Genomic DNA, 71,804 nt, shown 5'->3' on the forward strand with positions numbered 1-71,804 from the left:
CTCTTGCGAGCAAGTCTGTTTCCAGGTGCGGCTGAATTGACAACTCCGCTGTTAAGGCTTTCAAGTATTCTTTGTCTCCCCTTGTGTCGAATCAATAAATTGGGTTTTACTTCCCTCGAAGACTGTTGCGATCCCCTATACTTGTGGGTCATCATGGCGTTTGATGTAATCAAAGTACCTTTCCGGTATAAGTGATTTACATGATCTCATGGTCGAAAGGACTAGGTAACTATGTATCGAAAGCTTATAGCAAATAACTTAATGACGTGATCTTATGCTACGCTTAATTGGGTGTGTCCATTACATCATTCATATAATGATATAACCTTGTTATTAATAACATCCAATGTTCATGATTATGAAACTAATCATCTATTAAACAACAAGCTAGTTAAGAGGCTTACTAGGGACTTCATTGTTGTTTACATAACACACATGTATCAATGTTTCGGTTAATACAATTATAGCATGGTATATAAACATTTATCATAAACATAAAGATATATAATAACCACTTTTATTATTGCCTCTTGGGCATATCTCCAACGATCTCCCACTTGCACTAGAGTCAACAATCTAGATTACATTGTAAGGTACCTAACACCCATGGCATTCGGGTGTTGGTCATGCTTTGCCCTAGGGAGAGCTTTAGTCAACGGATCTCGCTACATTCAGATCAGTGTGTACTTTGCAAATATTTACTTCTCCATCTTCGATGTACTCGCGAATCGAATGATAACGCAGCTTGATATGCTTCAGCCTCTTGTGTGACCTTGGTTCTTGTGCATTTGCGATGGCACCCATGTTATCACAGTAGATGACTAGTGGGTCCAATGCACTAGGAACCACACCGAGCTCTACAATGAACCTCTTCATCCATACCGCTTCGATGAAGCCTCCGAAGCCGCTATGTACTCCGATTCTGTTGAAGACTTCGCCACCGTGCCATCGCTTCGAGCTTGCCCAGACTTACTTGCAGCACCATTCAATATAAACACGTACCCGGACTGTGACTTAGAGTCATCGGGATCGGTGTTCCAACTTGCATCGGTGTAGCTGGTTACAACGAGCTCTTGGTCACCTCCATAACAAAGAAACATATCCTTAGTTCTTTTCAAGTACTTCAGGATATTCTTGACCGCTGTCCAGTGTTCCATTTCTCGATCACTTTGATATCTGCTAGTCAAACTAACAACATGTGCTATATCCGGTCTTGTACATAGCATGGCATACATGATAGAGCCTACTGCCGAGGCATAGGGGATCTTACTCATCCTTTCTCTTTCTTCTGCCGTAGCCGGACCTTGAGTCTTACTTGCATGGTAACATAGGTAAGAATCCTTTCTTACTTTCGTCCATTCTAAACTTCTTTAGAATCTTGTACAGGTATGTACTCTGTGATAGCCCTATTAGGCGTCTTGATCTATCTCTATAAATCTTGATGCCTAATATATATGATGCTTCACCAAGGTCTTTCATTGAAAAACTATTATTCAAATAACCTTTTACACTGCTTAATAGTTCTACATCATTCCCAATCAATAATATGCCATGTACATATAATATCAGGAATGCTACAGAGCTCCCACTCACTTTCTTGTAAATACAGGCCTCTCCATGACACTGTACAAACCCGAAGTCTTTGATCACCTTATCAAAGTGTCGGTTCCAACTTCTCGATGCTTGCTTCAGTCCATAAATTGAACGCTGAAGTTTGCATACTTTGTCAGCATTTTTAGGATCGACAAAACCTTTGGGTTGTACCATATAGAACTCTTCCTCAATGTCTCCATTAAGGAATGCCGTTTTGACATCCATCTGCCAAATCTCATAATCGAAAAATGCAGCTATTGCTAACAAAATCCTCACAGATTTTAGCTTCGCTACAGGTGAGAAAGTCTCATCGTAGTCAACACCTTGAATTTGTCGGAAACCCTTTGCGACAAGTCGAGCTTTATAGACGAGTAATATTACCATCAGCATCTGTTTTTCTCTTGAAGATCCATTTATTCTCGACAGCCTTGCGGCTATCAGGTACGTCTACCAAAGTCCATACTTTGTTATCATACATGGATCCCATTTCGGATTTCATGGCTTCTTGCCATTTGTTGGAATCTGGGCTCATCATCGCTTCTTCATACGTCGCAGGGTCTTCATCATTGTTGTCCACAATCATGACATTTAGACAAGGATCATACCAATCAGGAGTGGCACGTTCCCTTGTCGATCTACGAGGTTCAGTAGCTATCTCATTCGAAGTTTCATGATCATTATCATTAGCTTCCTCTGTTGCCGGTGTAGGCGGCACAGGAACAACTTCCGGTACTGCGCTACTCGATCAACAAGTGAAGATTCATCAATCTCATCGAGTTCTACTTTTCTTCCGAGTCACTTCTTTAGTGAGAAATTCTTTCTCAAGAAAGGTTCCGTTCTTAGCAACAAAAATCTTGCCTTCGGATCTGTGATAGAAAGTGTACCCTATAGTTTCCTTAGGGTATCCTATGAAGACGCATTTCTCCGTTTTGGGTTCTAGCTTGTCCGGTTGTAACTTCTTTACATAGGCTTCGCAACCCCAAACTTTTAGGAATGACAGCTTAGGTTTCTTATTAAACCATAATTCATACGGTGTCATTTCAACGGATTTTGATGGTGCTCTATTTAAAGTGAATGCGTCTGTCCCTAATGCATAACTCCAAAATGATAAAGGTAAATCAGTAAGAGACATCATAGAACGAACCATATCTAAGAGAGTTCGATTACGACGTTCGGACACACCGTTTCGTTGAGGTGTTCCCGGCGGTGTCAATTGTGAAAGTATTCCGCATTTCTTTAAATGCATGCCAAATTCATAACTCAGATATTCACCTCCGCAATCAGATCGTAGAAATTTAATCTTCCTGTTACGTTGATTTTCTACTTCACTTTGGAATTCCTTAAACTTCTCGAAAGTTTCGGATTTATGTTTCATGAAATAGATATACCCATATCTACTCAGATCATCTGTGAAGATTAGAACATAACGATAACCACCGCGCGATGCTACACTCATTGGTCCGCACACATCGGTATGTATGATTTCCAATAAGTTAGTAGCTCGCTCCATAATACCAGAGAATGGAGTCTTAGTCATTTTTCCCATTAGACATGCTTCGCATCTATCAAGTGACTCAAAGTCAAGTGATTCAAGTAATCCATCGGTATGGAGTTTCTTCATGCGTTTCACTCCAATATGACCAAGACGACAGTGCCACATATAAGTAGAATTATCATTCAATTTAATTCGCTTAGCATCAATGTTATGTATATGTGTATCACTACTATCGAGATCTAACAGAAATAAGCCATTCTTTTCAGGTGCTCGGCCATAAAAGATATTATTCATAAAAATAGAACAACCATTATTCTCAGACTTGAATGAATAACCGTCTTGCATTAAACAAGATCCAGATATAATGTTCATGCTCAACGCGGGTACAAAATAACAATTATTGAGGCTTAAAACTAATCCCGAAGGTAGATGTAGAGAAAGTGTGCCGACAGCGATCACATCGACTTTGGATCCATTTCCAACGCGCATCGTCACTTCATCCTTTAGTAGTCTTCGTTTATTCTTTAGTTCCTGTTTCGAGTTACAAATATGAGCAACCGAACCAGTATCAAATACCCAGGTACTAGTACGATAACCAGTAAGATAAACATCTATAACATGTATATCAGATATACCTTCTTTCTTCTTCTTCTTGACAAGGCCGCTCTTCAGATCCGCCAAATACTTGGAGCAATTACGCTTCCAGTGTCCCTTCTCCTTGCAGTAATATCACTCAGCATCAGGCTTAGGGCCAGTCTTAGGTTTCACAGGAGGCGTGGCAGCTTTCTTGCCACCCTTCTTGAATTTTCCCTTAGACTTGCCCTGTTTCTTGAAGCTGGTGGTCTTGTTGACCATCAACACTTGGTGCTCTTTCTTGATCTCAATCTCAGCAGATTTCAGCATGGCGAAGAGTTCGGGTAACTCTTTGTTCATGTTCTGCATATTGTAGTTCATCACAAAGTTCTTGTAACTAGGTGGCAGTGATTGAAGGACACGATTAATCCCCGATCTGTTAGGAATCACTATTCCCAAGTCACCGAGTTTCTTCGCATGCCCGATCATGGTGAGCATGTGCTCACTAACGGAGCTGCCTTCTTCCATCATGCAAGCGAAGAAGTGTTTCGATGCTTCATAGCATTCCACGGCCGCATGAGTTTCAAATATAGTTTTCAACTCATTGACCAACTCATGAGGATCGTGGTGCTCAAAACATTTTTGAAGATCGGCTTCCAGACTGCACAGGATGGCACACTGAACTTGAGAGTACCGAGTTTTCCGAGTCGCGTAAACATTCTTTACTTCATCGGTTTCAGTTTCTGCAGGAGGGTCACCTAGCGGTGCATCAAGCACATATTGCAGGTTTCCACCATTGAGGAAGATCCTCACATGACGGAACCAGTCGGTGAAGTTGCTACCATTGTTCTTAAGCTTTTCTTTCTCTAGGAACTGGTTAAAATTGATTGGGGATGCCATATCTACAACATATATTTGCAATAGTTTAGACTAATGTTTATGACAAATTGAGTTCAAATTTTAATTCAACAAAATTAAAAACTAAGTGAACTCCCACTCAAAACAATATCCCTCGCATTGTCTTAGTGATCACATGAACCAAATCCACTACATCAAGTCCGATCATCACGAGACAAGATGTAATTTCAATGGCGAACACTCAAAGTGTTCATCATATCAATCATATGATTCATGCTCTACCTTTCGGTATCACGTGTTCCGAGACCATGTCTGTACATGCTAGGCTCGTCAAGGCCACCTTAGTATCCTCATGTGCAAAACTGGCTTGCACCCGTTGTATGCACTTGTTGATTCTATCACACCCGATCATCACGAGATGCTTCGAAACGACAAGTCTTGGCAACGGTGCTACTAAGGATGAACACTTTATTATCTTGATATTTTAGTGAGAGGGATCATCTTATAATGCTACCGTCGCGATCTAAGCAAAATAAGATGCATAAAAGGATTAACATCACATGCAGTTCATATGTGATATGATATGGCCCCTTTGTCTTTGCGCCTTTGATCTTCATCTCCAAAGCACGGACATGATCTCCATCATCAACGAGCATGATCTCCATCATCGTCGGCGTAGCGTCAAGGTCCATGGCGCCGTCTTCATGGTTGTACACCTCATGTAGCAACTATTACAACTACTTTGAAATACTACTCAACATGAAATTTAAAGACAACCATAAGGCTCCTACCGGTTGCCACAATACAATAATGATCATCTCATACATATTCATCATCACATTATGGCCATATCACATCACCAAACCCTGCAAAAACAAGTTAGACGTCTCTAATTTGGTTTGCATATTTTACGTGGTTTAGGGTTTTCGAGTAAGATCTAATCTACCTACGAACATGAACCACAACGGTGATACTAGTGTTGTCAATAGAAGAGTAAATTGAATCTTCACTATAGTAGGAGAGACGAGACACCCGCAAAGCCACTTATGCAATACAAGTTGCATGTCGAGCGTGGAGCAAATCTCATGAACGCGGTCATGTAAAGTTAGCCCGAGCCGCTTCATCCCACTATGCCACAAAGATGCAAAGTACTCAAACTAAAGACAACATAAGCATCAACGCCCACAAAACCATTGTGTTCTACTCGTGCAACCATCTATGCATAGACACGGCTACGATACCACTGTAGGGATACGTTGCATAGAAAACAAAAAATTTCCTGCCGCGAGAACGCAAACCAAGCCAAGATGCAATCTAGAAGATGGGAGCAACGAGGAGATGATTGAGACTCACCCTTGAAGATTTCCAAAGCCTACAAGATGAGGCTCTTGTTGCTGCGGTAGACGATCACTTGCCGCTTGCAAAAGCGCGTAGAAGATCTTGATCACGGTGCCACGATCGGGCAGCACCTCCGTACTCGGTCACACGTTCGGTGTTGATGAAGACGACGTCCTTCTCCCCGTTCCAGCGGGCAGCGGAAGTAGTAGCTCCTCCTTGACTCCGGCAACACGACGGCATGGTGGCGGTGGCGATGGAGAACTCCGGCGGAGCTTCGCTAAGCTTGCGGGAGAGGTGGAGGAGAGAGGGGGCGGCTAGGGTTTCGGAGAGGGGGTGGTCGGCCTCAAGGGGTGCAGCCAGCTTGGTGGCTTGTGGTCACCGGCCCCCTCCCCTATGCCCCTCATTATATAGGTGGAACCCCAAGTGTTGGACTACAAGTCTTCGAATAAGACCCGAACCCAAAACCTTCCATGTAGTAGGGAAACCTACCCAAGGTGGGACTCCCACCCAAGTGGGATTCCCACCCTTCCATGAAGGGGGTGGCCGGCCCCCTTGGTGGAGTCCACCTTGGACTCCCCCCTCTAGGGTTGGCCGGCCATGGGGAGGTGGAGTCCCTCCGGGACTCCTCCTTCCTTAGTGATTTCTTCCGGACTTTTCTAGAACATTCTAGAACCTTCAATAAATGCACTGGATCATTTCCAAACTTGGAATATGACTTCCTATATATGAATCTTATTCTCCGGACCATTCCGGAACTCCTCATGATGTCCGGGATCCCATCCGAGACTTCGAACAATACTTCGAACTCCATTCCATATTCAAGTTCTACTATTACAACATCAAACCTTGAGTGTGTCACCCTACGGTTCGTGAACTATGTGGACATGGGTGAGAACTCTCTCCGACCAATAACCAATAGCGGGATCTGGATATCCATAATGGCTCCCACACATTCAACGATGACTTAGTGATCGAATGAACCATTCACATACGATACCAATTCCCTTTGTCACGCGATATTTTACTTGTCCGAGGTTTGATCATCGGTATCACTCTATACCTTGTTCAACCTCGTCTCCTGACAAGTACTCTTTACTCGTACCGTGGTATGTGGTCTCTTATGAACTTATTCATATGCTTGCAAGACATTAGACGACATTCCACCGAGAGGGCCCATAATATATCTATCCGTCATCGGGATGGACAAATCCCACTTGTTGATCCATATGCCTCAACTCATACTTTCCGGATACTTAATCCCACCTTTATAACCACCCATTTACGCGGTGGCGTTTGATGTAATCAAAGTACCTTTCCGGTATAAGTGATTTACATGATCTCATGGTCGAAAGGACTAGGTAACTATGTATCGAAAGCTTATAGCAAATAACTTAATGACGTGATCTTATGCTACGCTTAATTGGGTGTGTCCATTACATCATTCATATAATGATATAACCTTGTTATTAATAACATCCAATGTTCATGATTATGAAACTAATCATCTATTAAACAACAAGCTAGTTAAGAGGCTTACTAGGGACTTCATTGTTGTTTACATAACACACATGTATCAATGTTTCGGTTAATACAATTATAGCATGGTATATAAACATTTATCATAAACATAAAGATATATAATAACCACTTTTATTATTGCCTCTTGGGCATATCTCCAACAGTCTCCCACTTGCACTAGAGTCAACAATCTAGATTACATTGTAAGGTACCTAACACCCATGGCATTCTGGTGTTGGTCATGCTTTGCCCTAGGGAGAGCTTTAGTCAACGGATCTGCTACATTCAGATCGGTGTGTACTTTGCAAATCTTTACTTCTCCATCTTCGATGTACTCGCGAATCGAATGATAACACAGACTTGATATGCTTCGGCCTCTTGTGTGACCTTGGTTCTTCTGCATTTGCGATGGCACCCATGTTGTCACGAGTAGATGACTAGTGGGTCCAATGCACTAGGAACCACACCGAGCTCTACAATGAACCTCTTCATCCATACCGCTTCTGATGAAGCCTCTGAAGCCGCTATGTACTCCGATTCTGTTGAAGACTTCGCCACCGTGCACTGCTTCGAGCTTGCCCAGCTTACTGCAGCACCATTCAATATAAATGAGTGATGCCGGTATACCTCCCCCCAAGCTTAGGCTTTTGGCCTAAGTGGAGATCAATCCCACGGTGCCCATGAGGTGGCACTTGATTCAAACTTCTAAACAACTAAAGCATCTTGCAAAACAAGTAGTGCTACAGCAAGTAAAACAAGTGGAGGAAGAAAGAAATGTTGCTTAGCTCTTCTATGCATATAAAATGTACTTGTTAACAAGGTTGATCAAGTCTTGCCACCAAATAAATCTTACATGACATAAGAAGAAATAAATCGCAAATCAATCATGTTACCTTGTATTGAATTGATATGGATCCAATCATAATAATTCGATATCCTTGCTTAGGCTCATATATAGGACAATCAATAGTTCCCACTTTGATGGTTATCAAATTAGAAATTGTATTAACTCCACATACTTTATCAATCCTCTTGGGAAAATAAACAGTATGCTCCTTGTCATCAACATTGAAAGTAACTTTTCCTTTATTGCAATCAATAACAGCCCCCGCGGTGTTAAGAAAAGGTCTCCCAATAATAATAGACATATTATCATCTTCAGGCATTTCCAACACAACAAAATCAGTTAATATTAAGCAATTATTAGTAACTTGAACAGGAACATCCTCACATATACCAACAGGAATAGCGGTAGATTTATCAGCCATTTGCAAAGATATATCAGTTGGTATCAACTTATCTAAATAAAGTCTCTTATAAAGAGAAAAAGCCATAACACTAACACCTGCTCCCAAATCACATAGAGCAGTTCTAACATAATTATTCTTGATGGAACAAGGAATAGTCGGTATACATGGGTCGCCAAGCTTCTTTGGAACTTTGCCATTGAAAGAGTAATTAGCAAGCATAGTGGAAATCTCCTCATTAGGAATTTTCCTTTTGTTAGAGACAATATCTTTCATATAATTTGAATAAGGAGGCAATTTAATAGCATCAGTCAAAGGGATTTGCAGAAACAAAGGTTTCATCCAATCACAAAATTTATTATAGTGTTCTTCTTCCTTTGATTTTAGTTTCTTAGCAGGAAAAGGCATTTGCTTTTCAACCCAAGGTTCTCTTTCATTACCATGTTTCTTAGCAATAAAATCTTCTTTAGTATACTTTTATTTTTAGCATGGTTTCAGGTTCATCCTCAACCTCTTCTTTATCAGAAGCATCATTCTTATCATTATCTTTATCATGTTCATTACCACTTTCAGTTTCAGCATCAGAAATAGAAATACTATTAGGATCATTATGTAATTTCCCAGGTTTAGAGACGATCGAGGGGTAGATTCTAGAAAGGGATGTGCATTGCATTGTAAATTACGGGGAAATTTCGCGCTTTTAAAACAAAACTGCATCGAAGGGGAACAGGTTTCTCTCTCGACATCCTACGAGGTTAGGGTTTCGAGAGTGCGATGAACTTGTTCTTACTTAACTAGATTAGGGTTTTGAGAAGAGAGAAGAGAAGATGCATCACAATCTTAAGTTGCATGATTGAATTCTAAATTAAGTTATATGATTGAATTCAAACCAAATTTGAATTTGAATTTCAAATTCAAACATCAAATGGATATCACATAATTCAAACTTGAGATAATTTAATAAACAATTATCATTAATCAAGATTATAAACAATTATGTAAAGCTCATTAAGGAAAATGGGAGCTTTATTGATAATCACACATAATACATTGTCAATTACAATATCCAGAATAGTAATATGAATTATTACAACACATTACATAAATTGGCAAAATAGAAGAAAGAAAATAAAATAAAAGTACAAGGTAATATACTATCCTAAATACTACAAAGTAATCTCCATTTGAACTTGGAATTGATGATCTTCATGCCCATTTGGATCATCAGATTGATCCCTGCATAAATCAAAGCAAAAAACAAGTTATGCCAAGTGGCATAGCCACTTGGCAGGTTAGAAAGAAATGGAAATGGTGGATAATACCAAGTTCTGCCGAGCTAATCCACTCTCACAACCAAGTGCAAAGTATCAGGATACACACACACACACACACAGCCTGCTCACAAGATTGTGTGCATGGAGCACAACACACACACACACAGCTAGTGAGTCACCAACACATGCCAGGCCTTGTTGTCGACCAGAGAAGAAGAAGAAGATCATATAAAAGCTTTTCACAGCCCAAAACCCTAGCCATTAGCTTCATCCATCGACAGAGCGACAGGGTAAGTCATCAGAAACCAAGCACAGCTCAAGAACACCAAGAACAGGTGAACAGCTAGAGCTGTTTCATCTATTCCCAAATTACCAGAAAATAAACCAAGCATATCAAGCTTGCAAGGAGGAGCAGGGCAAGCCAAGAACTCAACCAGCAGCTGAACCTCTACACCAACAACCATTTCTAGGAGCTGGAGTGAGGTATACCACAAATCATGAGCAAGCAGGGTTTTGCTCATACAAATCCATCATTTGCACAAGTCACAGAAAGCAAAGTGGGTAGATACCCTATATGTGAGTCATCATCTGGCTACTAGCCAAATTGGTGCAAGGAAGCAAGAGGATAACCAATAGGAAAGCAACCTGGGAACATTGGCTATGCCAAACTAGTGACATAAACAAAGAAATCCAACAAGGGTTGATCCTATCTAGCAAGAGGATAACCAATAGGAAAGCAGCCTGGGAGCAGCACAAGCAGCTAGCAAGCATGCAATCAACAAGAAAGTGGTGATCAATTGATCACCAGAGCCTGCTAAAGCATACCAAAGCATGCTAGAATCAATCACTAGCATCACACAGAAACTTTATGAATTAAACAGCCACAGATAATCAATAGATGCTTCACAGATAATCAAATAATAATTCATGAATGTATCCAGAGCACATCAAAGGCAGGATGAGCCACTGGATCAAGATTCACAAGCAAGGCACACATCAACTTATTATTAAATAACATTGTTAAGCCACAGTAATGCTCAATTGAGCACAATCATAAATTTAAGCACCAAAATAAGCCACCATGGCTCTGGCACTTGCATAATTGCAAGAAATGGCACACTGTAAACCAGCCAGGGTATCACACATGAATACATTTGAACTATAGCAAGTGTAGCAACTAGAATGAGGCACAGAACAGGAATTCAGTAAGAACAACAAACACTAGCACGGCCTAGGCAACACTGATCCAGGCCAGTAAGGCTAATAGCAAGAATGGCAGCAGCACAGCTTAGGCCATAACAATAGAGCAAGCGCAGCAGCTAGCCAGAAGTACAGCAGCAGCACACACGCATGCACAGCAAGCGCAAGCAGTGGGCACGGCACAGCATCTCCATGGGAGAGGCAGGCCAATCACTGGAGCAGAGCGCAGAGAAGGAAGAAGGAGGGGAATAATGGAGGCGTGTACCTGGAGCGGAGCACCCGACGTGCCATGGTGGCACGGGCCACCCACGGCAGCGCCAAGACGCGCCTGGCCTAGCGTCGCCGAGCGCGAGCGCCCCATCACCACCACGGCGGCGTCACGGCGCCAGAGTCACCAGTGAGCGACGCATCACCGTGCAACCGTGCGGGCGAACGCGACGGGGGCGAACTAAGAAGGAGACGAAGAACAGATCGAGCCGGAGGATCTGGTGCGCCGTCGTGAGGCGGTCCAGATCCGCCGCATCTCGTCGCCGGAGTCGGCCGGAGATGGCCGGAGAATCTCGGCGAAGGCGGCGGCGACCACGGCATTGCGAGAGAGAAAGGGGAATTAGGGTTCTGCGCGAGGAAGAGAGGAGCGGAGTGAGTGGGCCGACCGAGCCAAACGAGAGGCTCGGGTGCGACCTAACCCACTGGGCCGCACTGACATGTGGGCCCAGGGGCATTATGGTCATTTCACAAAAACACTAATACAGAAACTTTGAAATTTCATAAGAAATGTTTAAAAGCTCTAAAAAATAAATTAAAAATATGAAAATTGATCAGCATAAAATTCTCTATCATAATAAAATACAAAAGGGAATTTTTGAAGACAACTAAGAATAAGTCTTAATTTAATGATTTAAATAATCATTTAAATCACACATATTATTTTCAATAATAAAAATAAATCCATTAATGCATTTGGATTTTAAAAACACCTTGACAATATTTCAAGGTTGTATTTTACTTTAAATAAAGTATCCCCAAATTATTCTTAGTATTAACCTCTCACATGAAATAATAACGACATCGGAAGGGGGGAACAAACCCTAAAACTGGAATCATGCATAATTGCTTCTTTAACCATTGCCCTTATCGGACAATGATGCTATTTTTAAGAAACAGAGGACAAGGGTCAGTCCACACCATCCAACTGCAAAACTTTGCAGTGTTCAGGCAAGTTCATCACTTGCTCATGCCATTTGAGTATCTTTATCAAATTACTTGCAAAGTACTATGATTATCACTATTGCATAAAAACCAAAACCACTATTTTCATAACTATGAATATGACTATGTGGTTGGCAATGGAACCATGGATTGTGTTGATATGGTGGAGGTTCCATTGCAAGGGTTTATATCCATCTAGGATTAAACAACAAATGTCGTCCAGTGATTCTTGTGCCGTAATACCCGTGTTAACCATAAGATCCGGAGTGGGACGGAGTAGTCAAAAGTGTTTCCACCTCTCGTTCATCAACGGATGCGCTTTACCGTAGTACACTTGTAATCCAAGGGGGCAAGCGGTGAGGCTGGGGAGTCCTAAGTCCCCACGGCATTGTCCGTAGTACACTTGTCGCCCGAAGGAGCAAGCGATGAGGCTGGGGAGTCCTAAGTCCCCACGGTATTGCGGTCTATGATGGGTTGCAGCTACCGGTGTAGGAATGTATGGTAGAGCCCTGCATTGATGTCGTGGTCGGGGTCCACCCTGAAATCTACAGGAATAATGGGACCGGCGTGGACCCAGGGTCGGGGCATGCAACAAAGGGTGGGTGTTCGAGGTAGCGGAGGAACATGATTGGCTGCTCTTATACCGGGCCTCACACTGAAGGAAGTGTGGACGGGAAAGCTGCCCGGTTGGCACCAAGGTTAAGATCTCTTATGGGTAAAGCAACACACCTCTGCATAGTGTAAAGAATTGTGACTTGTCACTCCCTGTTCCGGGATATGGAACTGCGAACGCGGCCGGAAAGGAGCTCCATGAAGTTCTAGTAAACCGGTGAAGGCTGACGGACATAGCTCTTTGAAATAAAAGCAATCTCTTGAAGAAATGTTTATCAAAACCTGCATTGGTATTAGACTTTCCGGTCTAATATCGTAGTTAGTGCATTAAACACCTCTTATCTATAATGAACTTGTTGAGTACGCTCGTACTCATCCCACTCTTAAATCCCTTGCTTAGATTGTGCGAGCCGTCTAGAGGAGGACTACGACAACCTCGAAGGAGCCGAGATCATCGGCTATGAAGAACCAGACCTCTCTGGAGGTATTGAAGGCGTAGACTACCTCATAGTCTACGGAACCGGGGAGGCTTCAGGAGGAGATCAAGCCTAGAAGCATCGAGTAGTAGTAGTAGCCGAGCAGCACAAACTCTTAATACTTAGCTGCTCGAGAGAATAAATGTATAACTTAATGAGACTTCTATATTGTAAGCTAAGTTGGGTTCGCCTCGAACCCAGGAGTATTCCTCTTAGGACCCAAGAGGAGCTCCAAGACGATATGTGTATTATGTTCGTAATAATAAATGAATGAGTTATGGACCTGCTATGTTCTGTTATACTACTCTGAGGGATGTAATATTTGCGGAATGGTACTTCGTGAATGTTATATCAACGACTGGCATACTACAACATGCAGTGGTATGCAGGGTCACCAGATATTAACAGGCTCAGAGGATTCTACAACAGTTTTATGTTTCTTTTTCTTTTTCTTAGAAGGATCACTAGTTTCAGTTCGTTGAGAATCTTGTTCAACTCTTTTGGGATGCCCCTCGGGATATAGAGGATTCTGAGTAGAAGCACCACCTCTAGTTGTTACTTCATAAGCATGTTTTTCTTTAGAATTATTTTTTAACAAGTCATTTTGCACTTTAGTGAGTTGATCAATTTGAGTTTGAACCATATGAAAATGTTTAACAAGCATCTTAACATCATTGGAGGTTCTCTCCACAATATCATGCAATTCACTAATAGCTCGAGAATTTTCCATTAAATGATTCTCTACTCTCATATTAAAATTATCTTGCTTAACAATATAATTATCAAATTCATCTAAGCATTGTGCAGGAGGTTTTGAATACGGAATATCTTCCCTAGTAAAGCGTTGAAGAGAGTGTACCTCAATCATGGATGAAGGGGGGGTTATCTTACATAAATCTTCTATGGGAGGTAAATTCTTCACATCTTTGGATTTAATACCCTTCTCTTTAAGAGATTTCTTGGCTTCCCTCATATCTTCATCATTTAATTTAATCATACCCATCTTCTTCAATATTGGTGTCGGGGTTGGTTCAGGTGTAGTCCAATCATCATGATTCCGGCCTATTCTAGCCAATAATTCATCAGCGTCGTCTGGAGTTCTTTTCCTGAAAACACAACCAGCACAACTATCCAGATATGCCCTAGACTCAATGGTTAGTCCACTATAAAATATATCAAGTAAATCATGCTTTTCCAAATCATGTCCAGGCCGAGCTCTGATAAGCGAGCAAAATCTCGCCCAAGCCTCAGGCAATTTCTCTCCATCTTTCTGGTCAAAATTATAAATTCTCTGCAAAGCAATATGTTGAGCACTAGCAGAAAAGTATTTCCGAAAGAAAACATCAAGCAAATCTTTTGGACTATCAATAGAATCAGGAGGCAAACTATTATACCAAGTTTTAGCATCATCCTTTAATGAGAAAGGAAAATTTTTAGCAACGAAATAAGTACGCTTCTTGATATCATCAGAAAACAAGCTACTCAAGGTTGAAAGCTCATTCATGTGTTCTACAACACTTTCTTTTTCAGTACCACAAAAAGGTGTTTTCTCAACAATAGATATATGAGATAAATCAAGAGAAAAATCATAATCCTTATCCTTAATGTTTATAGGAGATGTGGCAAATTTAGGATCATGAGACAGTTTATATCTAACAGTATGTTGTGCAAGAAGCTTTTTAATATTACTTGTACCAGTAGTAGCATTGCATTTATCAATGAAATCATCATCAAGTTCTACATAATCTTCATCAAGATCATCACTAGAGTATTCAACGAGACTCGGGTGAATTAACGGGTGTAGCAAGTATTTTCATTGGGAGTTTCAGGTACTTTCAATTTGTCTAGACCTAGCAATCGTAGCATCTAGAAAAGATCCTAATGAACCATCATTATCAAGCACAACGAAGCATCATCAAAATTATAAGATGAATTTTCAGATTCTAGCGAAGTACCGAGCATTTGAAGCTTGTGGTGGTGAAACAAGTTTACTTATCACGGATGGTGAATCAAGAGCAGCGAGAGGTACTCATAGTTGTACCTTTTCTTGTAGTGGATGGTAATATGGCGACTTTAGTATCGCGAGGTTTACCCATGATGGAGAATTTGCAGCGAACAATATCAATCCAAGTGAACTTGCAAATAAAGCTATGCTCCCCGGCAACGGCGCCGGAAAATAGTCTTGATGACCCACAAGTATAGGGGATCGCAACGGTCTTCGAGGGAAGTAAAACCCAATTTATTGATTCGACACAAGGGGAGCCAAAGAATATTTGTAAGCCTTAACAACGGAGTTGTCAATTCAGCTGCACCTGGAAACGAGACTTGCTCGCAAGAGTTTATCGATAGTAACAGTTTTATAGCGATAGCGAGTAGTGAAATATCAGCGACGGTGTAACAAAGACAGCGAGTAGTGATTATAGTAAACAGCAGGATTAAAATATCTGTAGGCACAGGGGATGGATGAACGGGCGTTGCATGGATGAGAGAAACTCATGTAACAATCAAGGTAGGGCATTTGCAGATAATAATAAAACGGTGTCCAAGTACTAATCAATCAATAGGCATGTGTTCCATATTTAGTCGTACGTGCTCGCAATGAGAAACTTGCACAACATCTTTTGTACTACCAGCCGGTGGCAGCCGGGCCTCTAGGGAATCTACTGGAAATTAAGGTACTCCTTTTAATAGAGCACCGGAGCAAAGCATTAACACTCCGTGAACACATGTGATCCTCATATCACCGCCTTCCCCTTCGGTTGTCCCAATTTCTGTCACTTTGGGGCCTCGGGTTCCGGACAACAATACGTGTATACAACTTGCAGTTAAGATCATAAAATAATGCATATCATCATGAAACAATAACATGTTCAGATCTGAGATCATGGCACTCGGGCCCTAGTGACAAGCATTAAGCATAACAAGTTGCAACAATATCATAGAAGTACCAATTACGGACACTAGGCACTATGCCCTAACAATCTTATGCTATTACATGACCAATCTCATCCAATCCCTACCATCCCCTTCAGCCTACAACGGGGGAATTACTCACACGTGGATGGGGGAAACATGGTTGGTCGATGGAGAGGCGTCGGTGGTGATGATGGCGATGATCTCCTCCAATTCCCCGTCCCGGCGGAGTGCCGGAACGGAGTTTACGGTCCCGAGACGGAGTTTCGCGATGGCGGCGGTGTTCGGATGTCTTCCGGCGATTTCGTCTAACCCCGTGCGTTTTTAGGTCGAAACCTTTAAGTAGTCGGAAGGGAGGCACCGGGGCTGCCGGAGGCATCGCCACCATAGGGCGGCGCGCCCCGAGGGCCCGCCGCGCCGCCTGTATGGGGTTGGCGCCTCGTGTCCCCCCTCCTGCCGGTCTTCGGCTCCGTCCCTCTTCCGTGAAAATAGGCCCATTGGACATTAATTCCGGGGATTTTCCTCGAAAGTTGATTTTACGCACAAAAACGAGACACCGGGGCAATTCTGCTGAAAACAGCGTTAGTCCGTGTTAGTTGTATCCAAAATACACAAATTAGAGGCAAAACAATAGCAAAAGTGTTCGGGAAAGTAGATACGTTTTGGACGTATCAGACGCGCCAACACAGCCTATCCCCACGGACATTGCCACGAAGAAGAAGGGCAAGAGCTTGAGGACACAAGGCTTCGTCGACGACGAGGATAAGTGTTTGTGTGAAGCGTGGCTGGCAACAACCCAAGATTGTATCGATGGCGCCCAGCAAAAGGGCAAGGTCTATTGGGCCAAGGTCTTGCAGCAGTACAACGAGACTATGATGCACCCGCCCTACCATATCACATGCCCTCGGACGGAAGAGTCCCTCCGGAAAAGATGGAACTACATCAAACAAGAGACAAGCAAGTTCTGCTCGGCGGTCGAACATGCTGTTAACAACCCCGTAAGCGGCACTAGCTTCATGACAGTGGTAAACACGATACAACCATCATCATTCTACACAATTTGCGTCATTGCATCTATTTGCATCATTGTACATCATTGCCGGCTATGATTGCAGGTATCCAGCGCCTTGGAGAAGTTTAGGGCGACGCACAAGAAGGGCTTCCATATGGTCCATTGTTGGGAGGTGCTCAAAGACAACAACAAGTGGATGATAAGTTTTGCGGCCTACCTAGAAGCTGCGAAGAATGGGACAGCGGTCACCCTCGACGGCGAAGACGACGATCAAGGCCGTCCAGTCCTTCCACCTCGTCCACGAGGCCATAAGGCTACCAAGGCTGATCTTGTCCGGGAGGCGCAGGCCATTGCGTTCACGCAGAGCATGGAGAAGATAATGGCCGACAACCATGCCGCCATGGCTGCTAGGGATGACAAGAGGCATCTGGAAAAGAGGCGCGAGCTGCCATCTACCGAGAACCTCGCCAAGGAGGTCCTCGATGTCCAAAGGCTGGACATCGAGGCCAAAAGCAGCCGCCGAGGCCAAATTGCGTGCGGAAGACACAAGGATCATGCTTGCCGACTTGAGCGGCGTCGACGACGACACCAGGGCATGGTTCATGAAGAGGCGCGCCGAAATCCGCGCGCGAGACGCCTGATCGCCGGCGCCATGCGCCTAGCACCTTGGCCTCCTTTTGAACTTTTTTTATTGCTGTCCAGACCTTGTTGTGCCCCTTTTGCTCCACTTTGCGCCGTACGAGCTGCAAAGTCGACGCTATTTCATCTTTTTTGAATTCTGGCCTGAGCCGAAAATACGTCGCCCCGCTGGAGCCAACCCCAGACGCAAACGGACACACGACAATTTCCGCGTCCGTCAGGCGACGCAAACGGACGCCCACGGACAATTTAGGCGTCCGAAATGCGTCGGGCCGCTGGAGATGCCCTTACGCACGAAACAGACGGGGAGAACAGGGATAGAAAAAATAGGCCTGGCCCAGTTTAGATTCCGTTAAGGGAATCCACGCTCCCTCCCGCTTAGGCCTTGTTTACTTCTAAGGTATTTATGGGGATGGGAGGGGATTATTTCGTATCCCGGAAAATCCCCACTAGTCCGTTTACTTCTCTGGTTTTGAACGATATAATCCTGAGATATCCCTTCCCATCCCCTCCCATCCCCACATTTTTTGCCTAAATCAAAAACTCTCCATCATACTAGTGTATTTTTGGGGAGGGGTATTTGAGGGGATTGGGTGAACACCAAATCCCCTCCCATCCCCATACCTATTGGGAAGAAAAATACGAGAGAAGTAAACAAGGCCTTAAGGCCTTGTTTGTACTGGGGTATTTGAGGGGATTTGCAGGGATTATCCCGGCCCGTTCTAAAATCCCTACTTTTCCCCGAATCGACGTTTGGTGCTAGCGTTTTGGGCCAAAAAATCCCCGCTCATCCCGGCCCATCCCCGACTCCAATCCAATTTTTGCCTGAGACTAAATCCACGCCCCTACCCTCGCGTATTAGAGCATCTCCACTCGTCCCCCCGACGAGGCCCCCGACCGACGTTTTTTCCATCCGGACGGCGAAATTCGGCCCAGTCGCGCCCCCGGTTCCTCGTTTTCGTCCGGATTTGGCCCTTAATCCATCCGGCGAGCCCACGCCACCCCGGCCCCCGGGCGCGCTCGGGGACTCCGGACGAAACGAAAGCGCGCGAAACGGCGTGTGGACCCGCGTAGTCGGCGGCTCGGAAAACCAAATCCTGTGATTTTCCCTCCAATTTGCTTGCATTTCCCCCATTCCCTCCAATTTGCTTGCATATCCCCATTCTCTCCCGCCGAAATCCCCCAATCTCCTCGTCTTCCACGGCTCCGGTTCTGGCGGCGTCTTCTCGTCCACCACCACTCTCCTCCTCGTCTTCTCGTCCACCACAATGCCGCCGAAGGCGCCGGCGAGGAAGATGCGGAAGAAGAAGACGAAGCCGCCGGGCATGTCGAACGCCGAGTGGGCGGCGGACGAGAAACGGCGCGACGTCGAAACAAGCGCCAGGGCGGGGAGGGTGAAAAGAGCCGCCGCCAAGAGGTCGGCGGAGGCGGCCCAAGACGAACACTTGAGGTTAATCGGCATGGCCTATAGCGGCGGCGTGTTCCCGGCCAATGGCCGACGCAGGTACAACAAGTTCCCCGTCTTCCTTCTCGCCTCGCCTGTACTCGCCGTCGCCGACTGCCGTGTTCCAAGAGGGCGCCTACGTCCAACCGTCCAAGCCCACACCGTCGCCGCCCGAGCTTGACGTCGGCGGCGGCGGCGGCTCTGTTCGAGGGCACCTCGCCGGCCCTGCCCGACGAGGGCCGCTCGCGTTCGGTGCGATGGAGGCGCCCGAACGAAGAGGAGATCCACGAGATGATCACCTCCGGCTCGCCGCCGCCGCCGCGAGCCCGGGGTTCTTCATGACCGCCGCCGGCTGCGTGCCCGGGGTTCTTCACGCAAGAGGAGACGAGGGCGACGGCGGCTGCTGGCGGCGCGCAACGAGCATCGGGAGGATGTTGCCGACGGAAGCCAAGCCGTCGAAGAAGAAGGCGAGGAAGAAGAAGAGCCAAGCGAAGCCGCCGCCAACCTCGTCGAAGGGGAAGAAGAAGAGGAAGAAGGACTCGCCACCGCCGAACCGCGTATCAAATGGACGCCGAAGGAAGAGGAGTGCCTCGCCGAAGCTTGGATGACCGTGTCCACGAACGGCATAATCGGGGCCAATCGGTCGTTCGACACATGCGGTTTCGAGTGAGGCGGGCGTACGAGGAACGCAAGCTCGTCGATCCCTACTTCAACAAGACGAACATGAACGTGTACCGGGGAGACAAGGCAATGGCCACCCATTGGGGAATCATGCAGACGGCGTGCAGCAAATGGCACGGCGTACAGGAGGAGATCGACAAATGGCCGATCAGCGGCCACGACTTGGAGCAAAGGGTATGATCCGCCGGCCCTACACCACCGACAGGATGCAAGCGTCGATCGACAAGTGCTGGGCCGACTTGAGATCGCACGCCGACGGGAGGAACGACAAGTTCGACAGGATGCAAGCGTCGATCGACAAGTGCTGGGCCGACTTGAGATCGCACGCCGACGGGAGGAACGACAAGTTCGACGGCAGGTGGCGGGAGATGCTCGCCAACCAAGGCACCCGGATCGCCTCGCGAAGACGACGGTGGCGGCGAAGAAGAGGAACACGGACTTGGCGTTCCTCATGGGCGGCGGCGACATGGAACCGATGGACGAGGACACGAGGAATGGTACCGGTGGCCACCGCAACGACATCCTCCGAGCCACTACGTCGTCTCCGCCGGCTCCTACCTCGTCTACCTCACCATCTACCTCGTCGGCTGCGGCCGCTTCGACGTCCACCGCCGCCGCTGCTTCATCGTCGCCCGCCGCGGCCGCTTCGGCCACGGCGTGTGAGGAAGTCGGTCCGTCGGACACCGCCGTGCTTAGGCCGGATCGCCGACGAGCATCGTCTCCGTGTAATTTCCTCCGATCGCCGATCCGTGGCTGATCCTTTTGCTCCTTTTGCCGATCAACTGCCCGTACTTGTAGCGCGGGACGGCGATTTGTTTGAATTTAAACTCTATCCGCCGAACTCCGGGTGGACGACTGGAAATATGGTACTCCCCACGACTTAATTTCGTCCAATCCGGCGTTAGTTTCGTCCGGATTTGGGCGTGGGGAGCGCCAACGAGTGGGGATGCTCTTATCCCCGTCCCCGTCTCCCCCGTCCAAATCCTATCGACAGAGCTTCACGCGACCGGCGGTGAGCGGAGCGGCTGCGGGAGCGGCGGCGAGCTGAGGTTCACGCGACCGGCGGCGAGCGTAGCGGCTGCGGGAGGGGCGGGAGAGGCGGAGCATCTTACCGGCGGGAGGGGATGGATCCCGCCTAGCAACTCCACATCAGATCGCCGCCGTTCTTGGACTCCAACCGACGCCGCCGTTCTTGGAGTTCAACCGCCGCCGCCGTCTACTGCGGTTCCTCTCCGGTAACCTCCGTTCTATCTCGCCCTTTCTCCTACACGCCGTGTCTCCACACCACAACCATCAGTTAGTTGCAGTTCTGTTGTCGGACAATGTGCAACGCTCGTGATGGTGGCATGATGCAACTCGCAGGACGGTGAGTATTGTGGTTCCTCTTGCACGTGCAGCTGCCTGCCGGTTCGCTAGCTATCTACATGATGCTCTAGATCGTGTCAAAAATAGTTGCATGTGCATCTCGTCCTTCTCTGTGTAGCGATGGTGCTTGAAGCCAAATAAGGTGATAGTACATTGGTCGACTGTGCGTGCAGCTCGCTCTACATCTCTTGCCAAATTGCATTGATTCGGTTGATCTCCTCGTACTGTCCTCTTGGCAGATTTCACTGCTTGCATTGCTTGGATGACCATTACCTCATTTCGTATTGTCCTTTTAGAATCAACTAATTACTAGTTGTAGATGTCAGTATACATGATGATTCCATCTCGGTTTCTGTCTAAGCTCTCAACTTTGCCTTTACAGTGCAACTTTCTATGTATATAGGATAGTAGCTGTGGTCTCAATTGGTGTGGGTATATTTAGTAAGCATGGATCAACTTAATATATAGTAGTACAAATTTAACACGGCCTGCTCATTTGGATGGATTAGTTTCTAGAATGCATTGACTATATATCAACTCCCAATTTTGACAATTCACTAAAAAATGTTAGTACCCTTCTCCTAAAACTCTGAACTTCTAAACTCCTATTAAGGTAAAGTTGCATGAATAGTTAGCTACAGTTCTGTAAATATACTTATTGTTGTGATAGTTCCTGTTTGTTTTTCTGTAGTTCACTGACAGCATATAGCAAAAAGTAAGTTTGACATGTTTTTCTGTTTTAAGCAGAACACTTCCCATTGTCTGAAGCTTGGTGTTGAAAGCCTGAAGGTTTGTCTGCAGAGGAACTGATATGTGAAGCTTTATGAGACACTTGCGGATCTATTTGGTTTCATTTATATATCTTGCAGTGTGCATCTTTATTTAGAACACTTATATTTACTGAATGACCTGACGTGAGCATCATGTAATGATTTGAATTTACCCTGCTTAATTCTAGTGTATAAACATGTCTAGTTGTTTTTGGTATCCTTGCAAGTCGTGTCTCAATTCCATTGTGTATGAATGGATTTATACTTGACTGTGTCGTCATTTATATTCATGAAAAACATTCCAGTTTGGTAATTACTAATTAGCCTGATATTAGTCTGGAGAAATAACATTGCTCCGAATAGTTGTGTGAAATAACGCTTGTAGTTAAGCTATTACATGACTAGTTGGCTGCAGAAAACTACAAACATACACAGACTTGTATATGCTTTTCTAAAACTGAGTCCGTAGTGTGATTTATGTCTCGAGTCTAGATGTGCCATGTCCGCCGGTTTCTCAAGTATGTAGTTGGAATGTGTGATTCTCGTTACTTTGGACCTCACAAGTCAGATGTGAATGCGCACTTGTATGTTTCTGAAGAAGTGAAGGTAACATTTCCATCAGTTTCATTTTGCATGTACTGCACCTTTTTCTTTCTCCAGTAGTACCATACATGTGAGCGTTAGACACTGGTGATGAAAAAGCCCCCTTCTATCTTATCATCTAAATAACAGTTTTAGTTCATTTGTTTCCTATATGCTTTTCTAAAACTGAGTCTGTACTGGGATTGATATCTCAAGGTTTTGTATCCTATATTTCTGATTTGTCGGTTGCATATTTCAGATCGGATCTGCTTCAGGATGTAATTTGAGTTCGCATCTGCTAATGCCTATTATTGTACCAATCGGCTCCTATGAGTAATTTTGTAATTCAAGATCCAAGCAGCTTCAGAGTTTGTTATAGTGTGTGGCTTGCCAATTTTAATGTATGCTGAACATCAAGTATTTTGCCATGTTCAGGGTTCAAATCCAGAGTGGCCTATGTTTCAAGACTGTTCATGACTTGATCTAGCTGATGTACTCCTTCAGACCATACTAGTGTTAATTTTAACGTGTATTGAAACTCAAAAGTTGCGGTGTGCATATGATATAAAAATTGAATATTTTCTTATGTTTGTTGATTTGATTGCCATTACCGCTGTGCACCAATCCCTACACCAATCCCTACTAACCAAATCCAAATGGCAGTTTTTAGGAGTGGGGATTAGGGATGAGGTTTTGTGGGGATTAGTGGGGATTGGGTGAAGGTAGCGGTTTCACCCAATACTCTAGAGTATTATCCCTACTAATCCCCTCAAACACTCTAGTACCAAACAAAGCCTAAAGCGGAGAATAGGCCCTCCCGTGTATAGGCGCTCCCTTTGGCGTCACCGAAGGAGGCAACGCACACAGGCTCGCCATCATGGGCATCGGCATCAGCCCACCATCCACCGAAGTAGGGGCTGTCGAAGTGGCGTTGGCGTACTGTTTGGACCCTGAAGGCAGCGGATAATTCTTGGCCCCTGAACCACTGGTCTGTTTACGGCGATAGCTACCCTGCCCCAGGCTGAGCCGCTGGTTGCTCCTGTTGGGCATCGCGGAGCTGATGCGGCCGGCAGCGGCAGGTATGGTGGCCAAACAAGGAGAGCCACATCGATCCACCGGCGCACGCGCTCAGACGCATCCTGCCCATCCGACGCTCCAAGGAACGGCGATCCTGAGCGCGACAGAAATTTTCTTGGATAATATAAAGTGAACGGACGACAAAGATAAAATTAAAATCGAGGGGATCGGCGTGGCTGCGCACTGAGTGTGTGTCGCTTGCGGCGGGCGCGTGTGCATCAGTCAGTGGCCAGTGGGGAGGCGACGAGAGACAGAGAGAGAGGGTTCCCTTGCGGCTGCGGGCGGGCGTGCGTGCGAGGAAGACGAAGAAGAGGAGCAGGCGCAGAGAGCGAGGGCGGAGATGGAGGTGGGCTTCTTGGGGCTGGGAATCATGGGGAAGGCAATGGCGGCCAACCTCCTCCGCCACGGCTTCCGCGTCACCGTCTGGAACCGGACCCTCTCCAAGGTAAGCACACGCGGGGCTCGACTTCGATCTGTCCCCCACCCGGTTCGCCGATCCATCCGGCCGATCGAAACCGCCGCCTGCTAGAGCGGGATCAATCGATTCTTTTTTGGGAACATCCCCTAGATTGATTCCGTGCTCTGTCGTTTTGCCTTTTATTATCTGATTATAATTTCGAGAAACCGTGGCCATGTGTTTTCTTTTGGCAGTGCGAGGAGCTCGTCGCGATGGGCGCCACCGTCGGGGACACGCCGGTGGCGGTCGTCGCCAAGTGCAAGTACACCATCGCCATGCTCTCCGATCCCAGCGCCGCGCTATCCGTTAAGACACGCTGCGAACCCCTTTTTTTATTCTTATTCAGACATCGCAAGATTTGCTGATATCCATATTTCAAAATCCGTCTAGGTTGTTTTCGACAAGGACGGTGTGCTCGAGCAAATCGGGGAGGGGAAGGGCTATGTGGACATGTCCACTGTTGACGCCGCAACTTCTTGCAAGATAAGCGAGGTATTTCCCGTGTGCCTTTTAATAAGTACAAACTTATGTAGTATTACCTGTAGTGCCACTCTATCAAGTGCTTAAGTTGTTGCGAACCAATCACACACCTTTTGCATCATCATTGATTGATGGCATATTCAGTGGGCAGAGGGTTAAGCTATATTTCAGATAGGTGAGCTATATTTTATTTTATCTACTTGGGTAATGGAGACCAAAGCTGAAGTTAGTGTAGCTTAGACACTGAATAAAGAGGGTGGAGTAACTCAAACGTTTGTCTCGACATGTTTATAGATAAAACCAACGAGCCACATAATAAAGGATGTCAATAACATTAAACGAGAGGGAATGGACGGTGGTTTATGTAACAACAAAACAAAATGAGGCTGTGGATTCTATTTTAATGGTTCACACTTGAAGGACTGCATCGAGAATGCAGCATCAGTGTAGAGTCTAACAGCACCCCTGTTAGTTTGTCGACGATTACACCATCTCCCGCTGTCGCAGCTGCTTGTTACTGAACGCTGAGACGATTAGACTGGAACAGAACTTGGTGAACCTGGATGCCTTGAGTCTGTTGGTGAACATGTCTGCAAACTTGAAGAAGTTGATGGACTCACCTTTTCCAGCAGAAAAATGAACATCAACCTCGACATGCTTTATCATAGGTGTTTCACTAAGTTGATAACAAGTATATTACGGAGATGTTGTCTCAATAAATGACAGTATCATATGCAAGTGGGTGATCTAGCTCCTGCAGCAACTGGCACAAACAAAATATTCCGGTGACTGCATGGTACTTGTCTTAAAATCGACCTAGGTGCGTGGAGTTTGCATTTAGGAGACCAAGAAATGATATTATCACCAATCATACGCAGATTTGACAGGTAGAACCACGAGTGTCTACAGTGGCCCCACCGAACCATCATAGGAATAAGTGAGAAGAGAGGTAGGGGGAGAAGGAATGATGTGCACGCCTAGATCAATAGAGTGCTTGATATAACGAATCAACTTATGTGACATATCACAAAGTATAGTGGAGCATGCATGGATTAATACATGTGATCTATATTGCATTTGCCTCAACATATGTTTCTAGCAAATAAAATCTTAGTCATTGTTTGTTGACAGGATCTGCATAACATATTTCTCAAATATTTATGAGCAAGCTCTCTGCCTCACCCATTTAAATGCAATCTTGTCTCTTGTTTCACCAGTTGCTGTCGAAATGCTTTCCCTCGATTGGTTACCTTCATTGGTTATATCGATCAATCTTTGTCTGGAATTAACGCCCCTTCATTAAATGTTTGCAGGCAGTTAAACAAAAAGGCGGAGCTTTTGTTGAAGCTCCAGTTTCAGGGAGCAAGAAGCCAGCTGAAGATGGTCAATTGGTCATTCTTGCTGCAGGGGACAAGGTAACTCACTGTGTTCTGATGATCACTGGGAAGCCTTGTTTCAAGTCAATTATACTAATCAGATTGCTTAAAACTACTTTTTCTAAGCAACTTCCTTACTACTTTTGAAAGGTTAAATGTATGCAGCTTTCTGCGCCCAGTTGAGTTCTTGTGGTGACTATCGCCCACATAATATTATAATCATAATATTGTCCTGATTGTTTGAAACAGTTAAACTACAGTACGTCAACCCTTCTAGCAGCTGTAATATTTATTGGGCCTATACATACCTTCTTGGTTATACAGCTAGAGTTTTCTTCTTCTTTTCTGCCAGGTGTTAACAAAACAGTGACTCAGTGTAGGTAGTTTTGAGGCACTTGCCAGAAAACGATAGAACTATTCCGGTTATGTTGGATGGACATTTGGTATGGATATTAGGATATAGGAGAAAAGTAGCCTACGGAAATCAGTTTATAGTCGAAACATGAAATCTAAGATATGGACCGTTGAATAAAAAATTACGGTGTCAAGGTGGGATCCCGGTGGGATCTCACTTTTATTGTATTTTGCCTTTTTTAGTTAAAAATTTTGTGTCAAAATTTACTCTAGAAAAAGCAAAATGTACTACAAGTGTGACTTAGGTGGTATCCCACTTGACACCCTATAAAAAAATATTTGGCCATATCTCACCTTCTAAGGTTTCCATTAGTTTCCAAAAAGATTAAGATGAGGTTTGATAGAACCTGACTGAAACTCGAAATCAGGTTCTAGAGGAAACATGAAAATCAAGATATGGACTGTTGAATAAAAAATATTCGGCTCAGATCACACCTTTGATTCTCCCTCTCTGAGGTTTCCTTTAGTTTTCAAAAAGATTAAGGTGAGGTTTGATAGAACCTGACTGAAACTCAAATCAGTATGAAACTACATACAAAAGGTATATGAAACTAGCTGAATGCCTGTGTGCTGCTACAAATTGATTAAAGAATTTGTTATATTTTCTAGCAACCTGTGATAAATATTGGTTTATTCCTACATCTTTCTCCTCCCTTGTGCTTTTCTCTAGTTATTTGGAACCATAATAGGGCCAGTGTTGTCATGCTAGTGACAAAAACTGCGAAAAAACTAGTTGTTTCTCATGGAACCCCTAAAAGCCAAGTATAATATATAGCGAATATGCATTACAATTAGAGAGCATGACAATTACAAACTAATCCAATGTAAAAAAAAACTTTTGTAAAAGAAACCATCCAAATTTGTTGAACTGCATTACAATTATAAATTACAATATCGAGAGTTATGCTAAGATTATGAACAATGGTTTCCTCAGCATAATCTAATCCAATGTAGAACTGTAGGATGTCAATCGCTTATCAAAGGTAGTTGCCATTGCATAAATATTCAGAATGATGATATGCCATTGTCAAATGGGAAGGATGCATTTGTAACACATTGCATGTTAATCTCAGTACTTTATAGCTTAGGCAAGAAATGGAAAAATTGTTACTGAGGCGCCTAGCTTTATCAAGTGATTTGCAACTGTTGTAGACCGCTCGACCTTCAAATATGTTTCAGGTAACCATTTAATGATTTCTTTTTCATACCTAATAACTCTCCAGGTCACCAAATATGTCAAGATTAATTAGGTGACTATCTTTCCGGTAGCCAGTAGGTGCATCTGCAAGAGCCTACATCTCATAGAATTGTAGCTCAATGTGCTGTGCGTTTGATAGATTAGTATCAAGCTTGCACTCGCTGAGATATACACGTAGCAAGCTAGCTAGGAAACGAGCAGATCTATCTGAGACGTGTGGTGCTCCCTGAAACACATTTGCTAGCTTACTCAATTAGAGAGCATCTGCTAGCTTAATCGATTAGAGACCAGATCCCTGAAACGAAATCTGTAGCTAGACACACACACACTTATGGAGTAGCAAGCAAGGTAGCTTCGGCTGGTGGATGATTGATCGTATCGTGGCCGGGCTATCAGGGAGCAAGAGCAGCAAACCAGCCGCCGCCTGCCGATGCCTCCCCTCCACATCTCCCCTTCCCTGCTCCACCTTCCTGCACACCGCTGTTGCTCCTCCCCTCTCTCTCTCTCTACCCCCAGCCAGCCAACTGCCAGCCTCCCCTCTCCATCCCTGCACCCCAGCAGAACAACTGCTTCTCCTTCCTTCCTCACCTCATCAACCCTCCGTCCGCCCCTCTCTATCCCAAGTGTGGGGCGCGCATCTGCTGGATAGGGGCGAATAGGGGAGGAACGACATCCCTCTGGTTCCTCTCCCACGGCGGCTGCGGTGGTGTGGATCACCTCCCCTGCGGTCGCGAGCCCCGCCCTCTAGCAGCCGCCCGGCGACCGTGACGATGGCGTGTTGCGCATCAGATTTCCATGGAGACGCCGCCGTGGAAGACGGGATTGTGATATGTTTTCTCAGGGGACTGCATATTCAGTACCTAATTCTTGAGGGGCTACAATGCAAAAAATGGCAACATACTGTAACTTATAACTTTTAGAATGTGGGTTTGATTTTCTGATTCTAGAAGCGCTAAAATAAAAAAAAAGGTGATGTACATATGGTCGAATTGCAATTTAATACAGTAGTAAAGACAATGAAACCAAATCAAAACTCATTGAAAGCCATATGGAACCTATGGGTGTGACTATTTCTCAGGTGACTGACAACTAACTTCGTTCTCAGTCAGATGATGTCATAAAATCTTAGTTGCAACTCATGACTACCACGAATCACGATGCAAATCAAATGGTATAAGACTTAACTGAGCACGAAGTCAAATCCCATATTAATAACCTGAGTGAAACTCGAACCACTCTGAAACTCCACTGGAACATGTACTCAACCTATATGAAACCACAATGAAAGTCATTAAAAGCCATATGGAACCTGCATCAGTAAAATAATTGGTCAATATTTCAGAACATTTCAAAACATGGAATTTTCTTAAATTTTGAAAACATATTCAACATTGGTCTTGTTTGAAGGATCTAATCAAGATGAAGGCGAGGTCTAAAACACATCCCAAACAGGAAATCTGGTTCAAAATATATGGTCATTTCTTAGTTTAAACCAAAAATAAAATGCATGGGTAATGTGTTGATGGACGGGAAGAGAAAAGTGGACTGCGTGTTAGCTTTTACAAAGGGCAGGTTTCTAATTGACACAATGACTAAAAAGTATGGTGTGATGATCTGGACCGAACATGTTTGGATCCAACGGTCCATACCTTGGTTCCCATGTGTCCGCTGAAATTTTGTTTCTATGGGATATTTTCTCATGTATATAGCATCTAACAGATTCACCATTAAGCTGGGTAACTCCACCAGCTACCATGATTTTAACCACTAGGTACCAGTTCGTAGTGCCATGTCTACCATTCATAATGCAACTGCACTGCTCATGATATTTCCTTTTTGCTTAACTGGATGTATGGATCCATCTTTAATGTTTCAGGCACTATATGATGACATGGTCCCTGCATTCGATGTACTTGGGAAAAGGTCGTTCTTTCTGGGGGAGATAGGAAATGGAGCAAAGATGAAACTGGTGGTCAACATGATCATGGGAAGGTGACTATCTATCTGTACACATCTACAAAGCAAGTGTAGTAACTGCAGTCAGCATTACCGGTCGCTGTAAACTAGTATTATATCCAGGGTATCTGGAATATCAGTATGCAGCATACCACTGATACTTTGCAATTTGTTAGAAAATATGGTTCTGATCTGTTAGCAGCTTAATACAGTAGATATGGTCACTGTTTTCTAATGCAAATTTGCATCTTGGTCTTTGCAAAAAGGCTAATCCCTATGATGATCTGTACATACAGTCAGTAAACTTATCAAAGATTAAAATTGTGCTCCTATGTTTGCATATGGAGATTTTTAGCTTTCTCTTCTAAGAGAGATATTCGTTTTCGCTATGTTTGTACAGCATCTGGAAATCTATGAACTCTTTCAGTTGCATCAATCCCCTCTACCTTTCATGTTTGTAAATTTGCCGACTGCAATAATGCATCGCTGACATTTTGTCTTGCTGCAGTATGATGAATGCTTTTTCTGAGGGACTGTGTTTGGCTGACAAAAGTGGGTTGAGCCCCCAGACGCTTCTTGATGTCCTGGTACGTTGCTTGGTTATCACTACACTGCTGCTGCTACTTCTTTACCATTGAATAATCATGATTTATGTTTTGAATTTCAGGACCTCGGTGCGGTCGCAAATCCAATGTTCAAGATGAAAGGGCCTTCAATGTTGCAGGGCAGCTACAATCCTGCATTCCCCCTCAAGCATCAGCAGAAGGATATGAGGTTGGCTCTTTCCCTAGGAGATGAAACTGCTGTGGCCATGCCAGTCGCAGCTGCTGCGAATGAGGTGTGCCTTTTTTTTCTCCCCTTTCAACCCCTACCTTCAAAAACATGACAACAGAGCTAATAAACACATGACTACACTCTGGATCCCAGGCATTCAAGAAAGCAAGAAGTTTGGGACTAGGGGACCTGGATTTTTCAGCGGTCCACGAGGTGTTGAAAGGAGCAGGTGGCTCAGCTTGAGCGTGACGAGGGATGGTTTTGTCTGGAAGTCTGAATGTTTAAAACCATGTCATGGCCATGCAGTTTTTTCAAAGGGACCATACGTAATTCGTCTAATCCACATGGCTTATCAGTCGTATTGGTGTGCACATTCAGCAGCTACTGCCGGATTGTATGTTTATAGCGACAAGTTTGGAAATATCAGCTTGTGCATGAGCGAACCATTTGGATTCGTGATTTGGTCGCAGCTAGGAGATGGACTGCTTCAAGAGAAGATAGATGCGCAAATATTATATGGAAAATGCTTAAATATGCCGGCTTATCTGATGCATCAGCCTGTTCTGTCCTACGCTCTGCCTTTCCTTTCCCCTCACCGCACCTGCGCGCAGCGCTGGTTCACTGATTTTTCTTTCTCGCCTGCTGCAACGTGCCACTGCAGTTCCACGCAGGCCAGCCGAGCTCAGCCATGGATGCTTGCAGAGAGAGCTCCAAGGCGAGAGATTCCCTTAGAGCATCTCCACTTGTTTGCCCTCCCCACGTCGAAATCCGGGGAAATTTACGTTCGAATTAGACGTAAATTTGGCGTGGGGAGGACTAGTTTACCAGCCGCGATCTCAGGCGAAGACGGCGATCTAAATTTGAAAAACGGAAACTTGACAAACTACGGCATAAAACGGTCGAATTTAGACTAAATTTAATGATATTTACTATATATAGGGCGAAGTTCATACATAGAGGACCGAATTCGACTATATTTCGAATTCGGCTAGGGGAATACAATTGTAAATATTAAAACACGGCGCTCTACATGCCCAAATGGCGGTAGAACACCGTGTAGTTGCCGTCGCCACCATCGTCGTCGGAGCTGTCGTCGTCGAACTGCGGCGGCGCCGAAGCCCCCTGGTTGCTGCCTTGGCCGGCGTCTCCCCACCGGCCACTGGTGCGAGGCGGGGACGGCGATGGCCTGTACAGGTCGTCGTCGGAGGCTTCGAGGACGACGACGGGGACGGCGCGGTCGGATGGAGGAGTCGCAGGCCGGCGGTAGCGGGCGACGTCCTGGAGGAGCCTCGCCTGCCGCTCCGCCTCCTCCTTCTCCCACTGCTCCCTCGACCAGGCGCAGGCCTGGTCGAGCGGCATGGTGTTCTGAGCGGGGACGAGGTCCTGGAGGGACCTCGCGATGACGGCCTCGAGGATGGCCGCGTCCTCGGCGCTCTCGGCCTCCTCCACCTTCACCTTCGCCGGCTTGCGCTTCCGCTCGCCGGAGGTGTCATGTTCGCGCTTGGGGCGGCGCCGTCCTTGTGCCATCGATGGCTCGTGGATGACGATGCCGCCGCTGCCACGCGTGCGGTGGCTCGGCGGGGAATCCGGCTCCTTTTTCACAGGCGCCAAGGATGGCGCCGACCTGGAGATCGACCTCGCCGCCGAACCGGACGACGAGGAACTGGCAGCCATGCGCCGTGGCTGCCAGCTGTTTCCCCGTTGGCGGCTGGTCGCCGCCCTCGATGGAGGGGGCATCGTGAGCCTCGGCGAGTTGCCGCCCTCGATGTGCTCGAGGATGTTATGGAGCGTCCTATTCGGCGCGCTCCACCAACGCCGGCGACCCGCGGCGTTGTTGCGCGGAGGCGGAGGTGGCGGGCCGTTGTAGGACGCCAGTTCACGCTCCCACCGCCGGAGAAAGAATGAGTTCCACCGAGTGTAGTTCTCGGGGTGGTGGCGCGGGTCGGCGCGTTCTTCCTCCGTCATCGCCATCCGCGCCTCCTCGATGGCGACGTCGAGGGCGTGGCCCTGGGGCGGCGGCGGGATTGGCACGCCACCAGCGCTTAGCCGCCACCTGCCACCGGGGGGCCTCGTGTCCGGCGGGCAGGGGTACCCCGCCTGGTGGAGGAGGTGCCCCTCCCACGCGTGGAGCGATCGGCGGGGGAAGCCGTTGTTGGCTGCGCCGTCATCGTCGTAGAACGCCATCGGTGGAGGGTGAGTGGAGGAAGAATGGAGGAAGAATGGAGGAAGAGTGGAGCAGGGACGTCGCGGCGAGCGGAGCGGCTTATATAGGCGCGGCGGGCGCCGGCGATTAATGCCGCGTGGAAGACGATGCGTGCGCGGAAGACGATGCGACGACATTAACTCGCCGCGTGGAAGCTACGCGGCCGGCGAATGCTGACCGGCGGCAGGCTTTTACAGCGCGCGGAAGACGATGCGATGAGGACGACGATCGGTGTCCCTCGCCGACAAGTTGGGGCCACCATACGCACGGGAAGTTTCCTCGGCGTTTCCCGCGCTTTCGTTTCGTCCGGACTCCCCGAGCGCGCCCCGGGAGGCCGGGGATGGCGTGGGATCGCCGGATGAATTTAGGCCCAAATCCGGACGAAATCTAGGAACCGGGGGCGCGACTGGGCCGAATTTCGCCGTCCGGATGACAAAACGCGGTCCAGGGAGCCTCGTCGGGGAGACGAGTGGAGATGCTCTTAGCACGAGACAGTATCCCTCCTTGTATAATATAGTGCGCCGAAAACACCGTTTTAGTCGTTGATGTACTGAACCACTGAATGTCGAATTTAGAAGGGTGCTAACCGGAAATAAATTGGACACTTGGCTACTTTTAGTTCGGAGGCTTACGATGGTTAATTGAATGGGGAACCCAGATGTGTTCATTTGGAAACTAAGTACGTCGGGCCTTCAGAGTGAAATCTATGTACTCTGATGGGCATACTGTTTTTTATGGAAATACATTTGGAAACTGAAAGTGCCACTAAAGATTAAGATTTTATGTGGTTTCTATATCAAAAAGTTCATACTCACAAAAGACAACCTCGCTGAAAGAAATTGTAATGGTCGTAAGAAGTGTGCCTTCTGTGATTGTGATTTCGAGGAATCGATCAACCATCTCTTTTTCGATTGTCCCTTTGCTCGTCTTATTTGGAGAGTTATTCACTATACTTTTAATATCTCAACTCCTGCTAATATGTCGAATATGTTCGTAAATTGGCTAAATGGAGCATGATAAGGCACGGATTTGGGTAGGCATTTGTGCTCTAACCTAGGCTATATGGATTGTCGGAATGATATTGTGTTTAACAAGAGTACAAATGCTCACTTTTTACAAGTTATCCGTATGGTCATGCACTGGATCCACGACTGGTCCTTTCCTCTACCAGAGACGCAACAGGGACATATGGTTTCTGAATGCACCCGGCTGGAGATTGTTTTTTTTTTTTTTTGCAAGGAAAGAGGTTTCATTAATTAAACAGGGGGAATACAATCAGCCTTGATCGCGTCAGCGATTTCAGGCGGGTAGTTCTGTAGCCAAACACCAGACCGTTCATGTACTCTCCCTAACAAGGCGAGGCCATGGCTTGCACCATTGGCATCCCGACTTACCTTTTGTAAACCTACTTCTCTTTCCCTAATTCTATCACGAATCAATTTAATCCTCATAGCATGGCGTGACAAGTTCGGGGTTCCTTCCTTCGCGAGCATTAGTGCGTCCGCGCTGTCAGACTCAAGGATGAAAGGACCTGGTTGGAGATTGTTGCTCGGAATATCTACAACCAGGATGGCTAGGGGCTTTCTAGGAGATTACAAGATGCACAAGCATTTTTTTTCTATTCGGTTGGTTGATTTTCATGAACATCATGTGTGACCCTTGAGGTGTAAACTTTAAATTCCAATCTTTGAAACTTTGCAATAAAACGGGCTGTCTACATCTGATGCAGAGGCTGGGGCTATGCTTCCATTAAAAAAAAAACTAGAAGGGGTGAACAGTCAATTACGAAAATTAAAGTAAAGTTGGTTCCTTATAGCAAATTATTTTTTCCAACATGTTCCTACAACAGCGTAAGATGCACACTACAAAGTAGTAGAGAAATAATCGCAAACGCAAGATTCATCCCGAAGGTTCAGGGCTTGTTTGATTCAAAGGAATTGTGTATGATTTGGATCGATATGATACTTTTCTACAAACGCTGTTTGATTCATAGGATTCCAATCCTTTGGAATTCCTACCAAGAAGTCATTTGTACCATGTTTTCGAGGAAAAATTTCCTTCGCTCCAACATCCTTTTAAAATTTCTTTGGTTTTCCTATGCAATCAAATGCTTGTGTATCCAAAACCCTGTAATTCCCTAATCCTATAGGATTGAAGAGGACATGCCATTCAAACCCTGTGTTTTTTTTTTCTATTCCTACGTTCTGAAAATCAGAATCGAACGAGCCCTCAAATACTCTGCGTCTTTGTTCAATGAGGCCAAGTACCCAACACCCACCTATGCCTCCTTGAGCTAGGAGACACAGTCCATTAGAACTAGGTTTTCAAATGTAGCAGGCGATCTTCGGCTTTCAGGAGCTCTTCTTGATGCATACCGTTATTTCGCTACAACATGAATTTTCATGTGCATTCTTTTTTTTTTTTTTTTTTGAACAGAGACGGGGTCAACGACCCTAGCGGAGCAATTTTCATTTAAGCACATATGGCAGGTACAAATTACAGCAAGGTCCCTTGTCATCTCTTGCCCTAAATAACCAACTATTTGAAGAAGAGACCCTACAATTTACACAAAGCACCCTGGAAAGAAATGTAGAAAAGCAATCAAGTGCCTTGGTGCCTCTGCCACCGCACGCCGGCGAGCTCGAGGCGTCACCGCCGAGCTCAGAGAGCTGTATGCTCGAAAGCCCTACTCCGGCGAGAGGATCTAGCTTCTGGCAACCTCCAGGAGCCCGGGGACGAACCACTTGGGTTCCTAAAGGCGTCGAGCACCAGCAGATAGATCGGAGGGCCTCCAAAACGGAGGTTGAAGATGGGTCACCTTGTTGACCGAGGATCACGGCGACAAACCTGGTCGCCGTGTGTTGCGCTCGTAGGAGAAATCCTGCTCCAGGACGCTCGCATGTCGATCTGTCAACCACGACGCCGGCGAGGATCTCCTCCTCTTTTCCACCACCATGGTGGCCAGGAGAAGGAAGAGCCAGCCCAGCTCCGCCCAGATCGAGAGGAGAGCAGTTGAGCTTTATTTGAGGGGTCGTGGTAGCGCCGTCGCCGTCCGCCTCCGGCTCCCACCATCGGAGCGCCACGCACAGCCAGCACACCACCACAGGCCACCGGGAGCAGCCCAAGCTCCACCATGGCCAAGCCCCCAAGGGCATGACGCCAAACTCCACATGGGTAACATCTAAAACTAGACTAGATCTGCAGCTATACCTAATCCTACCTACTCCGGCGCCCATCTTTGACCTACTCCGGCCGGCTATTCCGGCGGAGAGGGCCTCAGATCGGCCCGGCCGACGGAGGTCGACCCTCAAAGTCCTGTAGCGGAGAGAGAGGGGGGAAGGGGGGAAATGAGCCGATCCCGACCGCGTTTGTGTGAAATGGACTTTTCATGTGCATTCTCAATGTCTCGATAAGCTCTTCATTGTGATAGTGCACTGCAGTGCAGCGTATTTTGAAACAACAGACTCTCAACCTACTTCAACAGTTTGACACTGTAGTGCATTTTCATAATCTAGTTTGCTTCAGCCGTTTTTGTCTATCAAGTATTTGTTTGATCGGTTTTTTCCTAATTTGTGACTGCAGATTATGCAATAAACACACTGCAAACTGAGTCTTCATTCTGTTGGTGGATCTCAACAGAGAATTATCATGTTGCTAGGCCGATAACCTTTTTTTCTCTTTCAAGACTAAATGGCTAAGTTACAAACATAAAACAGCACGATATACTCCCCCCATCCATAAAAGAATGTCGAAAATTTGTCTAAATTCGAATGTATCTATACACTAGATACATCTAAATTTACACAAACTTACAACATCCTTTTATGGATAGAGGTAGTAGAAGACATCCAAAGACTACCGAAGTACCGATCACACAAGGTCATCTCATTATTGCGATACAGACTACAGCGCAGCTATCTTGCACTTTGCGCAGGAAGTTTAGTGCTTATTGTTACAGGGCTTGAAGCAGCGGTGCAGAACATAGGCACATAGTAACGAGAACTGATTCACTCCCAGCGTATGTTTGTGTTGCAGTTTCTAGGCAGAGGAAGGGGCGTCTGGCTGCCTATCAGGGAGAGCAGCTTGAAATGCAGGGTGTCTCATATACTCATCATGGACCCTCGCGAGGGTAGGATAGTTTGACTGTGGGGAGAGGTAGGTCAGCTCGTCAAAAGATAGTTACAAGGACACAGTATAGTTGTAGTAGTTAAGTAAAAGAGCAGTACCATATCAATTTGAAAGCGAGTTACTGCACCAAAAATCTGGGGTGCAAGGAATACGTCTGCCTGCATGCAAAGAGGATATGGCAATTAGCCGAGTTGACTCAGGGCTGGTTTGCAATTGCAGTGATGATAGTTGCCGTGAACTGGGACTCCAAGCGAGCGAACACCGATGGCTTTGTTGTTCATATATCATATTACTGCACTAGGGAAAATAGACATCTTTTGATACAACAACAATAAACGGATCTACTGGATAGAAATCCATTCCAAACAAAATAATGTTCTTTGAGAGAAAAAAAAGATACAAAATCTTAGGGTAGCATACGAACCAGCTGGACTTCATCTCCAGTAGCATACTTCCCAGCACAGCCTTTTATCATGTTCTCAACAGCTGCACCATTCGGGAAAAAGTTAGCATGCAAGGCAAGCACAAAGAGGCAGGGATCAAAGTGGCATAGAATACCCACTGTAAATACAGAAAATAGTAGTACAAGAAATATGTGTTTCTCATCACAATGCAAATTGCTTGGTGAGCAGTATTTCCAACTCTAATATGAGTAATGCTGCAAATATAGTAGTTATAACTAAGAAAGAAGGGTCATGTCTGTGAGGCCAACCTGTGAAACCTTTATCAATCTGTTGTTGGACCCACGGGACGCTCTCCCCTGTACCAACCTTTTGCTCAATGTATCTCTGCAAGCAAATAAGCAATAAAGCACAATACCAAGTTACGTATCCATGCACTTTACAAGCATAGCATCTCTAAATTTAGAATCAAGTAATATTGCATCATTGCACAGCACATATGGGTAGTCATCCCTCTATGGAAATCAGGTGCACCAGGCAATCAAATTCTAAACAGAATTCTCGTTATGTGCACAGTCAGTACTTACCAGCAAGGTGAGATTGTGAAGAGGTTGAATACCAGAACACACAATGCTTGCTATCTGCCATACAGGTAACATCATTATAATTTGGTGACAAAGGAAAAATAGAAGAGATACAGTAAAAGTATTTTGTAGAGTATGGTTGGACATAATTTTGTTCCATTTGCTCAGCAGTCCAGTCATCCTTAAATACATATTTACATTTATTTATTTTCCTGCTGTGTTTCATACGTGATCATAGAATTCGTGGATGGCAGATGGATATTTGTGGGTCAGTTAAAACAGATTCACAAATTTTAATCTTCTTTCGTAATATCCCCAAACTGAACTGTACAATGATTGAAAACTCATATGAAAGAGCGATTGGTAAGTTATTGCATTGACTTAATACTGAACAATGCTATGCAATAACAGTTACACAATTGGCTATTTGGCTCCACATATGCAGATACATATAAGTGGAACATGAAACACTTTTGCTGACCATAACAACTAAAAAGGGCGCAGAATGTACCGTTACCTGGATATTCAAGGCCTTCATTTTAAGGTCTTTAGGCAGGAGAGGCGGCTCAGGGTACTTGTCCTCCAAATACTGTAAAGCCACAAGGAAACGAACGGTTAACAGGCCAATGCTATTGCGTAAGGGGAATACCCAATTTGGAGACCCTGGGTAGGTAGTTGGTAAAAAGAAAAGTGACCATATCTCAGCACTTGCCAATGCTATAGCGTAAGAGTCACCGATTACTGCATCGCCGTCGACCAACGCAGGGACGAACTTCATAGGGTTAATCTTCATGAACTCTGTCACCCGCAAAAAAAAAAGATGAACCTATTGAGGATCTATACCAAACAACTGACACACGTGTGCACACGACAGGAAGGAAGCAAGCCACAGTAGCGGCAGCCGTAGCAACTACCGGGATCAGACTGCTCGCCCTTGAGGAGGTTCACCGCCTTGTACTCGTAATCCACACCTGAAGAAAAATCATACGCGCGCGCATCCAAATTAGTCGACGCAATCAGAAGGGGAGTCAGATGGGATGAAAGAGCGAGCAGCACGGACCTTTGAGATTGAGCGCGATGCGGACGCGGTGGGAGCAGGAACTGCGCCAGTACGAGTACAGGATCGGCCTCGACGCCGGCGCGCACGGCTCCGCCATTCGCAGTAGCTCTGGTAGCTTCGCTTCTCAGAGGCGTAGAGCAGCCGGAAGCTGAATGGAGCAGTGGTCAGTGGAGCACGCAAGCAGTCAAAGGCAGGGCAGTTCGATTGGGTTCGTTCACTGAACTGCAAAGCCCATATCCACTCGCAACCCAGCCCACGTCTCAATCATGTCGACCGTCCCGTCTCCAAAAGCAGGCTCAGCTTTTTATCCCAAAATTGATGTCCGATGAACATGAACAGTAACCATACATTTGCTACAGGAGCAACTCCTGCAAAGAGCATGTACACTGTATTCGCACCTACAGTACTTAACTTTGTGCTTCCATTTTTTGATCCAACGGCAAAGACAACAAGGCATGGTAACTTGTACGTGACAAGTCGCTGGATGTAAATCCATTTACTTTACTACCATCTGCATACTTCTTTCTAACAGCATCTTCACCGGCGTCCCCAATAGCGGTCCTGATAGCAATTTAGGAGCCGGGAGCGAAAATGGGCTCGCACCGGCGCGTCCCAAACGGGGCCGGCGTTTTTTCGAGCCCAATAGAAGCGTCGGCAACCCCGTGCCGGCCCCTTCGCCAAGGGCGCGAATCGGGCACGCCGGCGTCTCGCGAGGCTGAAATTTTTGGACGTGGAAGCCGCCTGTCAGCCACACGCCGAGGAAATATACATCTTCTCCCCCAAAACCCCGTCTCCTCCACCGCTCATTTCTCCCGCTAGCCGCTCCATCTCCCATCCAGCCTCCAACCCGAAAAACCCTCACCGCCGCGCCATGGCACCGAAGAGAAAGCCAACGAAGCCGCCGACGAAGGCGCCGCCGAAGACGCGCACCGTCGCGCCGGAGGAGAAGCCGGCGACCATGTCTCAGGAGGTTTGGGAGAAGGAGATGGAGCGCCGCTCCCTCATGACGGCCGACCGCAGGAGGCGCCGCATCGCCGTCATCGACGCAAAGAAAGCGGCAGCCTCTGCGGAAACGTGCCTGAGCTTGGGCGGCGGCCTCAACAGCATCTCGAGCTCCCCGTCGTCGCCGGGTCACTACGCGGGGTACACCGCGGACGCGCGGTCGATCTCGCAGATGCGGCTGTCGCAAATGGACGGCCGCACCCGCTACTCCCCCGAGTTCGGGGACAGCGACATGACCGTCGACAACAACGTGCCGTTCTCGCCGGATTCAACGGCTCTGGGTAGCGGCGCCTTCCGCTTCCCCGACCTGAACGATTCGCCTGACCTGCGCCACACCGAGGTCCAAGGCCACGTGACGGACGGCACCGGCCTTCCCCGCCACCTCTTCCCCGACGACGGCAGGCACACCCATGAGGTATTCGGCAGCGCGTCCGGCGTGTCCATGGGCCAGGACGAGGTGCGTTTCCTTACTTTGTATGTGTTGTGTGCATCGTAGACACCGGTGGCGACTGAAAGTTTGTAACTTTATGCGTAGATTGCCGGCGAGGAGGAGATCCTGAACGGCATCATACGCGGTCATGCCTACGAACCGCCGGTCGACGACTACGAAGAAGAGGCCGACGAGGACGAAGGTGAGGAGGAAGTCCAGGAGGAGCTGATCGATGCCGAGACCAACGCGGGCGTGAGGAGGACGCGCAGGGCTTCTGCCAGCACTCGTGGTCCGAGGTGGAGGGCCTTGGAGGATGAATGCCTCATCGAGGCGTGGAACCAAGTGAGCTTTTGCCCATCATCGGCGCAAACCAAACCGGGGGCAAGTACTACAAGCGCATTCTTGATTGCTTCAACGAGAAGAAGAACTATGGTGATTACGCCACCATAGAGATGAACCGGAACGAGGGTGCCCTCTGTCACCGTTGGAACTTGATCAAGGGGTCGTGTAGCAAGTTCCATGACTACTATGAGAAGATCAAGGCACGGAAGGAGAGCGGCAAGACAATGGTGGATTGGGTATGATCTACGCATATCTTCTTACATATGAATCGATGATCCTTATTGTTACATATGAATTGATGATCAATGTTGTTACATATGAATTGATGATCCATATTGTTACATAGAATTGATAAACTAATTGATGATCCTTTTATTGTTACGTATTTCTAGATGCTCAGTGCTCTCGAAATGTACAAAAACCAACACGGGGACAAAGACTTCCCCTTCATGCATTGCTACAACAAACTCCAAGATTGCAAGAAATGGTATGACCTCCTCACACTCTATTGAAGGACGGGGAAGATGGTGTGGTGACCCTGCATACCACTGCATGTTGTAGTATGCCAGTCGTTGATATAACATTCACAAAGTACCAGTCTGCAAATATTACATCCCTCAGAGTAGTACAACAGAACATAGCTGGTCCATAACTCATTCATTTATTATTACAAACCATATGTACATATCATCACGGAGTTCCTCCTGGGTCTAGAGAGGAATACTCCTGGGCTCGAGGTGAACCCAGCTTAGCTTACAATATAGAAGTCTTAGCAGGTCATACATTTATTCTCCTCGAGCAGCTAAGTACTAAGTGTTCATACTGCTCGGTTACTACTACTACTCCACGATCCTAGGATTGTGCTCCTTCGGAACCGTTCCCGGCTCCGTAGACTATGAGATAGTCTACACCCTCTACACCTCCGGAGAGGTCTGGCTCTTCATAGCAGATGTCTTCTGCTCCTTCTTGGTTGTCGATGTCCTCTTCAAGACGATTCAGGCAATCTAAGCAGGGGATTTAAGAGTGGTATGAGTACGAGCGTACTCAACAAGTTCATTATAGAAAAGAGGTGTTTAATGCACTAGCTACGATATCAGACCAGAAAGTCTAATACCCATGCAGGTTTTGATAATCATTTCTTCAAGAGGTTGCTTTTATTTAGAAGAACTATGTCCGTCAGCCTTCACCGGTTTACTAGAACTTCATGGAGTTCCTTTCCGGCAGCGTTCGCAGTTCCAAAACCCGGAACAGGGAGTGACAGGTCACGATTCATTACACTCTGCAGAGGTGTGTTTCTTTACCCATAAGAGATCTTAACCTTGGTGCCAACCGGGCAGCTTTCCCGTCCACACTTCCTTTGGTGTGAGGCCCGGTATAAGGTCTTAGCCAATCATATTCCTCCGCTACCTTGCACACCCACCCTTTGTTGCAACCCCAACCCTGGGTCCTCGCCGGTGTACTTATACCACTTAAGGATGGCCCCCGACCACGACAACAGTTCTGGGCTCTACCATAAACTCCTTCGCCGGTAGATGCTACCCATCATAGACCGCATTACCGTGGGGAATTAGAAGGGATCCCCACCCTCCGGTTGTTCTCGCAAGATACAACTGCTACGGTAAGCGCATCCGTTGATGTACGAGAGGTGGAAATACTACTGACTACTCCATCCCATTCCAGATCTTATGGTTAACACGAGTTTTACGGCACAAGAATCACTGGACGACATTTGTTGTTTAATCCTAGATGGATATAAACCCATTGCAATGGAACCTCCACCATGTCAACACATTCCATGGTTCCATTGCCAACCACATAGTCATATTCATAGTTATGAAAGTAATACTTTTACTTTTCATGCAAGAGTGATAAGTATAGTACTTTGCAAGTAATTTGGTAAAAATACTCAAATGACATGACCAAGCGATGAACTTGCCTGAAGACTGCAAAGTGTTGCAGTTTGATGGTGTGGATTGACCCTTGTCCTCTGTTGCTGAAAAATAGCATCATTGTCCGATAAGGGCAATGGTTAAAGAAGCATTTATGCATGATTCAGTTTTTAGGGTTTGTTCCCCCCCTTCCCGATGCTTTATTATTTCATGTAAGAGGTAATTACTAAGAACAATTTAGGGATACTCTGTTTAGAGTAAAATACTACCTTAAAATGTTGTCAAGGTGTTTTTAAAGTCCAAAAGTATTTATGGACTTATTTTTATCATTAAAAATACAAGGTTTAATTTTTAATGATTAATTCCTTGCATTTAAATATGCCTCATTTTTTATTGTCTCAAAAATTCCATTTCATATATTATTATGATAGAGAATTTTATGCTGAGTGATTTTCCTATTTTTATTTATAAAAATTCAGTGAAGTTTCACTTAATTTGGTATTTTTGTAATGTCAAAAATACCCCTTCGGGCCCACCTGTCAGGCGGCCGAACTGGTTAGGTTGGACCAGCCCACTGGGCTCGGTCCAACCGACCCAGTCGCTCGTGTCACTCTCTCCTCTCCTAACCCTAACTCTCCCCGTGCTCTCGCGATCCATGGTCGCCGCCGCCTTCGCCGATTTATCCCGGCCAACTCCGGCCATCCCCGGCGACGAGATGGGTCGCAATCGAACCGTCGTTCGACGGCGCACCTTCTGGTCCGCGTCGATCTGTGTTTCGCCGTCGTCTCCGCTCACCCCCAACCTCTCTGCGTCTCGGCTGCACGGATCTGTGGCGATCCGCCGCTCACCGGCGTTCCTGGCGCCATGGCGACGCCGTAGGGTGCTGGGTGCTGCGGCGCTGGTCGAGGCTTGGCTTGGCCTGGCCTGGCGCTGCTGTGCGCTCGGCGTGTGCCGCCGTGGCCTCCATGGCCGCGAGTGCCGTCTGCTCGCCCTGGTACGTGTTCCATTACCTCTCCCTCTATTATCTGTTCTTCCTCCTCCTCCTCCACTGGATGCCTTGGCGTCCAGGTTGTTGTGTTGTTGCTGCTCATGCGCCTATGTGCTCTGCGCCACGCTACTGCTTGTGCTGCCATGGTGTGCTAGCTGCTGCTGCTCTATGTGCCATGGGTACTAGCTGCTGCTGCTCTACTAGCCCTGTTCTATGCTTTGATGTTGCATGTTCTATGTCCTGGCTTGCTGTCTCTGTTCATTCATGTGGTTGTACATGCTACTGTCGATCTAGATGCTCTCCTGACTAGTTCTAGCCATTGTTGTTGCTTAATTTCTTGTGCTATGCCATTGCTCTGGCCATCCTGGCTCACTACTGTGAGTAGTTCTTGCTTTTAGCAAGTGTCAGTGCCTCTGTGTGATGTTCATTGGATTTTAACTCATGGAAATGCTCAACTGAGCATGATTGTTGGCTAGACAGCTCCCTCTCTTGATGATGTGCTTCTGGATACAATTCAAATGCATCTATTTATTTATCTGTGATATATAAGTTGATTAATTGTGGCTCTGGATGATCATTTGATCACCAGGAACTCCTGTTGGTTCTTGGATATGACGGAGTTCAATTCCTATGCTGATGTTATTGCTAGGCTTGGCTCTAGCATGTTCTCACATGCCCTGGCAAGCCCTGATGATTCAATGATCATCAGTTACTTGGTGATGGCTGCTATCCTATAACTTGTGACTCACTGATACTCTTCTTTGAGTCTGTGTGGTACTCAAGCCTTTGTTGGCTCATGCTGCTACTTGCTTCAGCAGTTGCTGATGCTTGTAGTGATCCATTGGATCATAATCAAGGCTCTAATGCATAGTTATCTTGTGTATATCATTTATCTGTGTTGCCTTATTAAATTTAATGGATAAATGATGTGAACTGCTTAGCAGTGATGATCTCATGGTTGGGTTTAATAAAGTTATAGGGATGCCAACCCCTGGTTGGGTACCCTAGCTCATGCTGAACCCTGTTGGGTCATGATGCAGTGGCTTGGTGAGTGATCCTGTGGGTTTGAGGTGGCCCTGACAGCTCTTTGGTGCTATCCAAGGGTGGCTCCCCCTTCTGTGGCTTTGTTGTGACTCTCTCATGCTATCTGGTTGATCCATGACTGGATTTCCAGTAGCTTTTGATGTTGAAAACAAAATAGACATTTAGATGTCTATATTCTGATGGTGTAACTAGCTGTGTGGTGCTAGGTGAGTTTGGATGGCTAGTTAGGGATTAAATCCATGCTGGATTTCTTTGAATAAGCCACTTATAATTCTGTTGGCTTCATCAATGTTCCCTTGGATAGTTTCCTAATGGTTTTTCCTTTATTTTGCTTGCACCATATGGCTGGTAGCCAAATGATGATAAAAACAGGGTATCTCAACCCTTTTGGCTTGTGTGGCTGATGCATATGCTGTATTAGTATGAGCAAAACATTGATTGCTCATGATTCTGGGGTATACCTCACTCCAGCTCCTAGAAAGTGTGTTGATGTAGAGGTTTTGCTTCTGCTGGATGGTTTATGTGCTTGCCCTGCTCCTCCTAGTGGCTTGTGATATTACTTCTGGTGATTTGCTCAACAGCACAGTTTCTGTTGGAACTGTTCTGGATGGTTTGGTGAATTTGGATGGATGGAAGAGCTTTGGTGTTCTTCCTGTTCTAAGGCTTTGGCTGTGCTTACCCATGGAGAATCTGTCGATGGATTTTCTAGGGTTTGGCTGTGAAAAGTTTATATACTGTCTCCCTTTGCTCCCCTGGTCGACAACTCTCCATTTCCTGGGTACTTCACCCCTGGTTGTGTGTGTGATGTGAGACATGCAACACACCAAGTGAGCTGCCTGTGTGTTTCACAGGTTGGGACTCGGTCCCTGGCTTGGCTCTCCCGGCAGTGTTGAGATTATCCTCTCAATTCTCTTTATTTGCTAACCACTTGGCCTAATGGTATTTCTTGTCTTTGCTGTTTACTATGCAGGTTTTTAAGAAGATCATCAAGAAACTCTTCATCAAGGGTTGATCAAGAATTCTTGAAGAATTTAATTATTAGTTTATCCATTTGCATATCTTTGTAATTTTTATTTTCTTTTTCATTATTTAATTTTTGTAAAGTGTTGTAATATTCATAATTCAATTTGGGGATATTGTAAATTGATAATGTATCTTGTGTGGTTATCAATAAAGCTCAAGTTTTTCCTTAATGAGCTTTATATATGTGATGTACTATTTTATATACTTGATTATCTATTTGTTTAATGAATTATCTCAATTTGAATTATGGTATATATAATTAATGTTTGAATTTAAAATTCAAACTCAACTTGTTTGAATTCAATCATGCAACTTAAGTTGAGAGGTAGATTGTTCCCCTCTCTTCTCGAAAACCCTAGTTGAGTTTAGATAGGTTCAAGTTTATCGCACTCTCGAAACCCTAACCCTAAGTGGTGTCGAGAGAGAAACTTGTCCCCCTAGATGCAAGTTTTTATGAAAGCGCGAAATTTCCCCAGATTTTACAATGCAATGCACATCCCTTACTAATTTCTACCCCTCGATCGTCTCTAAACCTGGGATATTACAAATGGCCCCGTCGATCCAGCCGGCGCCTCCATTGGGCGCCCCATTGGCAACAAGAAGGCCAAGGCCGAGAGGAATGCGGCGCCGTTACTGGAAGCCATGGATGCCTCCCTCGAGAAGATGATCAACTCATTCTCGGTTGAGAACAAGGAAGCGTCGGATAGGGCTGTCGTCGTGTGGAAGGCAATCCTCGACAAGCAAGACATGAAGATCGCGTTACAGAGGGAGAAGGTGGAGGCGGCGAAGGTGGAAGCCCACGCCGCTGCCATGAAGGCCACCAACGAAGCGACGCAGCTATCGTTGCCAAAATGTCTCAAGAATCGAAGATCTTGATGGCCAACATGGACAAGATGGACCTGTTGGCGTGGGCGTGGCACAAGATGTACCGCGAGCGCATCGGCCAAGAGGTGATGGCGGCGCGAGCTGCGTTGGCGTCTCCCCTGACACCGTCCGCGTTCATGTCTACCCCGGCACGACCGTGGATCTTGTTGCAGCGACGGAGCTGCCGCCGGCCACCGATGAGGAAGTCGTCGAGGTTGAGCTGTCCGTGACCTCAATCATGTGATCATCTGGCTTGGAAGCCCTTTTTTGCGCCGAAGACGGCGATCTGGTGGCCGTGTGTTGGCCCAAACCTCTTATTCCAAAACCTATTCGAATTTGGTGGCCGTGTGTTGACCTAAACTTCATATTCGTAAACTTATTCGAATTTCTATGCTTGTGTTTCAGTTTTCAAATTCAAATTTTCTATTGGGGCCGCAGTTTTGGGGGCGCCGGTGTGGGAGCAGCTCCCCCAAATGAAGCATGATGTGTCGGCGTCCCCCAAACGGAGGTGTCGGTGCCCCTGCCGGCGCCTATTTGGGGGCTACTGCTCTAACCCTTAAAAAACGTGTCTTCTCCTACCTCTTCGGTGGCGAGTTGGGCTGGCCACGCTGATACGGATACCGCCGAGTTTCTTTAGAAAGAGCGTCCACTGACTTTAGAATAAAGCTATTGCAGGCTTCTCTCAGTGCTAGGTAAGAGCATCTCTAGCCGCATCTCTTAAACAATGTCCGGCAAAAGCGCTGAAACGATGTTCAATAGAACCGTCGGGTTGGTTGTTTCTAACCAGGTCCCACAAACACGCCCCAAACAAAAATCAAATGTGTAAAACTTGTGTTTAGCGTCCCTAATAGAGCGCCAAACGGGCTAGGTTCCCCGGACAATATTTCGAGCTCACATGGATATAACTAAACTTTGGGGCGTGCAACTAGGGGAGCTTTCTATCCGGCGCGCCTGAATCCTTTTGGAAGACGCAGAGAGCATCTCCAGTCGGAGGCTCCAAGGGTTCTTGGGGCGCGCCGAGCACTTAACCACGCCCAACGGCTCGCCCCGAAGGCCGTTTCGGTCCGGTGGGGTCTAATACGGTGTCTGATACGTCTCAAACGTATCTATAATTTCTTATGTTCCATGCTACTTTTATGATGATACTCACATGTTTTATACACATTATATGTCATTATTATGCGTTTTCCGGAACTAACCTATTAACGAGATGCCGAAGTGCCAGTTCTTGTTTTCTGCTGTTTTTGGTTTCAGAAATCCTAGTAAGGAAATATTCTCGGAATCGGACGAAATCAACGCCCAGAACCTTATAATTCCATGAAGCTTCCAGAACACCGGAGAGGGACCAGAGGAGAGCCACAGGCCCACCACACATGTGGCCGGCACGGCCCAGGGGGGGCGCGCCGCCCTGGTGTGTGGACCCCCGTAAGCCCTCCGACTCCGACTCTTCGCCTATATGAAGCCTCCTGACCAAAATCTTCGAGACGAAAAAAGCCATGGTACGAGAAACCTTACAGAGCCACCGCCATCGTGAAGCCAAGATCTGGGGGACAGAAGTCTCTGTTCCGGCACGCCACCGGGACGGGGAAGTGCCCCCGGAAGGCATCTCCATCGACACCACTGCCATCTCCATCGACGCTGCTGTCTCCCATGAGGAGGGAGTAGTTCTCCCCCGAGGCTAAGGGCTGTACCGGTAGCTATGTGGTTAATCTCTCTCCCATGTACTTCAATACAATGATCTCATGAGCTGCTTTACATGATTGAGATCCATATGATGAGCTTGTAATCTAGATGTCGTTATGCTATTCAAGTGGATTTTACTTATGTGATCTCCGGAGACTCCTTGTCCCACGTGTGTAAAGGTGACGAGTGTGTGCACCGTGTGGGTCTCTTAAGCTATATTTCACGGAATACTTATTCACCGAGTTATGATTTGAGTTGGATGTCTTTATGAAATTGTGGTGTGTTAGTACCTCCTATGAATGCTCACGAGTGACGGCGTGGGGTGTTTATTAGTACTTGGGAATACATCTTTAAGGTTGCCTACATGATGAATTAGTGTTCGTTATCTTGCCAAAGAGTAATTCAGAATAGCATAGTGAAGTGCTTATTTATATTCCTTTATGATTGCAATGTGCTTTATATCACTATTAATCTATGTGCTACTCTAGTGATGTTATTAAAGTAGTCTATTCCTCCTCCATGATGTAATGGTGACAATGTGTGCATCATGTAGTACTTGGCGTAGTTTATGATTGTGATCTCTCGTAGATTACGAAGTTAACTATTACTATGATAGTATTGATGTGATCTATTCCCCCTTTCATAGCTTGATGGTGAAAGTGTGCAGGCTATGTTAGTACTCGGTATAATTGCGTTGGTCTATCTTGCACTCTAAGGTTATTTAAATATGAACATCAAATGTTGTGGAGCTTGTTAACTCCGGCATTGAGGTGCTCTTGTAGCCCTACACAATTAGTGGTGTTCATTATCCAACAAGAGAGTGTAGAGTGGTTTTATTATGTGATCAATGTTGAGAGTGTCCACTAGTGAAAGTATGATCCCTAGGCCTTGTTTCCAAATACTGCAATCATCGCTTATTTACTGTTTTACTGCATCTTTACTTCCTGCAATGTCGTGGATGTGGCCACGGCAGATGCTACAGGGGGTAGCACTTCGTTGATGCGAGGGGAAGGGAACATCGCCATCTACGGGTCGAGGTGCAAGAGACGCAAGGGTTTTACCCAGGTTCAGCCCCTCCGGAGAGTAAAAGGCCTACGTCCTGCTAGATCTTTATTGCTCAGTGGAGAATTACAATGGGGGGCTCAGTCGGCGGCTACGCCGTGAGCTTACAAGGGAGATTAGATCTCAAATCAAGTGTCCTCTAGGGTTTAAGCTCGGGGGTTTATATAGACACCCCCGATCTAGGGTTACATGGCGATAACTCCAAATCGTATCCGTTGCTATTAATCCGGGATTCGTTAACCCTCTTGCAAGTAATCTTCTAATCCAGTCGCACAGATCTTCTCCTTAGGATCGCGGCCCAGTCGCCTTTGGGCCCAGTCGCTTGGGCGACTGGCAGTCCGCATGGGCCTTCGTCTTCACGGCGAGAGCGACTGGCGACCCACCCCCTATGGGCATATCCCCATCAGTAGTCCCCGAGCGCGGTGGTGATGAAGCGTAGATCTATGGCAAGTCTTGGAGAGGCGCAGTCATGGATCAAGTTGAATCGCCTCCGGGCTCCCGAAGATAAAGTTGCGGGTTCGGTGCCAGTCTCCAATTGCCAGGCCTTGATCGGTCAGTCGGCGTAGGACAGTCGGCGTTAACCAATCGTCGTTGGCCAGTCGGCGTATGACAGTCGGCGTTAGCCAGTCGTCGTGGGCCAGTCGGCGCGCATTCACCACGAAGACACGTGGAGGAGCCAACGGCTGGATTTCACGTTGACCGAGGCGTGAACCACTTGCATGCTGTTGACCGTTGGACCCGACGTGACCGCTAACGGCTAGTTTAACGGCTATTCAGCCGGAACCGGCGCGGATCTCGACCGTTGATTGCGGGGCGGCGATTCCGGGACGATTTAACGAATGGATTTCATCCTTGATCTGGGCGAGTGCGGGCGGTATAAAGGATCACCCTTGGAATTAGGGCTCATCACTCCTCCGCACTCTTCTCCCATCTTCTCCCCATCTCATCTTCATTCCAAGCTTCACGCGCATCCATGGCGACGAAAGGCTGGGGCAAGTCAAAGGTCACGCGGGAGTCTCTCCTCCCGTACGTTGCTTCCGGGGTCATCCCCGAGTTCAATAAGGAGCGATGGCGGGTTCCGCCGGCGAACGAGGTGGAGCCCCTCCCGCGGCCCGGGGAGTTCGTGCTCTTCCTGAGCTTCCTTGATCGCGGGTTCGCTCTCCCCACCTCCGATTTCCTCCGGCAGCTGCTGGCCTTCTACAGCATCAAGGTCTCCGACCTCGGGCCGCACAGCGTCCAACAAATTTCTCTGTTCGTGGCATTGTGCGAATGCTACTTGGGCTGTCCGCCCTACTTCCCGCTGTGGGTGTCCATCTTCCCCGGGCGGGCGACTCGGGCCAGCAAGAACAGCGAAGCGCTCATCCCGAACAGCGGGATCACCTTCCAGGTGAAGTCCGGGGAAAGCTTCGTCGACATGGCGCTCCCCAAGAAGGCGCAGTCACTGTGGCGCCGCTTCTGGTTTTATGCCAAGGAGTACACTCCCCCCGGCGAGGTCTGCATTCCCCAGTACAGCCCCGAGCCAAGCGTCCCGCGGCGCCTCAATGTCCGGTCGCTACCGCGCGAGCAGGAGGAGGTGGTGAAGGAGATGCGCCAAGCGATCCAGGCGCTGAAGGATAGTGGCTCGACGGCGGTTGATATGTACAAGCTGCTGGCTTGGCCGGCGGCTGATCCCCTGCGGTGCCGAGCTCACCCCATGTGGGAATACCGGGGGCAAAACGACCGCACCCGGTCGACGGCGATCGAGTGGGACGAGGGCGAGTACCGGAAGGCGCTCGCCAAGATCACCACGGCCACTTTTACCTCCTTCGAGGACGGCACTGCAGCCCTATTCCGAGGAAACCCCGGCGCCCGGGTATCATTCGGTACGGTGACTCCGCATGGCTTGGCCTCGTTTTTCATTTCCGACTCGTTTCCTTGATTCAAATGTAGCGGCGCGAGAAGATCGCTGACCACCTTCCCCCTTGCCGGGAAGGAGCCACCGAGAAATGACCGAAGGCGAAGAGGAGGAGGTCGATGATGAGGAGGAGCGCACCGAGTCGGACTCCGAGGCGCGAGACTTCATCAGACTCCCGCGCGGGACGAAGAGGAGTGCCGGGTCCTCGTCCCAGGGCGCGGTTGAGGAGGAGGCGACCTCGCGTCCGGAGGGCGAGGCAGAGCCTTCCAAGGAAGGGGCCGAGCCGCTGTCGAAGCGCTTGCGCCCCACTCTCCTGGAGGGTTCCATGAGGCTTCAGCGCCCCCTGAAGGACGCGATCGACGCGGGAGCTCGGGCCGGCCCCGGCGTAAAAGCAATCCCCACCGTGAAGTAAGTGCTCCTCGTCAAACTTATTCTCCTTGTGGCGGGATTGGCTGTCGACTCACCTTGCCTCCCTGTAGGTCCAAGAAGAAGACCTTGGTGAAGCCGGCCGTGGCTGGGGCGGCGGCCACAAGGGCGGCTGAGGCGAAGAAGAAAGCCGCAGAGAAGAAAGCGGCGCCGTCCGATCTTGGGGGCGCGGGGTCGGTTCCGGAAGAGCCTGCCACCGCGAGCCAAGCTGAGAAAGGGGGAGCCCGCCACGCCGAGTCCACCGCCAAGGTCTTTCCTCTACCCAGCATGGCTCATGGGGGGATGGCGAGTGCAGCGACCGGATCGGACGTCGTTCCACCCATGGTGGAGAAGGGGTCGGCGGTCGTCGGGTCGACCAAGGGGCAGGAAGCGCCCGAGGTCGAGGATAGCGTCGTTGAGAAGGGCGGTCTCTCGGAGCCATCGAAGGAGCGCCGGTCCAAGGCTGCCAGGGACCGAGCCCCACCCAATGACGCCGACACTCGGGTGGGCGAGGCGCCGTCGACGAGGCGGTGACGCAGGCGGGAGAGGCGACCGGGTCGCGCCATCCGCCGCCTTCTACCTTGACCTTCGCTGAGCTCCACACGGCGCTTGGTGAAGCACACGCGGTGAGTGTTTCCGAACTCGTAGTCTAGTCGCCCCCAGTCCCCGAGGGTCGACTTGGTCTTAAGGAGCGAGTCGAGTCTCCTTTTATTTGTTTCCTTTGTTGACCTTTTGCATTGTTCATGGATTTTTGCAGGCGGAGGTTAAGAGATTGACCACGCTCGTGGAGGAGGCGGCTCAAAAGAATCGGAAGTTGATTGCTCTGGGCAGTAAGTCACGTCCACTCGCCTTCCTCTTTCGGTATCACTAGTCCTGGCTGAGCTTTAGTTCTCACCATTTTCTATTTTTGGCAGCAGAGGCGCAGGAAAAGGCTCTTGCCGAGGCTCGGGAAGGATTCGTCAAGGAGTCTTTCTACCGCGAAGCCGACTTCCGGGCGCAGCAGGCCGAAGAGGCCCGGAAAAAGGCGAAGCGGAGGTGGCCGATCCGACCAAGGTCCTGGAGCGGAAGGGCCGGGAACTGGAAGACGTCATCACCGAGTACAAGGGAAAGGCGGCGGCCGCGGCCGAAGCGCGGGACTCCGCGCGTGGGGCTGCCGCGTCTCGCGGGAGGATATTGCGGCCTTGAAGCAGCAGCACGCCAAGGAGTTGGCTGCGGAAAAGGAGGCGTCCGAAGGCATCGTCCTGGCGGTACAGGCCGAGAAGACCAACTTCGAGGCTTTCGTCCGGGAGATGTCGCGGCAGATTCTCGGTAAGCTCCTGTGCTCACTTTTGCTGTTTTTCCTTGCCGAGGCGTCGAGTCTCCGGTCGTGGCGACTTGGCTCCGGGGGTCGGCCCCCGGGTCATGGCGAGTCGGCTCTGGGGGCCAGTCCCCGAGCATGGCGAGTCGGCCTCGGGGGCCAGTCCCCGAGCATGGCGAGTCGGCTTTGGGGGCCAGTCCCCGAGCATGGCGAGTCGGCCTCGGGGGCCAGTCCCCGAGCATGGCGAGTCGGCCTCGGGGGCCAGTCCCCGAGCATGGCGAGTCGGCTTCGGGGGCCAGTCCCCGAGCATGGCGAGTCGGCTTCGGGGGCCAGTCCCCGAGCATGGCGAGTCGGCTTCGGGGGCCAGTCCCCGAGCATGGCGAGTCGGCCTCGGGGGCCAGTCCCCGAGCATGACGAGTCGGCATTGGAGGGGAGTTCTCATTTTTCCCTTTGTGTTGTTGATGGCAGGTACGTGCGACTTCGTGGAGACGGCGACCCCGCGGGAATGCCTGTCGACCGCGACCGCGCGTATCATCGCCTGTGCGGGGGAGATACTGGCCGCGCTCCAGTACCTGAGTCCGCGGGAGGTGATGCCGCGGGACACGCCGTCCGTCTTCAAGGCCGTGTCCAACATTCCGGCTGTTGTTGACTGGCTTCGCCGTTCCTCCTGCCGCGTTGGTATTACCATGGCTTTGAGCATGGTGCTGGCGCACTACTCTGAGGGGTTCGACGTGGAGGAGGTCACTGCGGGCTTCCCCTCGGAGACTGGCGAGTTTGATGTTGCCGAAGTGCTGCGGCTGATGGACGCGGTACGCCCCTTTGCCGACCGAGTGCTGGCGACTGCGGACTTGGAGACTCACATCCCCAGCCAAGCGGCGCCTGGGGACGCGGAGAAGGAGCGAGGCCCGGTGGACTTCCCTGCGGAGCGCCTCTTCCATGCCGCGGCCGCCGGCTCGTTGTCGACGTATCCGGTCGTGCTGTACACGCCGAAGTTTCGTCACGGCGATGATGGCGTCGAGCCTGTCGTAGAGGGAGCGCCGGGGTCGTCCGCGTAGTTTCCTGAGTCCCTGTGTAAGAATTAGCTTGGATTCCCGCGAGCGGGTGTCAGTTGTAAATACAGTGATAACTTTTGCTTAAATATAATTTGGTGGTTGCTTTTGCGTTATTCGTGGCGACAACGCGTTGGAGTTGGTTCCGACTATCCATGGCCTTTGGGCCAGTCGCCTTGCGACCCCGATGAGGGCTATTGACTTGACTGTTTTCCTTTTCGAGCTGGGCGTCCCCAGTCGCAGTACGTAGTCATTATAGTACAAATAGCAGCCTCATGGGTGGAGTAGCGGTGGGTTGTAGTTTGCGCTGTTCGGATGTAGCGCGCCACTCGTCGTGGCTCGGTGAGCCAGTCGCTGGGCGACTCCAAAGGGGGTCATTGCGGGCGTATTTTCCTTGGCGAGCCGCGGGTCCGTTTTGCGGGGTCCCTAGTCGAAGTACTTAGCCACGCAAGTCGCCAGCCTAAGGTAGAGGAGGGCATTGGTGTGCTGTATATCATAGCACAAGGCGGTCGCCGTGGCCCGTGGGGCTGGCCGAGCATGCGGCCCTGCTGTGGGTTCCAGTCGCCGTTTTCACCCGACAGCGTAAGGGGTGGTGGATGGCCGGACCTGGTGTTGCGACCGGTCACTCCATCATACCCTTGTTAGCTCGGCTACTTGGCCGATCGTGGACTTCGCTCTTCCGGCGGCGGCGACCGGAGGTCTCTCGGTACCTAATCGCTTATCGCGGCGGCCGGGCCGGTATATACCGGGATGAGAGATGAGGATATCCGGCGGGTGAGGGTGAGGTAGTCGAAGGCTGGAGATCAAAAATGGTCGGCGATTTTTATTAACCTCCGAATTGTCGGGCTACATTTTTGTCCTTAGGTATAAAACCGTCGGAGGAGGTTGATGTTCCGGGGACGCTCCACCTCTTTGGTGAGTGGCTCGCCTTTGTCGTCCTTGCGGACGTCGATGAGGTAGTAGGAGTCGTTGCCGAGTACGCGGCGCGACGGCGAACGGTCCTTCCCGGGCGGGGACAACTTGTGCATCCCTTTCCTGTCCTGGATTAGCCGGAGTACTAGGTCGCCGACTTGGAAGGAGCGACTCCGAACACGGCGACTGTGGTAGCGGCGGAGGTCCTGCTGGTAGATGGCGGTTCTGGAGAGTGCGAGGTCTCTGGCCTCGTCGAGGAGGTCGACGTCATCTTGGCGAGCTCGCTCGTTGTCTTGTTCGGCGTAGTTGGCGACCCGAGGCGAGTCGTAGGCGATGTCCGTCGGCATAACGGCTTCGGCTCCATACACCAGGAAGAAAGGCGTGAATCCGGTTGACCTGTTAGGCGTTGTGCGGATGCCCCATAGTACTGAAGAGAGCTCCTCTGCCCGAGCAACCGGCTGCGCGCTCTAGGGGCACGGCCGGGCGCGGTTTGAGTCCATGAAGGATGCTCTGGTTTGCCCTTTCCGCTTGGCCGTTCGACTCGGGGTGGGCGGCGAGGCGAGGTCGAGTCGGATGCCTTTCTCTTCGCAGAAGTCAGCCATTTCCCCTTTAGCGAAGTTGGTGCCATTGTCGGTTATGATACTGTGAGGGTAGCCATACCGATAGATAAGCTCGCGTAAGAACTTTGTGGGTGTCTTCCCGTCGCACTTTTTTATGGGCTTTGCTTCTACCCATTTGGTGAACTTGTCCACCGCCACCAGGAGGTGAGTGTATCCGCCGGGGGCCGTTTTGAATTTTCCCACCATGTCCATGCCCCAGACGGCGAAGGGCCAGGTGAGGGGAATGGTCTTCAATGCCGACCCTGGCATGTGCGGCAGCTTGCATACTTTTGGCACCCGGCGCACGAACGGACGAGGGCGGCCGCATCTTCGTGGGCTGTTGGCCGGTAGAAGCCGTGACGAAAGGCCTTGGCGACGATTGAACGCGCGCCGCATGGTGGCCGCGAGTCCCTGCGTGGATGTCGCGCAGGATGTTGCGCCCTTCCGTAGTAGCGACGCATCGTTGGAACACTCCCGAGACACTGCGCTTGTATAGCTCATTGTTGATAATGGTGAAGGACTTGCATCTGCGCACGATGGCCCGTGCTTTGGCTTCGTCCATTGGCAGTGCCTGGCGCTCAAGGTAGCTTATGTATGGCTCGGTCCAATCGATGCTGTCGGCGGCGAGTGCGACTAAGGTGGAGTCGGGAGCAGGTGGCACTGCAATGTCCAGCTCGCGTGGTGCTCGCACCGAGGGGTGGCTGAGGATGTCCAGGACGACGCCCGGAGGAGGTTGGAGTCGCTTGGACCCTATTCTGGCTAACGCGTCGGCTTCTTCGTTCTTGCGCCCGTCGACCCATTCGACGACGTGGCCGGCGAAGCCGGCGCCGGCTTGGTCGACGGCGCGCTTGTACGCGATCATGTTGGCGTCGGTGGCGTCGCAGGTGCCGGAGGTCTGGCTGGCGACTAGGTCGGAATCGCCGAGGCAGCGCAGCCGTGTTGCACCCATCTCCTTTGCGACTCGCATGCCGTGTAGGAGCGCCTCGTACTCGGCCATGTTGTTGGTGCAGGGCTCGAATCTAAGTTGCAGGACGTACTTCACTGTGTCGCCCTTTGGTGATGTGAGGACGACTCCTGCGCCCGCCCCTTCGAGGTTTTTAGAACCGTCGAAGTGCAGTGTCCCAATCGGCGAGGAAGTCGGCGAGTGCCTGAGATTTGATGGCATGGCGCGACTCGTAGGTGATGTTGTGGACGCCGAGCTCGACTGCCCACTTGGCGATCCGGCCGGTTGCGTCACGGTTTCGGATGATGTCGGCGAGTGGTGTTGAGGTGACTACCTTGATGGGGTGCTCGTGGAAGTAAGGGGCCAGTCGCCGCTGGGCCCTGAGGACTGCGTACACCAGCTTTTGGTAGTGTGGATACCGCTGCTTGGATTCGATTAGGGCTTCGCTGATGTAGTAGACCGGGCGTTGTACCAGTTGCTCCCTTCCTTCTTCCTTCCGTTCGACGACCATGACCGCGCTTATAGCGCGGTTCGACGCGGCAACGTATAGGAGCATGGTTTCTTTTGGCAGCGGGGCCGCGAGGATAGGGGCGTTCGAGAGAGCGTGCTGGAGTTCTTCCAGGGCCCGCTGCGCCTCGTCTGTCCACTCGAATGACTCCGACTTTTTGAGCAAGCGGTAAAGTGGCATGGCCTTGTCTCCGAGCCGGGGTATGAAGCGACTGAGGGCGGCGACTCGACCGGCGAGTTTCTGCGCGTCGACTAGGCAAGTCGGCTGCTTGGTGCGCATGACCGCCAGTGTCTTCTCCGGGTTTGGCTCGATGCCTCGCTTGGAGACGACGTAGCCTAGCAATTGTCCCGATGGAACCCCGAAGGTGCACTTCAAAGGGTTGAGCTTGATCTTGTACCGCCGTAAGTTGGCGAATGTTTCGGCGAGGTCGCTGACGAGGTCGGTCTAGCGAGTCGATTTGACCACCACGTCGTCGATGTAGACATGCACGTTGCGGCCGATCTGGCTTTCCAGGCAGCTGTTCATGCACCGCTGGTATGTTGCTCCGGCGTTCTTGAGGCCGAAGGTCATGGACGTGTAGCAGTGGCGCCTAGGGGCGTGATGAATGCTGTCTTCTCTTGGTCTTCCTTGGCCATCTTTATTTGATTGTACCCGGAGTATGCATCAAGGAAGCATAGCGACTCGGACCCGGCGACCGCGTCGATGATCTCGGTCGATTCGCGGTAGGACGAATGGGTCCTTGGGACACGCCACTGTTGAGGCTTGTGTAATCGATACACATTCGCCACGTCTTGTTTTTCTTTAGCACTAGGACTGGGTTTGCCAGCCATTTTGGGTGCTTGATTTCTATGATGAAGCCGGCAGCGAGTAGCCGGTTTACTTCTTCGGCGATTGCGCGTCGCCGTTCTTCTCCCACGGGCGCATTGCACCGCCTGACGGGTCGCGCGGTGGGATCGACGTGTAATTTGTGCTCAGCAAGTTCTCTCGGGACACCGGCATGTCAGAGGGTTTCCATGCAAAGATATCTCGATTCTCACGGAGGAACTTGATGAGCGCGCTTTCCTATTGGGCGGACAGGCCCGTCCCAATGGTAACTTGCCTACTTGGATCGTTTTCTACAAGATCTACTTGGCGAGTGCCACGCCGCGGCCTTGAAGGTTGTTGCGGACGAGTCGAGCTCGGTTGGCTTCTCCGGGATGGCGGGGTCGTTGCGGTCGGCCGGGTACTTGGCGAGCTCGGCGGAGTTGTCTTGTTCGTCGGCGATGACGGCGTCGGCGAGCTTGGCGCTGTCATCCTCGCATTCCAACGCCATCTCCGGATCGCCGTGGACGGTGATGACGCCCCGAGGCCCTGGCATCTTCATCATGTTGTATGCGTAGTGCGGGGTCGCCATGAAGCGGGCGAACGCCTGCCGGCCGAGTACACAGTGGTAGGAGCTGCGGAAGTTCACCACCTCGAACGTTATTCGCTCGGTACGGTAGTTCACGGGCGTGCCGAAGGTGACTGGCAACGTCACTTTGCCGATCGGGAAGGCCTTCCGCCCAGGGACGATGCCGTGGAATGTAACCTTGGTGTTCTCGAGGCGTGAGTACGGTAGGCCAAGCCAGCTGGAAGGTTTCGTAGTACATAATGTTGATGGAGCTTCCCCCGTCCATCGGGGTTTTCGGTAGCCGGTAGTCGGCGACCTTGGGCACGACGACTAGCGCCACTCGCCCGGGGTACTCGATGCGGGGGCGTGGTCTTCGCGGCTCCGGGTGATGCTTTGCTCGGACCTGTTAAGCCACCGGGGCACGTCAGAAAGTATGACTGCGTGTACCGCCACTGCCCTTGCGAGGACCTTCCTGTCCCGCCGGTCGCCGACCCCGGTGAAGGTGTGGAGCGAGCCGGCGCTGCGACCGAAGCCCTCTCCCTGGTGCTGGTCTTGGTCTTTGGCACGGTCTTTGTGCTGGTTACCTCCGTCGTTTTCCTTGGCGCGGCGAGCTCTTTCTATCTGCTTCAGGGAGTAGCAATTTCCCGTCGTGTGATTGGCGGGCTTGCCTTCCTTGCTGTGATAGATGCATGGTGCGTCTAGGAGGCTGCGGGCGTCGAAGCGCTTGGGTTGGGGCCGATCTTCCCGAGGTGCGCGAGTGTCACGCCGGAATGACTTTGGCTCGCGCTGCTCGTAATCGGTGGTAGCGACCAGCTCGTTGTGTCCTCCCTCTCCACGGCGCTTGCCGTTGTTAGACCGGCCGGCGAATCGGTAGTCGCCGCGCCGGGGCTCCGTGTGCGCAGGGCGGCGATTGCGTCGTTGACCGTACTCGTCGTCCGAGTCGACTGTAGGGTCTTCGTCGGCGTAGCGGGTGGCGATGTCGAAGAGTTCGGAGATTGAGATATTATCCCCTGCGACGCGACGGAGCTTGGCGCTTAGTGGTTCATACCGGCAGCAACGTCGGAAGCGATGGATTGCCGTGTCCGTGCTGGTGCCGCCGGAGGTCGTCCACATGTCCTGCCGGCGTTGCACCCACCGGCGGGTCGACTCGCGTGGGCCTTGGACGCAGCGATCCGGGTCTTCTATGGTTGTGGCACGGGTGTACGCGGCTGGCGAAGTGCTGGATGAACGCGGCGCGGGCTTCTTCCCGGGAGTCGATGCTGTTGACGGTGAGGGTGTTGAACCGAGTGGCGATTGACGCCGTCCATCATGAGAGGCAGGTAGCGTCGCTGCGAGTAGCTCGGAGTGGCCCTGGATCCCCATTGCCATGGCGTACGAGTCGATCCAGACGGTAGGGTCGATGTGTGTGTCGTACTTCTCGATGTCGCGGGGTCCTTTGAACCCCACAGGGTACGGCTCGCCACGGATCATCGGCTCGAAGCAGGCGGGGCCGATTCGGGTGAACGCGCTCTGGCGCGGGGCTTCATCGGCGTGGCGGTCGTTCAATCGGTTACGCGCCCGCCATTCTTGATCATTGACGATGTGGGTTCGGGCGTCGACTGGCTGCCCGTTGGCGGCGACCATCACCCGCGCGGGGCGCGGCTCGACTCGGTTGTTAGACGAGTGGGCTGCGCGCGGTGCTGGGGGCGGGCCATTGTTGGCGTTGACGATTGCGCGGTTTGCCGCGTCTGATGACGCCGCGCGACTGACGGATGTGCGCGAATAAAGTCGCCCTTGCGAGTCGGCTGCGGCGTGTTGTTGCTCCAATGCCTTGGTTACCAAAGCCTTGGCGTGCTGGACGAGGATTGCATCGTCTCCTGTTTCGGGGATTCTTGCGAGGACGGCCTGCGCAGCTGCAACGTTGTCGGCTGGAGACGAGTGCAGTGGTAGGCCGTTGGCGTCGACTTCTGCCCGAGGAACTTCGGGTGGTGGTGGTGGGGGTGGCGGAGGTGCTCCGCGCGCCGCTCTATCTGCAGCAGCCCGACTTCCTTCCGGGATGTCAGGGTTTTGGATTCGAGCGACCCGGATTTCTCCGTCTGGGTCGTCGAAGTTGAGGCGTGCGCTGGGGAAGTCGTTCGCACGGGCGCGCTCCATGCGCCGGCGGTTTCGCTGCTGGCGGTAGTGGGATACGGCCCTCACTTCATCTTGCTCGAGGCGAAATTTCTGCCTTTCGGCGAGCTCCTTTTTCCTCTGCCCCTCGAGGGCCGCCCGGTGCGCCTCGATCTCGGTTGCGGTGGCGGTTGCGGGGAGGGGAGTGGTGAAGGCGTCGACTGGGTGCTCTTCTTCACCCCCTGCCATGAAGACTGCGGTCGGGTAGCGGTAGCGCGGGGCCTCGACGGAGTCCGAGTCGGAGTCGCTGCCGAAGAGGGAGAGGATGGAGTCGTCCTCGAAGCCACCTTCGAAGTCGCTCGGGTGGGAGACCAGGGAGATAGAGTCCTTGGTTGACGCGGTGGCGACGGAGCGAGCAGTCGGGGACGCAGCGGTGGATCCTGCAACCGAAGTTATAGCGATGATGTCGGTGAAGTCGGCGTCGATCGCGGCGATGACGGAGTCGATGACTGGGACGGTGTCGATGGAGTCGGCGGCTGGAGCGGTGTCGGCGGAGTCGGCGACTGCCGAGGCGATGGGGGCGTTGGCGGTTGGTGCCACGACCGCCGACTCGGCATCGTCTTCCAAGGCCGCCTCAGCCTCCGCGTATACCTCTCCGGTGACCGGGCGAGTAGCAGTGAGGAGCTGCCCTGGCGCGAAGGGGTCGTGCGAGCGACTAGGGCGAGGCTCAGAGGGGTCGCTAACGCCGGCGAGCCCAACGAAGAGGTTGATGGAGCCGATCGGTACCATCCAGGCGTGCTTGAGAGGCGACGAGGCGGGCCGGTAGGTGCTCGGCTGGATGTGGAAGAAACTGCCGGTAGCGATCATCCTGCCGGAAGCAACCGGCCGCCGGACTGGCGAGTAGGGCCTCGCCGTAGCTCGGAGGCTTGATGTCCCATGCCCCACGGTGGGCGCCACTGTCGTGGATGTGGCCACGGCAGATGCTACAGGGGGTAGCACTTCGTTGATGCGAGGGAAGGGAACATCGCCATCTACGGGTCGAGGTGCAAGAGACGCAAGGGTTTTACCCAGGTTCAGCCCCTCCGGAGAGTAAAAGGCCTACGTCCTGCTAGATCTTTATTGCTCAGTGGAGAATTACAATGGGGGGGCTCAGTCGGCGGCTACGCCGTGAGCTTACAAGGGAGATTAGATCTCAAATCAAGTGTCCTCTAGGGTTTAAGCTCGGGGGTTTATATGGACACCCCCGATCTAGGGTTACATGGCGATAACTCCAAATCGTATCCGTTGCTATTAATCCGGGATTCGTTAACCCTCTTGCAAGTAATCTTCTAATCCAGTCGCACAGATCTTCTCCTTAGGATCGCGGCCCAGTCGCCTTTGGGCCCAGTCGCTTGGGCGACTGGCAGTCCGCCTGGGCCTTCGTCTTCACGGCGAGAGCGACTGGCGACCCACCCCCTATGGGCATATCCCCATCATGCAATATTACTACCATCAACTGCACGCCAGCAAGCTATTTTCTGGCGCCGTTACTACTGCTCATATTCATTCATACCACTTGTATTTCACTATCTCTTCGCTGAACTAGTGCACCTATACATCTGACAAGTGTATTAGGTGTGTTGGGGACACAAGAGACTTCTTCTATCGTGATTGCAGGGTTGCTTGAGAGGGATATCTTTGACCTCTTCCTCCCTGAGTTCGATAAACCTTGGGTGATCCACTTAAGGGAAAACTTGCTACTCGTTCTACAAACCTCTCGCTCTTGGAGGCCCAACACTGTCTACAGGAAAAGAAGTGTGAGTAGACATCAAGCTATTTTCTGGCGCCGTTGCCGGGGAGGTAAGGTAAAAGGTATTCACATCCTCCGACTACTAAGCTATTTCCTAGCACTGTTGCCGGTGTGTGAGTGCTCGAAGCTATTTCCTTTAGATCCTGCAATTGCATCTTTTTGTTTCTTGTTTACACTAGTTAGGCTTAATGGAAAACAACAAAAAATTAGAGATCTTTATGAACTTTATATTGAATTAGGACATGATGTGTTTGAAGAGAGAATTAAAAAACCCATGGAACTTTGTTTGCAAAATAGCAATGTTATTAGCATGAACTCTTTGGACACCATTGTTGCTAATGCTATGGAAAATTCTAAGCTTGGGGAAGCTGGTTTTGATGAGCATGATATTTTTTGTCCCCCAAGCATTGAGGAGAAAATTTTCTTTGATGATACTTTGCCTCCTATTTATGATGATTATAATGATAGTGGTCTTTTGGTGCCACCTACTATGGAGATTAAATTTTATTATGATTATACTATGCCTCCTACACTTGATGAGAATAATAATGATAGCTACTTTGATGAATTTTCTCCCACTATTACTAATAAAATTGATTATGCTTATGTGGAGAGTAATAATTTTATGCATGAGACTCATGATAAGAATGTTTCATTTGATAGTTATATTGTTGAGTTTGCTCATGATGCTACTGGATATTATTATGAGAGAGGAAAATATGGTTGTAGAAATTTTCATGTTACTAAAACACCTCTCTATATGCTGAAATTTTTGAAGTTACACTTGTTTTATCTTTCTATGCTTGTTGCATTATGCTTCATGAATTTGTTTATTTACAAGATTCCTTTTCATAGGAAGTGGGTTAGGCTTAAATTTGTTTTGAATTTGCTTTTTGATGCTCTCTTTTGCTTCAACTCTTATTTCTTGGGAGTGCATCATTAAAACTGCTGAGCCCATCTTAATGGCTATGAAGAAAGCACTTCTTGGGAGATAACCCATGTTTTTTATTTTACTACAGCAATTTTGTTTTATATTTGAGTCTTGGAAGTTGTTACTACTGTAGCAACCTCTCCTTATCTTTATTTTATTGCATTGTTGTGCCAAGTAAAGTCTTTGATAGTAGGGTTGATACTAGATTTGGATTACTGCGCAGAAACAGATTTCTTACTGTCACGAAATTGAGCAGCCCCGTCTGTAGGTAACTCAGAAAAATCTGCCAATTTACGTGCGTGATCCTAAGATATGTACGCAACTTTCATTCAATTTGAGCATTTTCATTTGAGCAAGTCTGGTGCACCTAAAAAATTCGTCTTTACGGACTGTTCTGTTTTGACAGATTCTGCCTTTTATTTCGCATTGCTTCTTTTGCTATGTTGGATGAGTTTCTTTGTTCCATTAACTTCCAGTAGCTTTGGGAAATATCCAGAAGTATTAAGAATGATTGTGTCACCTCTGAACATGTGAATTTTTGATTATGCACTAACCCTCTAATGAGTTTGTTTTGAGTTTGGTGTGGAGGAAGTTTTCAAGGGTCAAGAGAGGAGGATGATACAATATGATCAAGAAGAGTGAAAAGTCTAAGCTTGGGGATGCCCCCGTGGTTCATCCCTGCATATTTTAAGAATACTCAAGCATCTAAGCTTGGGGATGCCCAAGGCATCCCCTTCTTCATCGACAACTTATCAGGTCACCTCTAGTGAAACTATATTTTTATTCCGTCACATCTTATGTGCTTTACTTGGAGCGTTTGTGTGCTTTTATTTTTGTTTTGTTATTTTCATTCTCTGAATAAATTCATGCTTGTGTGGGAGAGAGACACGCTCCGCTTTTTCATATGAACACTTGTGTTCTTCGCATTACTTTTAATGTTCATGGCGAAGGTTGAAACTGCTTCGTTCATTGTTATATGGTTGGAAACAGAAAATTCTGCATGTGGTAAATGGTATAATGTCTTGAATAATTTGATACTTGGCAATTGTTGTGCTCATATAGATCATGTTTAAGCTCTTGCATCATGTACTTTGCACCCATTAATGAAGAACTACATATAGCTTGTTAAAATCTGGTTTGCATGATTAGTTTCTCTAGAGTCTAGATATTTTCTGGTTAAGGTGTTTGAACAACAAGGAGACGATGTAAAGTCTTATAATGCTTACAATATGTTCATATGTGAGTCTTGCTGCACCTTTTTATACTTGAGTTTGCTTCAAACAACCTTGCTAGCCTAGCCTTGTATTGAGAGGAATTCTTCTCGTGCATCCAAATCCTTGAGCCAAAAACTATGCCATTTGTGTCCACCATACCTACCTACTACATGGTATTTCTCTGCCATTCCAAAGTAAATTACTTGAGTGCTACCTTTAAAATGCCATCCTTTGTCTTTGCAATATATTGCTCATGGGAAAATAGCCTTAAAAACTATTGTGGTGAAGAATATGTAGCTATGTATCTTATTTCTTATAAGTTGCTTGTTGAGCGATAACCATGTTTCTGGGGACGCCACCAACTATTACACCTTTGTTGAATATCATGTGAGTTGCTATGCATGTTCGTCTTGTCTGAAGTAAGGGTGATTTATCATGATCAAATGGTTTGAGTATGCATATTGTTAGAGAAGAACATTGGGCCGCTAACTAAAGCCATGATTCATGGTGGAAGTTTCAGTTTGGACAATTAATCCTCAATCTCTTATGAGAATTTTAACTGTTGTTGAATTCTTATGCATTAAAGAGGAGTCCATTATCTGTTGTCTATGTTGTCCCGGTATGGATGTCTAAGTTGAGAATAATCAAAAAGTGAGAAATCCAATGCGAGCTTTCTCCTTAGACCTTTGTACAGGCGGCATAGAGGTACCCCTTTGTGACACTTGGTTGAAACATATGTTATGCAATGATAATCCATGTAAATCCAAGCTAATTAGGACAAGGTGCGAGCACTATTGGTAATCTATGCATGAGGCTTGCAACTTATAGGATATCTTATACATAACGCATATGCTTTATTACTACCGTTGACAAAATTGTTTCTTGTTTTCAAATGAAAAGCTCTGGCACAAAAATAGTAATCCATGCTTCCCTCTGCGAAGGGCCTATCTTTTACTTCATTGTTGAGTCAGTTTACCTATTCCTTCTATCTTAGAAGCAAACACTTGTATCAACTGTGTGCATTGATTCTTACATGTTTACCTATTGCACTTGTTATATTACTTTGTGTTGACAATTATCCATGAGATATACATGTTGAAGTTGAAAGCATCCGCTGAAACTTATATCTTCCTTTGTGTTGCTTCAAAGCTTTCTACTAAGAATTTATTGCTTTATGAGTTAACTCTTATGCAAGACTTATTGATGCTTGTCTTGAAAGTTCTATTCATGAAAAGTCTTTGTTATATGGTCCAGTTGTTTAGTCATTGTATTTACCATTGCTTTGAATCACTTCATTCATCTCATATGCTTTACAATAGTATTGATCAAGATTATGATAGCATGTCACTTTAGAAATTATCCTTGTTATCGTTTACCTACTCGAGGGCGAGTAGGAACTAAGCTTGGGGATGCTTGATACGTCTCAAACGTATCTATAATTTCTTATGTTCCATGCTACTTTTATGATGATACTCACATGTTTTATACACATTATATGTCATTATTATGCGTTTTCCGAAACTAACCTATTAACGAGATGCCGAAGTGCCAGTTGTTGTTTTCTGCTGTTTTTGGTTTCAGAAATCCTAGTAAGGAAATATTCTCGGAATCGGACGAAATCAACGCCCAGAACCTTATAATTCCAAGAAGCTTCCAGAACACCGGAGAGGGACCAGAGGAGAGCCACAGGCCCACCAAACATGTGGCCGGCGCGGCCCAGGGGGGCGCGCCGCCCTGGTGTGTGGACCCCCCAGAAGCCCTCCGACTCCGACTATTCGCCTATAAGAAGCCTCCTGACCTAAATCTTCGAGACGAAAAAAGCCACGGTCTGAGAAACCTTCCAGAGCCGCCGCCATCGCGAAGCCAAGATCTGGGGGACATAAGTCTCTGTTCCGGCACGCCGCCGGGACGGGGAAGTGCCCCCGGAAGGCATCTCCATCGACACCACCGCCATCTCCATCGACGCTGCTGTCTCCCATGAGGAGGGAGTAGTTCTCCCCCGTGGCTAAGGGCTGTACCGGTAGCTATGTGGTTAATCTATCTCCCATGTACTTCAATACAATGATCTCATGAGCTGCTTTACATGATTGAGATCCATATGATGAGCTTGTAATCTAGATGTCGTTATGCTATTCAAGTGGATTTTACTTATGTGATCTCCGGAGACTCCTTGTCCCACGTGTGTAAAGGTGACGGTGTGTGCACCGTGTGGGTCTCTTAGGCTATATTTCACAGAATACTTATTCACTGAGTTATGATTTGAGTTGGATGTCTCTATGAAATTGTGGTGTGTAAGTACCTCCTATGAATGCTCACAGTGACAGCGTGGGGTGTTTATTAGTACTTGGGAATACATCTTTAAGGTTGCCTACATGATGAATTAGTGTTCGTTATCTTGCCAAAGAGTAATTCAGAATAGCATAGTGAAGTGCTTATTTATATTCATTTATGATTGCAATGTGCTTTATATCACTATTAATCTATGTGCTACTCTAGTGATGTTATTAAAGTAGTCTATTCCTCCTCCATGATGTAATGGTGACAGTGTGTGCATCATGTAGTACTTGGCGTAGTTTATGATTGTGATCTCTTGTAGATTATGAAGTTAACTATTACTATGATAGTATTGATGTGATCTATTCCCCCTTTCATAGCTTGATGGTGACAGTGTGCAGGCTATGTTAGTACTCGGTATAATTGCGTTGGTCTATCTTGCACTCTAAGGTTATTTAAATATGAACATCAAATGTTGTGGAGCTTGTTAACTCCGGCATTGAGGTGCTCTTGTAGCCCTACACAATTAGTGGTGTTCATTATCCAACAAGAGAGTGTAGAGTGGTTTTATTATGTGATCAATGTTGAGAGTGTCCACTAGTGAAAGTATGATCCCTAGGCCTTGTTTCCAAACATGGAATCTCCGCTTATTTACTGTTTTACTGCATCTTTACTTCCTGCAATATTACTACCATCAACTGCACGCCAGCAAGCTATTTTCTGGCGCCGTTACTACTGCTCATATTCATCCATACCACTTGTATTTCACTATCTCTTCGCTGAACTAGTGCACCTATACATCTGACAAGTGTATTAGGTGTGTTGGGGACACAAGAGACTTCTTCTATCGTGATTGCAGGGTTGCTTGAGAGGGATATCTTTGACCTCTTCCTCCCTGAGTTCGATAAACCTTGGGTGATCCACTTAAGGGAAAACTTGATGCTGTTCTACAAACCTCTGCTCTTGGAGGCCCAACACTGTCTACAGGAAAAGAAGTGTGAGTAGACATCAGTGTCCGGCGCCCCGAGGTCGTCCCCGCTACACATGGGTCATCGCGGGCGCGTCAGGCGCAACGCGAAGGCGCAATGGCTAGTGCGGGCTAGCTGTGTCATTGACATAGAGGTTTGGCATGCGGGTTTAAAGTTTAAACCCCTCTCCTAGCTCTAATCAAGCTGCGTTAATGGGGACACACAACTTTTCCAGACGCGCAGGGATGCTTCTTGTCACACATCAATGTGCACCACGGCCACCGCTCGTCCTTTCGCCTACCTCTACCGTTTTAAAGGATTTGTCATGCACCGCTCCCTCCCCTCACACCCTCGTCGCTCTCTGATACGTCTCAAACGTATCTATAATTTCGTATGTTCCATGCTACTTTTATGATGATACTCACATGTTTTATACACACTTTACATCATTTATATGCATTTTCCGGCACTAACCTATTGACGAGATGCCGAAGAGCCGATTCTTCGTTTGCTTGCTGTTTTTGGTTTCAGAAATCCTACAAAGGAAATATTCTCGGAATTGGACGAAATCAACGCCCAGGGTCTTATTTTTCCACGGAGCTTCCAGAAGACCGAATGGGATACGAAGTGGGGCGACGAGGCGCCCAGACCACAGGGCTGTTGGAGATATGCCCAAGAGGCAATAATAAAGTGATTATTATAATATTTTTGTGTTTATGATAAATGTTTGCATACCATGCTATAATTGTATTAACCGAAACATTGATACATGTGTGTTATTGTTATCACCAGATTTTGGCTAAATCAGGAGGTGGGCCGCGATCGAGATGGGCTTGGGAGATTACATATGGAAGAAGTATGAAGCGGCCTGGCACGGAGAATTTGGGCTAGTTAGCCCGTGTATCTTAATATAATAGATTGTATACCGGTTTAGAAGTTAGATTTTATCTCGTGCACGGTTTGGTGCACGCCCACATTAGAAAGTCCCCTGGACTATAAATATGTACCTAGGGTTTATGGAATAAACAACAACTCACGTTCAACCCCAAAAACAAACCAATCTCGGCGCATCGCCAACTCCTTCGTCTCGAGGGTTTCTATCGGGTAAGCGACATGTCTGCCTAGATCGCATCTTGCGATCTAGGCAGCACAAGCCCACGTTGTTCATGCGTTGCTCGTACTTGAAGCGCTTTTGATGGCGAGCAACGTAGTTATCATTAGATGTGTTAGGGTTAGCATTGTTCTTCGTTTAAGCATGCTTACGTAGTGCAACCCTTGCATATCTAGCCGTCCTCACGCCTATCTCAGGTGTGGGGGCGGCACCCCGCTTGATCATTATTTAGTAGATCCGGTCCGTTACGATTGCTCCTTGTTCTACAAGGATTAGTTTAATATCCGCAATAGTTTGGCCTTACAAAGGGGGAGGATCCTGTGGCACGTAGGGTGGCGTTCGCAAGTCCTAAACGGGATGTTCCTAGGATCAACTTCATGTTGGTTTTTTGGCCTTGTTTAGGATCGGCTTACGAGCACCGTGCGTGGCCATCCGGCCCAACCTGGAGTAGGATGATCCGATTATGTGGTGAAAACCCTAAATCGTCGTAGATCTCATTAGCTTCATCTTGATCAAGCAGGACCACCAAGTATTCGTACACCCCGTACGGATCATGGGTGGATCGGCTCTTTGAGCCGATTCACGGGATAACTCGAGAGCCGATCGAGGCTCGTATTTAACGTTTACATGTATGCCCTGCGGAGAAACTAAGCGAGGCAATCTCATCACCTTCCCGACCAGGTATAGGTCAGGTGGCACGCCCTTGCACTTCGCAACGCCGCGTGTGACCAGAAGAGCATTGCGGGCCGTCGCTCGGAGGGGTCTCGGCCAGCCGCAGCTCTAGGCTCCCCCGGCTCTACGGTGTTGACAAGGCCGCTGCCCGCCGGTGGGTTTTGGCAGTCAACACATTCTGGCACGCCCGGTGGGACAATCGTCTACATCAACCACATCGCCATCTACATCTGAGATGGCGGACGGCACGCCAGTCACCTGCGACGAGATCAAAGCCATCCTCGAAGCCGCACTCTTCGGCTCCTCCCACCGAACCCACCCCCATGACGTCAGGGGGAGGGGCTCCACGCCCGAAGGCGCGCTTGAGGAGAGAGATCTCTCCACCCCGTTGAAGGAGCGCACCAAGTCTCCGAAGCATGGGGATCTACCCAAGGAGCTCGAAGGGAACATGACGGGATCAAGGCAACCCTTGGAGCCGAACTCATCGGCTCCGCTGAGAAGACCCGGCCGCATGATATCGGGCTTGGTACGAACCCACGCCGGGGCCCGGTGTCGACACGGTGGATCTCAGCCACCCCATAAATCGGCCAAAGTGTTCCTTTGGTGTCAATGTGGCAAGAGCTGCAAGCTACCACGGCAAAGAGGAAACAGAAGCGGCCACTCCCGTGGCAAGGATGAAGAAGGGGCCGATCCGCGCGGCCAACCCCGAGGTGAGGACATGCGGTACCGGGCAAGGGAGGGAATAAGAAGCATGCGGTATCAACGCCCACACTCTAAGCACCCTCTCGGCAAATACGAGCAACACCAAGACCGACGTCGGCGCTACGGCGCTGACGAGGAGGGGAATGTCTGGTCTGATGCCGAGGTCGGAAGGTACCGCCAACATGGTAGAAGCAACAACGGGTACGGTCGTTGCGCCGAAGGGAGGCCAAGGGGACGGAGTGACATGGATAAGCACTGGGAATGCCCGTTCTTCAAACATTGCTCGGGACTCGGGGATGAGCCGATTGCCAACAATCGAGGACTGCCCGGAATGCAAGCAAAGAAAGAAGGGTGCCGCTAACGTGTCCGCGTTCGGCCGGCTAGGGCCTTTCCCGCGTCGGGACAAGCGTGCCGAGTCCCCTCGGATGGAAGATCTCGAGGAGCTAGAGGACGATAGTGAAGAATACAAATATCGTCGAGTCCGGATGGTACCACTGATGGGCTCAGCCATTCCCAGAAGCAAAGAGTCCAGCGTCCGCAAGGGTTGAAAGAAACCGAAAGATTATATCTGCGCCCGCTAAGGAGGGCACGGCCCGATCTGGCCGCCAAAATCCTGCGAACCTTGGACGAGGAAGGTCAGCCACGAAGAAAAGAGTGGCGCCCCGAACGAAGAAAAGCCGATGATGAAACATCGGCTGGCACAAATATGGTGTTTATCCTCCCTTCGGAGTTCAATGCCCCGGGGTTAGACGAGACCTCCGTGGCACAACTTGATCTGCGGCCCACGGCCGGTTATCTTTGAGAAGCCACGAGACGAGAGCTACGAGGCATCCGAAGGCCCCGTACTTACGAGGGTATATTGATGGGAGGCACTGTAAACGAGGATGCTTGGTGGACACCGGAGCGGCGATTAACATCATGCCGTATTCTATGCTACGTCGGTCCGGGACGCTCGAGTTCGGATCTAATCAAGACCAACGTAACATTGAGCGACTTCAACGGCCAAGCATCCGAAGCACAAGGAGTTCTGAATGTGGATCCGACCGTAGGAAGAAAAACCATCCCCACGGCGTTCTTTATCGTTGATAGCACGAGCGAGTTATCGTTGTTTTGCTAGGAAGAGATTGGATCCACGCCAACTGCTGCATTCCCTCCACGATGCACCAATGCATAATACAGTGGGATGGGGATGAGGTAGAGGTCGTCCAAGCCGACGACTCAGCCGAAGTTTCAACGGCTGGCATGAACGCATGGGAAGCGAGCGAGGCCAAGAACCCCTTTCGAGCATCAAATTGGACGATCGCGAGCGCATCGATGTGACGAAGGGAAGGGTTAAGCTAGTTTTATCCACCGGCCCGACCATGTAGTGTAAGCCAAGCAATGTGCAAGTCGGCGAGGCTGATCCTTGTGATCGGCCCCAAGGATCCGTGAAGGAGCATTACAAGACCTTCACCGAGCAAACAACGTGGAGGCCGATTCCGATGATCGGCCGGGAATATCCTCACCCACCATTCTGCTCGGGTTCAACATGTTATCCAACGAGCCGATACCATCAATTCTCTTGACAGAATCGGCTCGGGGGGGCACCCAGGTATATAGAATACGAGGGTGTGCAACAGAACCATTTCATCTTCTGTTGATGGGTATTGGAACATGGGGGGCCGATATACAAGTCGGCCGGAAAAAAAAAAAAAAATAAAAAAAAAAACGTTCGAAAAATTTCAGGCATAGCCGATGCAGCAGGCATCGACTTAAGAGCAGAGGGGGTAGTTCCCTCCAAGAGTTTGGAGAGCGTCAGAAACACGAAAACGTTCTCACCGGAAGTTGCTTCAGCCTGCCGAAGAT

At 48.6% G+C, this 71,804-nt stretch overlaps 2 protein-coding genes and 1 long non-coding RNA gene across 3 annotated transcripts; 2 read left to right on the forward strand and 1 right to left on the reverse strand.

The window, feature by feature from the left end:
• Positions 1–21,179: 21,179 nt before the first annotated feature.
• On the forward strand, positions 21,180–22,479 carry LOC124687331. The gene is made up of 2 exons (XR_006998182.1): positions 21,180–21,317; positions 22,195–22,479. It is a non-coding gene; the product is annotated as an uncharacterized LOC124687331 (long non-coding RNA).
• Positions 22,480–24,201: 1,722 nt separating this feature from the next.
• Positions 24,202–30,977, forward strand: LOC124692410 (glyoxylate/succinic semialdehyde reductase 1-like). The gene is made up of 8 exons (XM_047225785.1): positions 24,202–24,321; positions 24,528–24,638; positions 24,724–24,825; positions 26,127–26,228; positions 29,678–29,793; positions 30,266–30,344; positions 30,425–30,595; positions 30,685–30,977. The coding sequence occupies exons 1-8, from the start codon at positions 24,217–24,219 to the stop codon at positions 30,772–30,774; spliced, it is 876 nt and encodes a 291-aa protein (XP_047081741.1). The 5' UTR covers positions 24,202–24,216; the 3' UTR covers positions 30,775–30,977.
• A 5,621-nt stretch (positions 30,978–36,598) lies between these two features.
• LOC124687332 (glutathione S-transferase Z1-like) lies at positions 36,599–39,090 on the reverse strand. The gene is made up of 9 exons (XM_047221124.1): positions 38,908–39,090; positions 38,762–38,818; positions 38,560–38,645; positions 38,365–38,436; positions 37,851–37,904; positions 37,575–37,650; positions 37,287–37,348; positions 36,961–37,020; positions 36,599–36,877 (listed from the first exon to the last, which is right to left on the reverse strand). Exons 1-9 carry the CDS (start codon positions 39,002–39,004, stop codon positions 36,773–36,775), a joined length of 669 nt encoding a protein of 222 aa, XP_047077080.1. The 5' UTR covers positions 39,005–39,090; the 3' UTR covers positions 36,599–36,772.
• Between the last annotated feature and the right edge of the window lie 32,714 nt (positions 39,091–71,804).

This window comes from Lolium rigidum, chromosome 2, assembly GCF_022539505.1.
Source record: "Lolium rigidum isolate FL_2022 chromosome 2, APGP_CSIRO_Lrig_0.1, whole genome shotgun sequence".
Classification (NCBI taxonomy): domain Eukaryota; kingdom Viridiplantae; phylum Streptophyta; class Magnoliopsida; order Poales; family Poaceae; genus Lolium; species Lolium rigidum.

Coding starts and splice junctions, on each gene's coding strand:
- LOC124687332 (XM_047221124.1), bottom strand. CDS start 39,004: ATGGCGGAGCCGTGCGCGCCGGCGTCGAGGCCGATCCTGTACTCGTAC. Junction 37,021..37,286: donor CTGGAGATGAAGTCCAGCTG/GTTCGTATGCTA, acceptor CTTTGCATGCAG/GCAGACGTATTCCTTGCACC. Junction 36,878..36,960: donor CTCGCTTTCAAATTGATATG/GTACTGCTCTTT, acceptor CTCTCCCCACAG/TCAAACTATCCTACCCTCGC.
- LOC124692410 (XM_047225785.1), top strand. CDS start 24,217: ATGGAGGTGGGCTTCTTGGGGCTGGGAATCATGGGGAAGGCAATGGCG. Junction 24,826..26,126: donor CTTCTTGCAAGATAAGCGAG/GTATTTCCCGTG, acceptor AAATGTTTGCAG/GCAGTTAAACAAAAAGGCGG. Junction 30,596..30,684: donor TCGCAGCTGCTGCGAATGAG/GTGTGCCTTTTT, acceptor TCTGGATCCCAG/GCATTCAAGAAAGCAAGAAG.